This window comes from Apodemus sylvaticus, chromosome 23 (assembly GCF_947179515.1).
Source record: "Apodemus sylvaticus chromosome 23, mApoSyl1.1, whole genome shotgun sequence".
Lineage (NCBI taxonomy): Eukaryota > Metazoa > Chordata > Mammalia > Rodentia > Muridae > Apodemus > Apodemus sylvaticus.
In genome coordinates this window covers 25,681,949-25,753,609 of record NC_067494.1, presented here as the reverse complement: position 1 = coordinate 25,753,609, position 71,661 = coordinate 25,681,949, and the positions used below count along the sequence as shown (strand labels likewise).

The window sequence follows — 71,661 nt, the reverse complement described above, 5'->3', positions numbered from 1 at the left end:
CCATAATGTCTCTCCTCTTCTCCTTCTCTGTCCTCCATATCATCTCTTCTCAGACCCCCAGCCCCAGGAAACCAAAACCCCAGTTACCTGTCTTCTGCCCAGCTACAGGCTGTAGGAAAAGGATCTCCTTGTCCCTGAGACATCCCGATCTTGGGGGCCAATATTTAGTATTACAGTCCATGGCGACAGACCAAACCTCAACAGGAAGGAATGCTACAATGCAGATGAAATTTTCAGGAATTCGTGTGAGGCGAACCAACCCAGTCGTGAAGAGACAGATATTATTGATGAGGTACCTAGAGTAATCAAAATCATAGAGACAGGAGCAAGGTGGCGGAGGGAATGGGGACTTGATTACAGGGTGTCGTGATCCGTCACTACACTGAGTTCCTCACGTGTTTCCTTACTCCTTCCCTTTCTTACACACACTTGCAGAAGATTACCATTGGTTAAATCCAGCTGCATCTTTGTAAGGCTCTGCTAAGGGTGACTATACCTGAAGTCACATATGTACAATGTCCAATTAGCTCACAGTTGGCGTCAAGCCCAGCCCTTGTTTTCTCCTTCATATCCCAAGTCCTCCAGGGAAGGAGGTAAGCACAGCCTTCTATTCCCACCCTCAGCTCATCCCCTTTCTTAGTTCCTTTCCTGAAGGCACAGATGTGTGTAATTTCTTTTATCTTTAAAAGTTCGTCCTTGTCTCCACCTACCTCTCCATCCTCTCCCTTTATTCATAATACAATATCTTGCAGAACAATTTGTAATTGTTGTTTCTAGCTGAAGCATTCATTATCTCTTGAACTCACTCCGTGTTTCCATCCCACTCCTCCTTTTTCAAGGCCCGAGATGGCTTTTCCTTTGAAGCCCCAGGAGTCGGTGCCAGGTTTCTTGTTTTCTGAACCCGCTGGCAATGTTGGCTCAGATGATCAGACTCTAGCTGTTCCTTGTTAGTCGGTACCTGATCTTTCCAGCCTCTCATCTTGAAGTGTCCAGCTTAATTCTCCACCTGACATTTGGCGATTTAAACCTGCTTTTCTTCTGTATCCACTCTGTCTTTGTTAGGGTTTCTATTGCTGTGAAGAGACACCATGACTGTGACAAGTCTTATAAAGGAAAACATTTAACTGGGGCTGGCTTACAGTTCAGAGGTTTAGTCCATTATCATCATGGCGGGAAGCAGGGTAGCGTGCAGTCAGACATGGTGCTGGAGAGGTACAGAGACTTCTACATCCTGCTGGGCAGGCAGCAGGAAGAAAGAGACCCTGAGCCTCCTTGAGCATTTGAAATCTCAAAGCCCACGCCCAGTGACACACTTTTCTTAACAAGGCCACACCTCTTAATAGTACCACCACATTCTACTCCCTGGCCACCATTGGCTTGTTGCCATATAAGAATACCAATTGCTATCAGTCCAACTTCAGAAGTCCCCATGCATCTCAACGCTGTCACCATCTCAACTCTGTTTCAAAGTCCAAAGTCTCTTCTGAGACTCGTGGCAATCTCACTGTAATCCCCTATAAGTTCGAAATAAAAAAGCAGATCACTTATAACAAAAGATGGCACAGCATTTACATGACCATTCCAGATGGAAGGAAAAGGGCGCATAGGGAGAAAACATTGGACCAAAGCAAGACCAAAAGCCTGCAGGGCAGACTCCAAACTGCATCTCCCCGTCAGATGCCCAAGCACTCTTCCGATCACTCGCCGATTCCTTTCAGCTTGGTTGACTGCAACACACTTCTTTTTCTTGGCTGTCTCTACCCCGAGGTAGCAGCTTTTCTCCACAGGTCTCCACAACTCTGGCATCTCCAACGTCACGGGGAATCTAAAGCTTCACCTTCATGGCTTCACACGATGGCTTTTCTGGGCCTCCACACGGGACACCCCTCCCACATGCCTGGCCCGACAGCTCTCCTTAGTCACAGAGGGAGATTCCATAACCTCCTTTTTTGCATCCTTGACTCTAAAGTCAGAACCCCACCACTACCCAAAGCTAACAAGTTCTGCTGCTGGCTGAGGATGGATCACGGCCCCTTTGTTCAATTACATCTTCACCAGCTTTCTGTGTTTGATGGTGTCCTTCACCGCCCGAGATTGGCTGTCCTAGAACTCACTCCATAGACCATGCTGGCCTTGAACTCTGAAATCCACTGCTTTTCTAATCCAGATTTCCAAAGTCCACATTCCTTCAAACAAAAGCATGGTCTGGCCTATCATAGCAAAACCCCAGTTCTAGGTACCAACCTCTGTCTTAGTTCCTCCAACAGGCCATACCTACTCCAATAAGACCACACCTCCTTTGAGCCTATGGGAGCCATTTTCTCTCAAGCCATTCAAACAACAGTCAATTCATTATCAGATCTACTGTTTTGGTTTCTGAAATGTATACAGACTCTGGCCACCTCACCTTCTCTGTGGTGGTTCTCCCTTGTCTCACCCTTGGATTAGTTTAGTACCTTCTTGACTAATCCTATTTCTGGCTTGTCCTTTGTGTTCTATCATTACTCCCTTGGGGATGGGATTTTGGGGAATCTGAACATTCTGGCTGGTACAATATACACATATGCAGAGCATGTGTGAGTCCATCAGAGGGACAGCCTTGGGGTCAGTCTTCAGACACCGGCCACCTGTCCTTAGCCAGCTTCTTTTATTGTAGTGAAGTCTAGAGCTTCACCCCATAGGTCTGGCTCGCTGGCCCGTGAGTTTCTAGGGATTCATACTGCATGGCTGAAGTGTACCACTGTGTGCAGATTTTGAACCGCAGGCCCTCAGACTTGTGAGGCAAGGCCTTTACCGACTGAGCCAGGTCCCAGCCCCTAACCCTTATCCTTTTAATATAATCTCAGGAGAGCAATCTCGAAAACTACTGATTTATTTGTGATGTCAGCTGACGTCGCGCCTGGCTTAGAGCACTCCTGTACACAAATTCTTCCAAGACGTCCTGTCTCAAGGGGGAAGTGAGGCCTTGCAGAGGCCTACTTGGCCTTAGGAACTCTGCCCCTTGCTTGTTGTGATCTCCTCATGCTCCCCAACTCTCCTGCAGGCCAAGCCCACTAGTGCTCTGTGGCCTTTGTACCTGTCTGTCAGCCTGGAAGGCTTTCTTTCCCTCACATGATCTCACAGAGCCTCCTGTTTTGTGGGTTTCAGGGCTGCCTTCTCAGAGAGATTGTTCTAACTCACTCTTCTGCTCAGTGCTCCCCGAGGCCTCTCCTTTCTAACCTTAGTGGGCCTCGTTATTCTGCATGTTTCTGTTTTCTCTGTGGAGTCTTGGCTAACCTGGAACTCTCAGAGATCATCCCGAGTGCTGGGATTAGAGCTATGTGCTCCCGTGCTTAGGACTTCATTCATTGCTGATTCTTGTGTATGTCAATGGGATGTGGGTGTGCGAGGTCAGGGCCTGTTCGATGTGTATTTCCAGCCTTACAACACTGAGGCCTGTTTACAGATTTCTATAAGTATGGTTGAGAAATTGGGTGAGCAATGAATGGTTGTTCCTGTGTCCCCTTATGGCTTCCACTGTTCTCCTTTGTGCCGTGACTCTCAGGTTAAACATGGTTGTCTTGGTAAAGAAGCTGTCTGATGTCCCAATCTTAAAAAAATAAAATTGTTACAATTTTATGTTTTCTTTTCTTTCATAGTGTTCTTTCAAAACTTACACTTTTAGTTGTGTGATTGTCTACCTTTTCAGTTCTAGCCTGGGCCACATACAAGCAAGATGAGTGTTTGGCTTTCTGTTGCATCTCTAATAGTGAGCACACTGTGTATCTGCAAGTAGAAAGCTATGCAGCTCCAGGTAGCTTATTTCCACACTGTCTTCAGCCCCTCGGGAGCAGTTTGAATAGAGATAGTAGTTCATGAAGCTCTATGGTAGCATTCCTGTAATGCCAGCATTGAGGAGGTGAAGGCACCAGGGCTGTCCTGAGTGAGCTCGCCTGAGCTACAGATGAAGACTCTGGCACAAGACAGAGCAAAAAACACATTGTTTTTAATATTAGAGGGCTGGAGAAGGGAGGTACTTTTCATAACATGGAGACCCATGGAGGGAAGTGGGTCTTTCTATTTTACTAGTGGTGACAGTGTCAAGTATCTGTAAAAGAGTTCCAGACACGATCCATAAATGCCAACAAACATGGATCTAACTTGCTACTATGCTGTTTTTTTTTTTGTTTATTTATTTTTTGTTCACCAGGTACACATCTAAACCTGAGGAGAAATTAGTCTACGCTATTTTTCTCAAATGGCCCATCTCTGGAAAGCTGTTTCTTGAACAACCCATAGGCACTCTGGGGGAAACAGAGGTAAGAATGAATTTTATCTTGACTGTTCCTTTAAATGGATGAGTAAAACATGCTGGGGAGAACATAACTTGTTTTAATGTCTGGGGGAAACTTTCACAGGAACCTCATGTACCTAAGGAAAAAGTGACTTTAAAATGAGCTTAGGCAAGGCAAGGCTGGTTGCTGTTCGTCACAATGTTTTGAAACTAAGAAAACTAAACTTGTAAGCTATCGTACCTCCACACATAATGATGTAAAATAGGCATTATTCTTCATAGTTACTGTGCAATTCAGGTTCACCCCATTCACTGAAAATGAGTTTTTCACAGGGCGCTAATTGCCTCACTATCTTAGTTAGGGTTTTACTGCTGAGAACATACACTATGACCAAGGCAACTGCTATAACAACAACATTTAATTGGAGCAAGATTACATGTTCAGAGGTTCAGTCCATTATCATCAAGGAGGGAGCATGGCAGCATCCAGGCAGGCATGGCGCAGGAGGAGCTGAGAGTTCTACATCTTCATGGATGCTGCCAGGGGGAAGACTGACTTCCAGACGGTAAGGACAAGGGACTTAAAGTCCACACCCATTGTGACACACCTATTCCAACAAGGCCACGCCTCCAAATAGTGCCACTCCCTGCATATACAAACCAACACCTCATTCCCCCAACACCTCACCAAGAACCCATCAAACCAAAGAAAGATGTTATTCTTCTGTGATTATTTAAGGCTGTCATCAGACCCAATGCACTGCCCTGTGGTTGTATCTTGGGCCCTTTTCTAGAAAGTGATGATGTCTTTGGAGTGAAATGTCCTGTGATTCTCCTTTTTCGCTCCCTTTCACATTTTAGTTCTAGCACTGGAGGTTGACCAGGCTGAAAGATGGGTTTCAAATCCAGCGTTAAAACACAGCCTCCAAGCCTGGATATGTCAGTGCTTTTGTTTTTTTAAATCTATGTCTTGCTTGGCATTAACAAATACAATTACAATTCAGGGCTTTGTTTTGTGTAAGTGTTATGGTTCAAATACCCCTAGAGTAAGTCCAGAACTACATATATGAACTCACTTAGTATGAGCAAGACCAAGACTACAAACCAATTCATACACTACCGACCAATGGGCGTTACAGAAAAATCTGACAGTTGTAGATTCCCGGGAGAAGGAAGCAGTTATTCTGTGTGTAAGAACTGGGCGGGCCTGAGCTGGACAGATGTCTCCCAGCTCTTTCGAGTCTCCCATCCTCTCTTCAAGCATCTCCCTCACTTTGGCAGTCCATTTTCCTTTTTCAACTGGTGCACATGTTTGCTCACATCTTGAGGGTTAACTGGGAACAACGGGAGTAAGATGTAAAATAGTGTGTGAGTGCTAAAGCTAAAAATGGAGGGTTTTCTTGTTTTGTTTTGTTTTGTTTTTTTGTACTTTGTTGGAAGCTCTAACTCCTTAGCAAGTGGCCATCACAGTGATGTATCTGGGAACAGTTGTACATTGTTGTCCCTGTTTCCAATTCTAGGTAGTACTACTGGGCCATGGACAGCCACTGACTTGGACATCTTCAAAGCCCAAGGGCATTACAGTGGAGTTGCCTCGTCTATCCGTTCATCAGATGCCCTGTAAATGGGGATGGACGCTCGCACTAAGGAATGTGATCTAATCTCCAGCATGCAAAGATGTGTGCCGCAGGTACCGCTAACCACAGGAGATGCCAGGATTTGTTTGTTTGTTTTATGTAACACTAAGGAAATCAGGTTAAAAATGATACAAAAATCGAGGTCGTTAGGCAATGCAGCCTCCTTCCTCGTTCTTCCTAAATTCTTTCCTAATATTTTAATAAACGGTTACCGTTTGATGGTGCTTTCCTCCAGTCTCTTCTTACTGGATCCATTTCACATGTCACATGTCACATGTCACACGTCACTCGCAGGTAGAAATCTCTCTCTCTCTGTCTCTCTCTTTTAGAGAGAGAAGCTAGAAACTGATGCTGCTGTAGATTGAATTCTCTCCCAACTCCTAGTCTTCTATTGAAACCCCACATGGCTATATTTGGAAACAGTCGGTAAGATTAAACCGTCACAGGGCTGACCCCGATACCAGTGGACGTGGTGTCTTACCAGGGAGAAACAATAAAGACGCAAGAGCAAAGGGGGAAAGGATCCAAAGGCCAAGGGGAAGAGTGCAAAAGAAACCACCTCTCTCAAACACCCTCTTCTTGGTCTTCTGTCCTCCAGGACTGTGAGGAAACATAACTTCCGCTTTTGAAGCCATCCAGGATGTCTTTGGTCTCCCCCATACCCCCATCATAAATCCTCATATATAATGCAGACAGTGTGTAATAAATTTGATTATATATATGTGTGTCCAATGAATTCTATAATTATCTTTTCATTTTAAAGACTTCCCACCTTTTCATAAAGCTTCTTTTTGCTGTAGACATTTTGAAACACAAGTCACCACCTAGACCACCACTATTATTTTATAATATTTTAGTATATATTCTTCCAATCTGGGGACAGAAAGAGGTTTGAGATTGGAGGGTTAGGGTTTGCTTTTGTTTTTTTTTTAATGAGGGCTAAAACTCAGGTTGCAAGTCTAGTTGAAAATTAGGAAGGTGTTATTAGTCTCTTTTCTGTTCAATGACCAAAGCAATATACAAGAGGAAGAGTTTATCTTGACTTACAGTGTCAGAGAGTTATATGAGTGTCTGTCCTAGTATGGAGATATAGCAGCAGGAGAGCACAGTGGCTGGAGACCACTGCATCCTTAACTGCTAGCATGTGGCAGAGCATGAACTGGGTAGGGTGAGCAGTATTCCTGTGGTTCTCAACCTTGCTAATGCTACACCTCTTTTTATAATTCCTTATGTTGTCATAACCCTCCCCCCATAAAATTATTTTCATCTGTGTAATTTTGCTACTGTTAAGAATTGCAAGTATTTTTGGAGAGAGAGATTTACCAGAGGGGTCACGAGCCGCAGGTTGAGAAGCACTGCTCTAATCTATCAATGCTTATTGGCCCTGTAGTATACTTCCTCAAGGAAGACTGCGGCACCCAACCCTTCGCAAATAGTGCCACCAACTGAAGACCAAGTGCTCAAATACCTGAATCTCTGGAGGATTTTTTCTCATCCAAACCTCCCACCCCCAACAAACACACACAAAATAGCCTACTTAGATCTTTGTCTTAGTTTCTTTTCTGTTGCTGGGACAAAAACCCCTATGAGCAAGGCAACTTATAAGAGAGTTTAATTGGGCTTGCGGATACAGAGGGCTGGAGTCTATGATGGCAGAGCAAGGGTGTGGAGGTAGGTGGCTGGGGCAGCTGCTGAGAGTTCACATATTGATCCACATGCAGTAGGCAGAGAAATACTAGGGAAGGCTTCTGACAAGCCTCCTCTAGCAAGGTAGCACCTCCTAATCTTCCATCAAATGAGAACCAAGTACTCATATTAGGCTATGGGGACCTTTCTCATTCAAACTATCACTATGTTCCTGTAAAATAAGATAAAAATTATTATAGAGGAATTCTCCCCTAATTAATTAAATAATAAAGGTGACAAGAAGACAATCACTGGGCGAGGAGGCGGCGGCGGGCTTTCCAGGTATGAGAGAGGAAGAGGGAACACAGGAGGAGGGCACTCCATTTTACAAGGCAAGGCAGATCGAAAGCAGGCAAAATATAGACCAGGGACTGTTAGGTTTGGTGGCAGAGTCCACCAGAATTCGCCACCGGAAGATTTCTAACAGAATAGCTAATGAGTTTAGGATGATAGATTCTGCACCCAGTGGTTGTGTTATCTGTTGATTCTAAACTAAGATTGCCTGGTGTTCCATTTGCTGCTACTCAACTGAGCTCCAGGGGAAAGGGATCTGCAGAGGAGCATGGGTTGTGGAGTGCGCCCCCAGCTAGCAGTGGAAATTTGGTGAGCTGGTTGGCAGCAGCTAGATGCAGGGGTTGGGTGACTGGGAACTGCAGTTCAGCGGCAAACAAACCTTAGGAAGTTGGGGATAGCCATGGGGGCCTCAGGAAGTTGGGGATAGCCATGGGGGCCTCAGGAAATTGGGGATAGCCATGGGGGCCTCAGGAAGTTGGGGTAGCCATGGGGGCAGGGAGACTGCCTTCACCAGAGAATAGCCGGTGATAGTGTGGATTGATTTTTAATTATTACAACAAAGAATAATAACTCTGATATATGTTTAAAGAAAAAATGATTAAAGAACTCATTCCCAAAAGTTGTTCAACATGGTCAGATGTGATGATGCACACCTATATTCCCAGACCAGAGAGGCTAAGGGAAAAGAATCACAAGTTCAAGGCCAGCATGCACTTCATAGGCACACAGACCATCCCAAACAAAACAAATATTTTTAAATGGTCTTATCTTTTTTGTTATATTATGTATTCAAAATCATTGGTTTTTTTTTTTTTAATCATTTAAGGCCGGGCACTGTTAGTTCATGCCTTTAATCCTAGCGCTTAGGGGCCAGAGGCAGGCAGATCTCTTCAGTTCAAGGTTAGCCTGCTCTATAGAACAAGTTCCAGGACAGCCAGGGCTACACAGAGAAACATTGTCTTGAAAAAAACAAAAATAAACAAATGAACAAATAAGTCTTTTAAGTAGAGAGTAAAATAAAATGCCATTTACTATATTTATCTCCTAAAATCTCTCTTCAAGGTTGGAGTCTTTTAAGAATTTACCCATTGCTGAAGACCTTGCAACTGTCAAAACTTGTTCTTCTTGAGACAAGACTCACTATGTTGTCCAGACTGGACTCAAATTTTTTGGGTTCAAGCAATCTTAATGCCCATCTTTAAGTAGAAGGGAATACAGATGTGCCCCTTCACACCTGGGTGATACTATCAACTACTCAAAACTATGACAAAATATTCATGGGGAAAAATATTTCACTTAGTCCTAAATCTCAATATTTCATCAGAGAGCCATTATATATAGGTTTAAATGATCAAATTCTACACCAAGAAAACACACACGAAAATTCTTTTTATTTCTTTCCGTTAATTTCCGTATTTATTCACTTTACATCTGATCACAACCCTCCCCTCCCCTTGGGACACCCCTTCACAGGGTCCCTCCCACCATTCCCCCTCCCATATCCTCTGAGAAGGGGGTGGCCCCTCTGGGTATCACCCCACCCTCACTCATCAAGTCATTGCAAGACTAGGCACATCCTCTCCCACTGAGACCAGATGACGCAGTCCAGCCATGGGAACAGGATCCTCAGGTTGGCAACAGAGTGGGGGGGGGTAGCCTCCTTCTCCAGTTGTTGGGGGACTTGCATGAAGACCAAGCTGCGCATCTCTTACAGATGTGTGAGGGGGCGTGGGATGGGCCTAGGTCCCGCCTGTGCTCACTCTTTGATTGGAGGGAAAACACAAAATTTTACAAAGGAAGAAAAGCCCAAAAACCAAAACAAACAAACAAACAAACAAACCAAAAAATACTCCAAATCAGTGTTGTAAGAATCTTGACACAGCTGTTGAGTCATCTGTTTAAGAAAGTGTTTTTGAGAGAAAAGAAAATGTGAACTGCTTAAATTCTTTACTTGATACAGTTGAAAATAAAAGGAAATTAAGATGCCTAAAAGCAAATTTTATACAGGGTTTAGCGGATGATTAGCTGTATTTGTTACTTTCGCATTACTGGGATTAAACACCCGACAAAACAAACAAACAAACAACAAAAAACAAACACCCCCCCCCAAAAAAAACCCCAAAACAACAAAAAAATGTAAGGATACAGTTACCATGGTGAGAACCACATTTCTGGGGTGTGAGACAGCTGGTTATATTGGGTCTGCAAATGAGGCTGTAGAGAAATGAATGTTTGGCCAACACGTGTTCTCATTCTCTCTCTCTCTCTCTCTCTCTCTCTCTCTCTCTCTCTCTCTCTCTCTCTCCTTCCTTCCTTTCAGTCAGACACAGACCATGGAATGATGTTACCCGCCTGTAGGTAGGTCCAAACTCAGATTGGCAAAGGAAAATTAAGCATCGCAGTACCTCATAACCAGACATGCAAATAAATATATTTTGTTAACCCAAACGCTCTAGCCCTTGTCCTCTGTTGTATGACAAAACTCGCCCTGCTATGTGTGTGCTGCACAAGTCTACTAATCCCAGGAGGGGAATAAGCATTGCAGCCCTGAGGGGCAAGGCTTCCCCAAATGGAAGCATTGCAGGTGCAAAAGGTATCGTGGCAGTCCGAAGCCAAAGAAAACCGTGAAGTCAACTGTACAAGAAACCTCACATAAAACATTTATTGGGAAAAGACACGAGACGGTGGCTCCCTCTGTCTCAGCCCGAAACGGGGAACTAAGTGGGAATCTGGCTTATATAGGCTTTCTTGGGGGTAGAGTTTTCCAGGGTGGAGATTTCTAGGGTAGGGATTGGTGAGATTTCGTGGCCTGAGCTTGGTGCAAGCCCAGCGATTGGTGGAGTTTCAAGTTCAGGAACTGATGGGATTTTGAGCCCAGGGATTGGTGGGTTTTCCACTCGCTTTACCCTACACTCACACAGGGGCCCAAAGTATGGATGGACGCTACCGAAGCCCGGCGCGGTGAGCCAGCGCATTTTACTGGAGTTGTGCATGGAAGTAGCAATGACAGCAGCAGCAATGACTCAAGGATGGCTTCATCACCAAGGCCACCCCTGAGGGGCACTAGCTCAGTTGAGCACGTGGTTCCGGCTGGCCTCGCCCTTCCCTTCCCCGCCCCCCATTCCCTCAGCCTTGCTAAAAAACAACAAACAAAACCAAACCTGTTAGATTACATTCCTACAGCTACCCAAGCTCGGTTCCCTCGAGTCCGCTTCCTCCTCCCGAGGCCCATCTATCAAAGTACTGAAGACCAGCAATGAGAAGACCGCTGTGGCCGCCTAATTAACGCGCTGGGTTAAAACCAAACACCTCGCCAACACAGGGTTCCCCTCTCACTTAGATCTTGTAAAACTTGACTACTGAGGTGGCTCTTCTCAGACCCACTTGTCTAAAGCTTTAAACTCGCTCTCCTCACTAAACGGAACTTTCGGTCGCCATTCTGCTCTGACTGTGGATCCCAGAGCAGCCACAGAGTAGCTGTTACAATGTCTTAAGGTTTCCTTGGCCACACTTCATGACTTTAACTCCAGGGGGTGAGATTCAGACTACCACTACAATTTTGGGCCGTAGTTGAAGCAAACTTTATTTTATTTAAGAGCTGCCCAGCAACTGCCTCCTAAGTCCAATTAAAGAGGGCAGCCCCGGAATCCATTTCTTGGGCTCCTTTTAAGGAGTAAAATCCCAAGCAGGTTTACAGAAGAGAGACAATGGGACAATAAGGAAATACAGAAAAATGTCCAACAAAACCAAACACACTATATGATTAGAGGGTCCGGAAGGGTCAGGGAGGGCTAAGGAGGGTCAGGAAGGGCCAGGGTCTAAAAAACAAGTCAAGGTCATGGGTTGGGGCAGGTCAGGCTCCAGGAAACAGACTTAAAAACAGAACTCAGCTTTTACAGTAAATGGAAACTTATTTTAAACAATACAGCATAATGGCTCCTGCTCTGCCGTCAAAATGGAGTTAGGCAGGTTCCTCAGTTCCTTTTTGCTGTGGCTTCAGTCACATTTCTCATGACCCAAGAAGAAAACAGCCAAGGGTAATTTTGTTTCCCATGAATTTCCATTCCCCCTGAAGCCTTGTGAGTTGGGACTTCACCACACTTGTCTTGGCATCTACGTTTCTGAATTCCCACTAGACTGAGCCCCGCCCGTGCGTGTCTTTAGTGTTTCTTTAGCACAAAAGCTCTAGACTCAACTACATGACCCCACAATCCAGCTCTGAAGGTCTGTGAACCACATGGTGCTTCTTGGTACACATTTTCCGTATCACTTACTGCCTTGCTTTGACAAAATACCTAATGACGGCAACTTAAAAAAAGGTCTGTTTTGGCTCTCAATGAAAGGGTTCAGTGCCTCATGGTGGGGAGGGCATGCGGGCAGAAGCATGAAGCGGCTGGCCACATTGTGGGGAGACAGAAAGGTGAGTGCTTGCTTGGTTTCCCACCCATTGCATCATTTCTATTCAGTCTGGGATGCCAGTTCGTGGAGTGGAGCTATCCACACTCTGGGCCAATCTTCTCAGTATAGCACTTAAGACCAGACACATCTTGGCAATTGCCATCTAGTTGACAATAAAAATTAGCCATCACAGGAGCTTTGAGAGGCACATTATAAGATATCTCTCCACATTCAGAGGGGCTGATAAGATGTACTGCCAATAACTAGACAACATAACAAAAATTACGAGGATCTAAATTCAAATCTATTTAGGGTATATTTTGCTTCCATGTAAATGTACTATGTCTATAAATATTAATAAGGATTCAAAAATCACTAAAGCATATTATTAAGATCATCTGTGGTATAGAAGACAGGAATTATCAGGATAATTAAAAATCAATTATCAGGTAACAGTTTTGGTCCTATAATTAATCTTTTCCTAAGAGTTGTTTTGTTTGAATTTTCAGTTGGATTTACACTTACTGTCTTAATATTGAAGGCAAACCAAACTAGATTACTCAGTTGAATAAAATAGACACTGATGTTGACTTTACCATTCTAAATTTATGTGTTTCTTATCAATGTCATACAGGGTGACAGGGCTGCTCTAAAAGGTCAGCATGTTCAAATACCTATCAGTTAGGAAAAACTTCACTTTACTTTTGTTAAGTAAAAAAACACTACTAGATAAGAGTTTGCCAGTCTTATCTCCAAGTAAAATAAATGTCCTTTTCAGGTTTACACACCTATAATAAGTCTATTTATATTATGTCTGCAAGGGGAAATGCGTACAAGCAACAATGTCCATTCAAACAACCCACTAATTAGCTAATGCTCATATCCTGCTGACTGAGGGCTAGAATAAGCAGCGGTTTCCAGGGAGTAGTGGCACACCCTCCAGTCCCATTCCTACGTGGGGTGTGTGTGTGTACCAGCTTCCTTATGTGGCTGCAATGGACTGAATGTCCATCTCTTGAACTTCCAAAATGTGATCTTAAAAGTGGTCTTTATTAAAGTAAGTTTGGAAAGGTGCTCATGTTGGATGGGGGCTGGACGCTTAGGGCTGATGAAAGGGCACAGACACTTACTTAGGGTTCTACTTCTAAAAAAAGAAAAAAGAAATATTGTTGGATTTAAAAAAATATTGTTGGATCAATGTGAATAACTCAGTACTAAAAGTTGGGGAAGTGTAATACAACCTAAACCTGGATGCTCTATGTGACTGTTTCCAGGAAAGGCAATGGAGACCATCTCTCAGCAGACTCAGGGGGCCTGCCCTGTATGTGTGACTCCTGGGGAACACAGATGCACCCTGAAAGGTGAGACAAGGCCTAGGTCCTATGGGAAATCCTAACTAGGGGTGTTTAGATTTTCAGTTAAAACGTCTAAGGCTTTGCGACAGTCTGTTTTAAATCACTTTCCACCCAGACTGTTTCAGAAGAGGGTTCCAGCACTATCAGGAGCAAATCAGTGCCGTGCAGCGTCACTGACTTTAAATGCATAGGTTGTCTCACTGCGTTCAAACCTTGCCGCCTCATCAATGCCCTTGACTCTGCGGGTGCTGATGACGCCAGGTGATAATTCTCTGCTGGACAATTTTCTTCTGACAAGGCTATGACTGTGTGATCTCAAACTTTCTCTGGTTGAAATCTTGGGCATTTTTGGATGAGATGAATGGCCTATTCCATATATATATATATGGAATTATATATATATATATAATGTTAAAAATAAGTGAAATAAGTGTGTCTCTTCTGACCACTTTCTTTATACATGGTTGTCTTGTTCTTGTTACAGACCTCAGCCAAGCTTTACAAAGACCTTTACAATTCATTTTCTACCCTGTCTTATTTAGCTATATTGTTTAATGTAGAAGGGAGGGATATAAAACTATGTTCTGAGAACAGTCTGTTACCAGATATAGCAAACCCATTACTGACACGTGACTCAGTCAGTTCTGCCTTAATGCCCTTCTCAGTGAAGAACCAGCGGTAAGCTAGAGACAAGAGATAATTTATTTTTATTTATAGTTTGTCTGAAAAAAAAACCCCAAGTTATAAGAAAGCACCAACTATATACTAGCTAAAACTTTAAACTAGCAAGCTCTCTTCAAAAAAACAGCAAAAATATTACTAAAGAACAAATAAATTAATGGCTAAAATGTATTAACTAAACGAAACTATATTTTATTAAAATAGTTTATTGCAACAAGTTATTACTATACTCAAAATCAATACAAAGTTATTAAATTTATACACAAATGAATAAACCTCTGTAATTGTTAATAATTGTGAGTAAACAATATAACATTAGCCTGAAAATCTATATGCAACTTTCTGAGGGTTGCTAAAAAAAGCTTTAGAAAATGCTGCAAATAAATATTGAAGAAACAACAGCAAAGAAAAGAAAAGTTGATCACAGGGGTTCAAATGCACCGATTCCTAGATGGTAAGCCCTCTGGCAGGCATGTGTGAACAAATCCCGCGTGCCGTCTCAGGGTGGCGGGAGAGAATCTGGCTTGCTCTTGCTTACTTCTTCCGAGTCCAGGAATCTTCATAATTAAACATCCTAATTTCAGAGTCCACCCATCCTAGATCTACTTTTCAAGACATATCTTCCCTCATTATGTGTGTGAAAGGACACTACATTCCATTCCACGGACATATAAAAGTACCTACTTGGTTTGGATCCACTATCCAGACTGTAAGAAATCATGATTGATCCTGATGTGATTCGCGCACCAGTTAGATACACCTGATGAAGGGGACTGCTGATGAATTAAAAGTACAGTAAGGTGCTCAATGACTCTACCTCATTATAAAATGAATACTTTGCTCAAGAACAGATTTTATTAGGCATTTGGTTGCAAATTGTCACTCCAGGTATAGGTGATTTGTTCAGAGTACTTTTGAATGTTGATGAATCCGCTGTAGTTTTTCGTGAACTAAAACAATCATTTCTCTAGTTGTTGGGGGGTACTAAATGCTTCATACACATTCGCAGCAAAGTCTTTCACTTGCTCCATCATCAGCAGATCCTGGTAACAATGACGACACAACAGTTTACAAGAGGTTAGATGGTGTGAAATTCATCTACACAAGACACTGCATCTGTCTTGAAGCTCTGTGTACTTAGGAACAAGGAGACACTAAGGGAAGGGATGCTTTTTTTTTTAAAATACTAAATCATAGGAACTACTGGTCAGTTTCTTATTTCTAGAAAATTTAGCAAATAATTCTTCTGTATGTAGTATATGTCTATTTTATATGAACACACACACACCAGCCATACACATATACTTGAGAGCAAAGGTTCTCAGTCTCCTGATGGCAAACACAAAGTTGTGGGCAGAAATAACCTTTTTGTTTTTAACTAACGGGAATGTCACATTTCCTTTAAGCAGGACCAGAGGCCTCAAACTGCATCAGTATTAAATGGAAAAAGGGAATTGTCTTCAATGTAAACCAGAGTCTTTTTAAAATTCTTAGGACATCTGTGGAAGTTATTAGAACTTCCGTTACGTCTTATCAGTTTAGAAAGAAGCAACATTACTATCTCCTAAATCTTCTTTTAAATGTATTTTGAGAACTATAAAGTGTTTTCCTTTAAAATGATGGGAAGTGAACTCATGAGGTCCCAGGGAGTGGGGAGGTTTGGTGGGGGTGGAGGTTGTGGCGGGGCATCCTCGTGGAGACAGGGGTTGGTGGGGGAGGTATGGGATGTGGAACAGTCAGAAGGTGGACCTGGAGGGGGATAAAATCTGGAGCATAAAAAAGAATTAAATAAAATTTAAAAGGGGGGGGGGTGTTTGCTGTCTGTGCTTCCCCGAGGCTGCTTCTGCACTCCTGCACTTCTGCACTCCTGCGCTTCTGCACTCCTGCACTCCTGCGCTCCTGCGCTTCTGCACTCCTGTGCTTCTGCACTTCTGCGCTTCTGCACTCCTGCACTCCTGCGCTCCTGCACTCCTGCGCTTCTGCACTCCTGCGCTTCTGCACTCCTGCACTTCTGCACTCCTGCGCTTCTGTACTCCCGCGCTTCTGCACTCCTGCGCTTCTGCACTCCTGCACTCCTGTGCTTCTGCACTCCTGCGCTTCTGCACTCCTGCACTTCTGCACTCCTGCGCTTCTGTACTCCTGCGCTTCTGCACTCCTGCGCTTCTGCGCTTCTACACTCCTGAACTTCTGCACTCCTGCACTTCTGCACTCCTGCGCTCCTGTGCTCCTGCGCTCCTGTGCTCCTGCACTTCTGCACTCCTGCAGTACAGCTGCAATGCATCTCAGGCATCCACAGCCCTCCCCGCCAAGTGTAAACTGACTCCAGTACGCAGACGCTACGGTGTGCATGCTTGGTTCTGGCACAGGTCGGCCTGTGTGCCAGGATGACTGAAGTGCATCGATCACCATACCCAGCTGCTACTTATATTATTTTATTGTGTAAAGAAAATACAAATGTCTTAAGCTTAGAGATTTTCCCATAACTAAAAATCAAAACACAAACCAGGCTCAGTGACACAGAGGAGCCTGGCTGTCTCCACCCTGAACTACTCACACAACTAAGCAAATAAAAGCCACATTCCCATTAAATGGAATCTCCCTTACAAACCCAGCACACCTTTACGAAACCAAGCTGATGGTTTCTAACTCATTGTTCTTGTGTGGGCATGGAGCTGCCTGCTACCAATGTTAATATGTTCTCCTGTGTGTATGGAGCTGCCTGCTACATTTGTATGTTAATATGTTCTCCTGTGTGTATGGCGCTGCCTGCTACATTTGTATGTTAATATGTTCTCCTGTGTGTATGGAGCTGCCTGTTACATTTGTATGTTAATATGTTCTCCTGTGTGTATGGAGCTGCCTGTTACATTTGTATGTTAATATGTTCTCCTGTGTGTATGGAGCTGCCTGCTACATCTGTATGTTAATATGTTCTCCTATGTGTATGGAGCTGCCTGCTACATCTGTATGTTAATATGTTCTCCTGTGTGTATGGAGCTGCCTGCTACATCTGTATGTTAATATGTTCTCCTGTGTGTATGGAGCTGCCTGCTACATCTGTATGTTAATATGTTCTCCTGTGTGTATGGAGCTGCCTGCTACATCTGTATGTTAATATGTTCTCCTGTGTGTATGGAGCTGCCTGCTACATCTGTATGTTAATATGTTCTCCTGTGTGTATGGAGCTGCCTGCTACATCTGTATGTTAATATGTTCTCCTGTGTATATGGAGCTGCCTGCTACATTTGTTTGTTAATATGTTCAGCCTGCTGCCACACATGACTAGCCTGGGACGCTACTAAAAACTCTGTTTCCAGTACTCTGCCACCGCTTACACTGTGGAGTGAGTCACTGGACTTGGCCTCACATGGGCTGATTTTCCTGCTGTTTTTTCATTGTCCTGTAATTTCTCAATTCAAAAAATACTGTTTGCTGCTACATGGGGCCAACAAAAACATGAACATCAAGATAGTTATGTCCCTAAATTTAAGGCAGTCCTATGCTTTTATCCTTACTTATTATCTTTCAGCTGAGCCTGTGTGGGTGTGGGTTTTCTATTTCCAGAGGAACCAAAGCAACTTTGCCCTCATCTTCTTGAACTCCTGATGTCACATCTGTGAATCCTAACAAAGCCCCAACAGACTGAAAGCACGTTTCTTGAGCAGTTAGACTAAATATCTGAAGATGCCCATGTCAAAGGCATTCCAGCTTCACATCACAGATGCATTTGCTGTTGGGTAAAGCCCATGAGTCCTTATTCAAAATCACGACTACAATGCAGACAATAAAACTTATCGTTTTGGTTTGATTATCAATTATAGTGTTTAAATGAAAATGCAATGTACAAAATTTCTTAAGCCTTCAAGCTCTGGGTGCTGTATTATATGTTGTTGTATTCTCATGAATTTGTTAAAATGGATGTTTACGGGTCAAGCCAGAGATGTTGGCAGAAGCAGAAAAGCTGTGTTACAGCGCATGCGGCAGGCCATCAGCCTTCTTTACTTATCCTTCTGCAGTGTGAACGGTCAGCTCTTAGGTTTGGGAGGTGTGACCAGAGCGCACTGGGCAGAGCTACCTGGGTCTAAAGGACAGGCTAATGACTCCACAGGTGCAGGAGCCCTTAAACATTGGCTCTGCACTGCCCCAAGAGGATAAAGTCTCTCTTGAATGCACATTACATCACTTCAGACAGTGACACTAGGGAGATGTCACCTGTCCATGGAGGCCTTAGACTCTTTGCATAGCAAATCACGACAACAGTTTGTTACTGAGCCTAACCCTAGACTGCAAAACCTTTTAAACTTACAATATACTTCTCAAGTTCGCCAATAATTGAAAAAAGTACATAGATTTAAAGTCATCCTTTTAATAAAATGCTTTCCAGAATGAATTCTGAAGGAGAAAAACAATGGAGTTTTAAATAGTTTGGTGAAAATTTTCCACATCTAAACAATTAAGCTTTAGTGAACAGACTGTTGACGCACTAATAACAGCTATTTTATTAGTTATGAAAACATCCTGTTTACAACATATTTTTCAAGGTTTTGTTCTCAAACTATGAAGAACTGCATTGTTAATGCAAAGTATGATGCTCCCCAAACTTGGCCAGTTCCCACCAGGACATCCTCGCCAGAGCACAGCCTAACTGGAGTCGGACAGCAGGGGAGAGGGATGCTGTGAATTTGCTGTCGGCACGTGGTTGCAAGCTCTATTTTAACTAACTGATCGCAGCAGAAGTGTGCTATCGTTTGGAAACAACCATGAACACGGCTTGTTGTCAGTGCCCCACACGCCTCACTCACCTGCACAAAATGACTAGGTGTCTCGCTGCAAACTGAATGGATCTGCCCGTTCACGATGGGAATTATCTTAGCTAAAGGCAGGCTGACACTGGACAGACTGAAAACAAATTACCACAGCAGTTACTTTCTGAAATTATACACAGGCATTTAACATGTTAATCATAAAAGTACACATATATCTTTGATAAATACTTAGAAATACATTAATAGAAAACCAAAATTTAACTTCCCCATCTAAAAATAATAGCTATAGTTGATTTTGTAGATATTTTCTTCTGGCAATTTTTATACACTTTTATACTTTTTTTATTCTTCTTCAACTTAAAGCTCTATCTGCCATACTTCTGTCATAAGAACCGTTACTGCGTCCTGCGTCTCTGTCTGTTGTCTTTGGTGAGTGGTGGTAGCCCACATGAGCTATCACATTCCCACCTAGAGCCAGCACTCAAGTTCTTGCCCATGGTTGTTTTTCAATATTTATTTGAGTTATCTGTGTAAACAGAGCCCCAGGTCAAAGGGTACATGTGTAATGTCTGCATTATCGGAGTCGGCTGCCTCTGGTCCCCCTCCCGTGTGACAAGCCCTGCCCTGGGGCCTCTCCCACACCACACACTCTTGCCCTTCATCTTGGTCCACCTGACAGGCGAACACATCGGAAGTCTTTCTTCCTGTGAGCTTTCAGTCTTTACCTGACCAGTTAACTACTATCGTGTGACAACATCATACCAACAGAACTGCCTTCCAGTCTCCTGTGGGGTTTCAATAGTATTTTGATCATATCTATAAACTGATATTAGGAGAAGATTTAACCCTTTTTTTTCCTGGTTTTCTAAGTATAAAGTTCTGTGGCTGTTAAACAATATTTTCCCAGTTAAAAATGATCTTACATTTTGAAAGAATATACTTAACTTAGAAAATTATGAGTCAATTAACACCTTATTAGCTGTCTGTTTTAAAAATAAATATAAGAAAATTCAATGGTGCTCCTAAATTTTGGCCTTCAAAATTGGTCTTTTCTTAGTCTTTTTCCATTCATCAGAATAAACAAAAGTATAATCTGAACATTCCAATATAAACAATCTTAATTTTTTTTCTGAATTTAATAAAAATCAGCCTGTTTCATGAATAAGCATATTTGGTTTTGATTTCAATTTTTATTTATAGTAAGATACAATATATTTCTTATTCTATGCCTTTTCAACATAGAATAAGATGATTTTTGTTCTGCTAACATTTTTATTATTTATATACTGTGCATATGTACACCTCTCTCTCTTTCTCTCTCTCTCTCTCTCTCTCTCTCTCTCTCTCTCTCTCTCTCTCTCTCTCTCTCTGTGTGTGTGTGTGTGTGTGTGTGTGTGTGTGTGTGTGTACACGGGAAGGTAAGAGTACAAACTGGAGGAGTCACTTCTGTCTTCACGCCATGCAGGTTATAAGAACTGAACTTGGGTCAGCAGATCTGGCTCTTTACTGACAGAGCCAGCCTGCAAGCATTCTCTTATTAGCATATTATTGTTACAGTTCACTGTAATAGTCTTCCTAACATTTAGTCATTCTTTCATTTTTAGTATTATTCCTAGTTAGTAATAATGTTGAACTATAACTAAAATCCTACATTCTGGTGTCAGTCAGGTCATTGTTCATTCAGCCTTCCTTGCCTTTAGACCTAAAATAATGGCTTTTACTCTCATCACTTGAACAATCTTAAGGTTACTTTCAGCTCTCAGGTGGGAGGTAGAGAGACGGCTCAGAGGTTAACAGCACTGACTGCTCTTGCAGAGGACTGGGGTTCAATTCCCAGCACTCATATCAGGCAGCTCAACCACATCCACCTCCAGTTCTTGGGGCTTCAATGCCCTCTTCTGGCCTCCTCAAACAGTAGCACATGTATGGCATATAGTAACACACATACAAATATAATTTTTAAAAATTAATTTTTAAAATAAAACAAGTGTTTAAAAATTGAAAGAACGACAGTGGCTATAACCTAAACAGATACTTGATCTCACACACTGAACTGAACTGCGGTCCAGCTACATCAGCTCTTGACCAGCTGCCCTTCTGAGCGTCTACAGTAGCATCTCCGGCTCCTGCACCACCAGCACTTGCTATACTCCTGGAGCCCTGTGTTTCAGTTCCATTCTGAGCCTTCCCTTCATGGCCTTGTGTTCTTTTGTTTCTGTCAGCACACACCACGTGCTTCCCCACCTATGGTTTCCTATTTCATATCTACAGCCAACTTCCTCCCTCAGCACTTTTAGAGACGTTTCTCTCATGTTGTATGTCATCGCTGTTATAGAGCATGGTGTGGAGGTTGTAGACATCACAGCTATTTAAGGAAACAAATCAAAGACTAGTGTGATAGCTCAGCAAGAGAAGCCCTAACAACCCAAGTCTGACTCTCAATATCCACATTATCAGAAAGAATCATCCCCTAAAGGCTGCCTCCCCCATGCTGATGCACATACATGTGTGTGTACACACAAATTAATACAATTATAAAAATTATTTTTTAAAGCAGGGTCTTTCTATGTAGCCCTGGCTAGCTTAAAAACTATTACAATTCTGGACCCAACTATTGCAATTCTTTATCTTACTTGGGGGACTATCTGGTACTTTGACAAGTACAGGTTACACTGGAAATTCATTAATTGGAGTATCTTGGCCACAGAGTATATAAATCAGTCTTCAACTGAAATCTATTTTCAAGGGTAGGTATAAATTGTTTTAAGAGTAAACCTTATTACTCTGAGTACTCCAAATACTCACCATTAAGGGAAAATTATCCTTTCTTGCATAATAAAGAAGGGACCCCAAGAACAAGTCAAAAATTACTTTGCTAGGCCTAGGCTAAGAATTACATTAGAAACCACCTAAAGATAACTACCAACAACACAGGTCCATTGTGTAGTAACAGAACTGACAAACATGACTAATAATTGAACCAACTAGGTATTCCCAATTCTATAATGACATAAAGTGACTATATTTAAGCCTTTCTGAAAATAATTATTGGAATATAAATGAAATATAACTATAAGAAAATAATTCATCAAACAAGAATCTACAAGAGTGTTTGGTTATTGCTATGGTCAGACCATTGAATATTAATTCAGGCCAATAATGACTACTTTTTCAGCTTTTTATTCTAAAGAATTAAAGAAAAATGGATTTTGACTTAATAAAATGATAGTTTCAGAATGCAAATACTTCACTGTAATAGCAAAGGTCTGGGGAGAAAAATGCAAATTTTATTATTAAATTCAGAAGGAACTTTTGTCAATGAAGAAGTCATTGGGTCAGAAGAGTTTAATTTGCTGAAACTCAGGGTGCAGTTTATCACCTAAGATTTCTTTTTTTTTTTTTTTAAAGTCACTAATTTATGTTTTATGTATGTTTGTATTTTGCCCACATATATGTGTGACTGTGTGAGGGTGTTGGATCCCCTGGGACAGGAATTACAGACATTTGTGAGCTGCCATGTGGGTGCTTGGAACTAAACTTGGGTCTTTTAGAAGAACAGCTAGTCTCACCTCTGAGCCACTCTCTAGCTCCCTAAGAGTTCTTTTATCTGGTACAACAATGTAAACATACCCAAAGCATCATATTTTAAGAGCATGTGTTCATATTATAATGCTTTACATCCCATGCTACCTGTTTATGGAGTTGCCATGGTGTAGGTCCTGTTCAGTGGGTCGGAAGAACTCCGCCATGTTGTCTAGAAGCCGACTGAAGCCTCTGTTCAAACAGGTATTCAAAACTGTACTAAAATCTGGACTAGATAAAATAAGAAGTATAGCACTTTTTAGATTTCTAGTGAGCAAAACAAGCAAAACACCCCGCCAGTTCAAAACTACATGGTTGCTTTTGAAAATCATTAACATTTCTATTTACAATTTAATTTCCATAGCATGAATACTGTCTAAATGTATCAAAGTCAGTTTTTCAAAATTAAGCATAAAAATCAGTTGTATTGTTTAACCTAACATGAGACTATTCATTAGATTTGTTTCATATTAATATGCATTTTATACAAAATATTTTTAAAATGTCAGCTAACAAGGACACAAACAAATCTAGCCAGTATAGAAACTGGCACATCACCACCTCGTGTGGTGGGTCCCGGTCAGTGTGTCACACAGGCACAGGTTTACTGCAGCACTAGTTCCAATGGCTCAGTCGTGCCACCAAGCCTAGATGTGCATCAACAGAGCGACGGAGGAACAGTACAGACAGTGTGCATATGTACAAAGTGCTGTTTGTGGTGTATAAACAACGTGGTGATGTTTGGAGGAAAATGGATACAACTAGCGCTAATCATATTAAATAAATGAAGCCAGTCTTAGGAAGACCAGAACACTGCGCTTTTCATTTGTGGGCCCACCTTATGTACACATAAAATAGTGCACAGATGTGTGGCATGGAAGAAGCAGCGAAGCTGCCTAGGGAAATGAGTAAGACTCACCGGTGGGAGGGGGGCGAGAAGGGAGGCAGAGTATCAAGGAACAGGGAGCATGGGTAATGATGGTGAGGCCAGCAGGGAACGGGGTAGACTTAAGTCCCCGAGTCCACTTCCTTCTACGTTAGACAGGGAATCCTAACTAAAGGAAGGAATGGGGTATGACTTAGGGAATGGGGTAGACTTAAGTCCCCGCGTCCGCTTCCTTCTACGTTAGACAGGGAATCCTAACTAAAGGAGGGAAGAGATCAAACATTTAATTTTCAGGTAATATATTAAATATTTGCTCAGGAAACCCTAAAAAAGTCTTATTTACATTGAAATTACAGGTAACATTTATATGCGCTCTACATACCTTTCCAGCATGTCTCTTGTCTCATTGAGAAGTTTAATAGTGGTAATATCTCTGGGAGAAAGCCCATAGGCCTGTAAAATAAAAAATGTGTACTTCAGAGTTACAAATATTACAAAGTCATGAATGAAGTAATCACGTTAAAGACTCAAGCATTTGGGAAACTTGAATATCTCTGCTTTGTCAACAAAAAACACCCTGCCAAATGAAAACGTAGGTACATAGAAAGGTTTATGAAAACATGTAGGACATATTTAAAGCATGAACTGAAGCATGCTCTGTGAGGCTTTATTTGGTCTGCTTTGGATGTTTCTGGCATCCATAAGGAAGGACAAGTGGCAAATGTTAAGACTACCAGGGGACAGTGTGCTGGCTCAGTATGTCAGGGTCCTGGGTGCCACAGGCCTGCAGACCTGGGTGTGGATCGCCAGTGCTCATGTGAAAATCCAGGGAAGGCTACACATGCCTATAACGCAAGCACGGAGGGCAGAGACAAGTGCATCGCAGAACTGGCCAGCCGAGCCAGAATGTCGGGGTCCGGGCTCAGTGCAAGCCTATCTCGGTGCAGTCCAGTTTAGAGCACACCTGCTCTGATCTACACACACTTGTGTGCCCTACACACTTACATGGATGCACCATACACTTATACTACACACACAGCACGGACCAGCACCCACTTCTTGAGCTGTGTGAGGTTTCTCACTCCCCTTCACCGTCCCTCTCTTTGTATTCTAGCACAGGCTCCTTGCTTCAGCGTGAGTGTCCTGTCTCGTTGAACTCAGCATGGCCTGGCCCTCACCCCTCTCCACTCTCCACCCAACCCTGCACAGCCTTTTACTTCGCACCCTGCTGAATTCTAAAATTTGGAAATTGTTTTACGGGTTTAGACGTTTTTAATTCTCTTGCTGCATTTCAGTGAAATCCTATTTTATAATAATTTGCTAATTTCTTCCATTAATCTCTTTTCTGTTTGAAGCAAGGTGTCCCTATGGCGAGCCCGCTGGCCTGGAACTCAGTGGCCCTCCTGACTGCTGAGTGCACAGCACGGCTGGCTCTTTCTTTAATTTTCTCTCACCTGTCCTCCTTACACTCATAAAACTCCCTTGATGGGTCACAACTTTTCTTTCCTTTCCTTCCCTCCTTCCATTGCTTTTTTTCTTGCTTGCTTAATCATGTAGTCTCTCAGCACCCACACAGATCGTCAGTCAAGTGTCCAGGCAGAGAGAAAATGCTTGAGCAATGATGACCACTGCAGTCTACAGGGCCTCCCTGCTACAGAGCGGTCTGCTCCAGGCTTCTCCAGCTGTGTCAGAGATACTATTTTCCAAAGGCAAAGAAAGGATTCAGCTGAATCTATTAATAATAATAATAATAGTAGTAGTACTAGTAATAATAGTAGTAGTAGTGTAAAAGAATTACAAATTTAAAAATTAGCTATATAATCTGAATATATAACCAAAACCCTTTGGCATTTGTATTGTTCTTAATGGGAAGCTTCTGTAACACCTGCTCAGGGCACATTAGGGTACAGGGCACACTAGGGTACAGGCCATACTAGGGTACGGGGCACACTAGGATACAGGGCACACTAGGATACAGGGCACACTAGGGTACAGGGCACACTAGGGCACAGGGCACACTAGGATACAGGGCACACTAGGGCACAGAGCACACTAGGGCACAGGGCATACTAGGATACAGGGCACACTAGGGCACAGGGCACACTAGGACACAGGGCACACTAGGGCACAGGGCACACTAGGATACAGGGCACACTAGGGTACAGGGCACACTAGGGCACAGGCCACACTAGGGTACAGGGCACACTAGGTCACAGGACACACTAGGGCATAGTGCACACTAGGGTACAGGGCACACTAGGGTACAGGGCACACTAGGGCACACTAGTGTGAACTGGTATTAGAACAGACCTTGTTTACTTCTCAGTTGAGTGGCTAGAGCTTCCTTCTGGTTATCGACTTATAGCCATTATTCATTCTTTTAAAAAAGGTTTTATTTCTTAATCATGCATGTGTGTGTGTGTCTATGACATTACATATATATTAACATTATTTTAACTATATTAATATATTAACATATATTTAATGTTAATACATATATATTAATATTTTAAATTTTGGGAATTGTTTTAATTAATTAATACATATGTATATTAACATTAAATATATATGTAACAACAATTAAAGAAAAAGAGGCCATGAATTTAAGCAAAGTTGCATGTATTCCTCATTTCATTAAAATTTAATTCTGTAAACTGAAGTGAACATTTTTTATCTAGCTGCATAAAGCTCTTCATGATCTTGTCACTAGGATGGTTTTCCTCTAGGTCTGTTTGATCTCATATAAACATTGCTAGCTATCTCAACTGAACTTGTCTCTTATGTTTCCAAAGTGCAATGAACGTGTGTTCTCCTTTTTATTCACAGCATATACGAAAGAGCTTGAAACCTAACAATGACTCAATAAAAACTTGCTAAATACCCAAGATTATGTGCTACGATAAATTCTATTACAGATTTTCTAATGTTTAAGGTTTTATTTAAATTCTTGAAGTATAAGACTCAGAAATACATATTTCAAGAGAGAGTAACAAGTTTAAGAAATGTGGAGTATGAGTTAGACAATTAGAAATGGTTATGAACTACGTACCTGAGCTGCCAGTGGGGTTTCCTCATCTGGCATCATGTACTGGCACAGTGAAGACGTGGGCACATCCTTATCATTCCATGAAGACCGATGTTGCTCCACAAGAATTCTGATTTCTTTTAGTTTTTGCTCCAAGTCCAAAAGGGACAAGGAATGTTTAAGAGAAACACTAGAAATACAGGAACGTGAATGAGGTAAACTGAACTGACAGGACACCCTTTACAGCACTCACTCCTTTTCCGTAAGCTGCTATCTGACACTGTGGTATTCAGGCTAACCTGATGCTGTTGGACTGCAATGGCCTGGGCAGCCGGCCACCACACAAGGCCATGACTACAGGGCCTTAGTAAGCTTCACACACTTCAAAGCAAAGCCCCGTCATGATTATAGAGCTTATTAGTGTGAGGGATAGGTAGGCAGATTTTAAAGAAGTATTTTTTATATTTCTAATTTGTTTGGAAATCAGTCAATAAGCAATACAATCTGAAAAATATTCCCCAGTGTGAAGAGGCTGACACTGATTCAGTAGATTATAACACACATGCATCAGATTAACCCGTTCCCTAGGACAGTCCTGTCTTCCCCCCTTGGCTCTGCAGTACTGAGGAGTGAATGAGAGACCTCAGGCACACAGAGCAAATAAAGGCTCTACGCATGTCCACCCCACACCTACTCTTTCCCTATTTTTAAATTTGGAGACAGAGTCCACTAATTTGACTAAGTGGGCCTCATCTGTAGGCCTTGAATTTGGGATCCTCCTGCCTCAGCGTCAGAGTACCTGGGATGACAGAACTGCCACTGTGAGCAGCTCTAACTCATTCTGTTCACCAGAACCAGGAAGTCAGAGAAGACAGAAACATGGCATACCTTCCTAAGATCCGCTGAACAGCTTGTTTAATGACCGTGACCAACTCCGTCAGGCCTGTCAAAGAAAAAGCAAAATTAAAAGGAAAACAGAGCCTTGTTCACTTAAACCCTTCCTCAATAATGGAAACATGCTCCTTGCAGACTGGAACCTTACCATCTCCAAGGAGGTGTTGAATACTCGATAGATACTGCTGCTGTACATCTGGGGGGGCGAGGACGGTCTGTGCAGAATAGAAACAGTTAAAGGAGCTTTGAAAGGACAGTTGAAGTTTTTAAAGGAAAACATTCCTGAAAGTCTGTTTCTTAGAGATGATTAGTAGAGTTCAAAGTACGGAGAATAAGTAATATTCAGTTGAACCTCTGAGAAGACAAAGCAGTGCACACTCAAGTCTGTAAAACTTACAGTGCCATTTTTGCCAACTGTTGCATTATCCAGGTAAATATATCCACCAATTATGTTTAACTGGACTCGCAAAAGAACCACCAGCATACAGGTGCTATATACAGCTACAATACTTCTTGTGAAACCTTCAGAGAGAAGAGAAACCCTTTGGCATTGCGACTAAAACATCAATAAATGTATAAGATCATGACCTATTCCTTTAACTACTTTTTAAAAAGTTAACTTTAGCAAATAAAACAGTAAATGGATCAAGCACAAAAATATATCAATTTATTTTAGACATAATGTTTCTCTTTATAATATACATATAATAATTCATGCCCCCTTCCCTTCCTCCCCAGCCTTGTGTTTTTAAGTAGGGTCTTCCTTTGCAGCCAAGGCAGGCCTCAAGCTCAGAATCCTCTTGTTTTAGTGTTGGGAGAGCAGGCTAGTGTCGTGCTCGACTAGGAAGGATTTCTCAATCGAAGCAGTACTTATAAATATGTATATTTATAAGGCAAGGGAATTCTATGTTAGGACTGAGAAAGGAAAGCAATTTGGGCATGTGAATGTGTTGGAATACGCCTTCCCAGTGTCCATGAGGCCCTGGATCTCTCTCCAGCATGGATGCATGCACGGGACAAGGCAAAGCAAGACCTGAGTAAGTTGTAGTTTTAGAACTCAGAAGTCCAGAAAGCTAGCTTAGCGCTTAGCAGGGTGGCGCTTGGAGAACTCCTGCTTTCAGTGACAGGTAAAGTGAAGGCCAGTAGAGATCTGGGTGAGGCAGAGAGGACAGGGAAACAGGAAGACTTCGCCTCCCAGCAGCCCGTTATGGTGTTCAGGGCAGAGAAGGGAGCACAGGTCTCCACAGTGTCAAACAGTGTGGCCAGTTGAAAAAGCCCCAGTGGATTCTGAAGCCTGGAGAGTACTTCTGGTGGCCACGAGGACTGCTTGGGTAGAGACAAGAGCAGAAACTAGGGTGTAGTATCAAAGACTGAGTAGGTGTGAAGAAATGAAGAAAGAGAATTTTGAAATAGCTGTTCACAGGACATGAGAGAAAGGGCAACAGCTGAAGGCAAATATAGAACACTCAGTTCTAGTTGTCTCCCTATAGGGAAGACTCAGGCACCATTTGGGAGATATGTCATCTGAGACGGATGAGGAAGTAGCAAAGCTTGCAGGTATAAAGGTTTGAGACATATATATAAAAGGCCTAGGGATGTTCTTTGATTAAAATTTTTATCATTAATGAAATTTTGTGTAAAATATGAAATTAAAGTTCTATTTGGGTTGGATAAAATAAATACATTGAAAATATAATACCTAACATAAGCACATATAATTTTTATACCATACCTTAAAACAGCGATATCACTACCATCATTAACAAAGTATTGTCTAGAAATAGACACTGACCTATTTGCTCTCTGAATATTTAGATTTAAACCTGACTATTCAATGAGGTAGGAAAAGAAGAGTCATGTACATACTATGATACAAAAAGTTCCTGTTACATATAGCTCAAGGATGTGCGGTCATACACAATAGTCGGGCTTACTTATTATCTTTAGGTCCTCCCATATTTCCAGCTTGTTTGAAGGCCTAGAGGAAAAAACACCAGAAAACATGAAAATAACAATCTATATAAATTAGTATAACTTTGAACTACATAGAGCTATATTTTAAAGGTTAAAATTAAAACAATTCACAAATTTTAAAAACTCAAACATCATACAACTATTTAAGAAACAAAGTCAACAAGATTACAAAAAGTCTGTAATTCTTGTAAGAAATGCTACCCACCACCTTTACTGGTGTCCACTCCTCCAACCCTCTGCCCCCCTCCTGGGTACGCACACAAGAATACTAAAACAGTGAAGCAAGCCAGGAAGGTCTTCCCTCTGCTTATTATCTTACACATAGTCAAGTCGATCCTGTGACCACTCAAAGGTAAGTGATACATTCTTATCACTTTACAGTATTATTATAAGCATATGAATTGACAGATACATTTGATGCTCAACAAACTGGAGACATCCTCCCTCCTGCTGTAATCTCCACTGGAGGCTACTTAGCTTGGTCCTTAAACATTTTTGCCTGAGCTCTTACTCTTTAATTTTAAAAAGAAAAGCTGTTCTGAGCTGTTCTAAGCCTGCTGTAGCTCCGAAACTATCCATTTCTTTAACAGTTCTGGTTCCTGGTGGCTGGGAATGCTAGAGACCAGAATCTTTGATTCTGGGTCAGGAATTGTTTCTAATCATTCTCAGTGAGCTAATCTGGTGCTATGGTTTGGCTTACTGTTGTCCTGGAGGATTGTATATCAAAGGCTTGGTAATTAGGGTGACACACTGGGAGGTAGTGAAACCTTTACTGAGAGCTACAGGGAGGGTCTAGGTCATTAAGGACACTGCCAGGGCATTCGGAGACCCTGGGCTGTCTAGGGTTCTCCTTGCTTCTTGGACATTAAGTGACAACTTGCTCCACTGTACGTGGTCCACAAGGACCATCAGAGACCAAGAGCAACACATCTGCCTGATCTGGACTGGAAACTTCAAAATTACAAAACATAACAAGCCCTTTGACCTCTTACTATAAGGGGAAAATGACTAATAAGCTGTTAGATATCTATATAGTATTTATATGTATACATTTAAAGATAAACTATATAACAAGCTTATACCAACAGTTTAAATCAAACTTTATAGGATTTTAGTCTAATTTTGTTGATCTTATACATGTATTTTATTTTGCACACACTAAGAATCAGTGAAAATATAGTCATTAGTCTCTTCATCTCTCAGTTCAAGCAGAGTCGTCCTAAAATAGTTATGCAATATTCAAAAGGGATTGGCGTTTTTAACTTCTACATAACAGGAATATTTATTTCATTAAGAATATTTAATTATCTTTCTGATTTAAAGTCAAGTGGCATAGTTTCTGTCTTTGGGGTTATACCAAGTATATTTTACTATAAATATTTGGTATCACATTTAACGATTAATATCATCTTATAATCACACAAAATATTTACACAGTTAAAAAGCCAAATTGCTACAGCCTTGTATGTTGAGTGTCATGTATGTTGAGTGTCATGCTTCCCTACTCACAGATGGTTTAAATATGCTCTCTCCTGTTGTACTGCTTTGTGAGCATGTATGTATTTTCAGTATATTAAAACTGCTCCTTAAATAAATTCAGAAACACTACAGAAGTTTTACTTACTAAAAAATAAAATAGCAATGTGTCCAGGAGATTAGTCCATCGTAGCACAAGGGCATTACTTATTTTAAAAAAAATGCTATGGGTCAGAAAACAGTTCACTAGGTATTACAGCCTGCCAAATTTAATGATCTGGAAGTCATTCCCAGTATCAACATGCTGAAAGGAAAGAGCTAACTCCTTCAAATTATCCTGCCACTAGCACACAATAAATAAATACAATAAATACAGTAAAAACCAAAACTGAGGAGGAGGAGGAGGAGGAGGAGGAGGAGGAGGAGAAGGAGGAGGAGAAGCAGCAGCAGCAGCAGCAGCAGCAGCTGGGTGGGTGGTAATGACGTATGCCTTTAGTAACAGCACTTGGGAGGCAGAGGCAGGTGAATTTCAGGCTAGCCTGGTCTCCAGAGCATGTTCTAGGACAGAGAAGGCTACATAGAGAAATCCTATCTTGAAAAACTTAAATAAAATAAATAAAAGAATGAATGAATGAATGAATGTGCTAAAAGCATTTTGAGTGCAGTGTAGCACTGGACTGTGTGAACGTTCGCTCTATGTAGATACAATGCAGCACTTTCAGAGCACCTGTGTCAAAGAACAAATATTTTACTATTTTTAATTTGGCACAAATATCTATAAAATATAATGAAAATTATTTCTTAGAACACAAAGATACAAAATACATGGCACTAATCTACTGTAATGGAACATGAATTTGTGTTTTAATCTGCAGTTGAGTTATAAGGTTGGCGTGACGGCTCCGAGGTTAAGAGGACACACCACTCTTCCAGAGGCCCTGAGTGTGGCTCTCGGTGCTCACTGGAGCTCACACTGCCTGTAACTATAGTCCCAGCCACCTCAGATACCTCTGCAGGCACCAGTACTCATGTGCACATACTACCATCCATGCAATTAAATAGTAAAATAGTCAAATTTAGCGTTATTACAATTTAAGATGAGCCATGATTAGAAGATAGGAAGTCCTTAGTAAAAGTAATCTGTAAAGGGGTAAATTAGAGCCTAGGGACTGAAACCATGTCCACTAAGCCTTACTTCACTTGGGGGGCTTGGTGGGTGAGAACAGAGTGAGCGATCTGCACTGATCATCATAATCAAACTGCGACAGCAGTTTTAAAATCTTGACCTGAGGGTTAAAAGCCTATCATGTCTGAGGCCCTGGGTCTCAGGATCACAAAACACTCACTCACTCTCTCTCTCTCTCTCTCTCTCTCTCTCTCTCTCTCTCTCATTCTGATTTCAAATCATATAGGACAGGGAAAGCACTACTTGTGTAGATTTCTTCTAAGGACTCTTCAAGTGGACATTTTACTTCAAGTTAAAAGCAATGTGTCCCCAGTATAAATATCTACCTACAACCTAGATCACCGCTTGCCAAGCTTGTGGCAAGCGATCACGATCACATTATTGCTTGTGATGAGGACGTTCAAGGTTCTCTGCCAGATACCCAATGGATGATGGCTCCTCACTGCTATCAGGCAGCTGCCAAAACAAGGCTATCAGATCATTTGTTTATCCCTCCTCGCTTACAAGCAAATGAATTTAAAAAGAAAACCAACTTGCTTGGCAGGTTATATGAAACCAGAGATGACTGGATTATGAAAGCAATTGTCATGTTGTAGGGCTCTGTTAGTCTGTTTCATACAAATGTTTTTCAAAATGGACACCTACCAATTGTAATATAGTAATTACAAAGCAACAGAAAAGGAAGGAAGTAACATTAAGGTACATGAATGCAAGTACTGAGTGAGAAGCACAATTCATCTCACACTATGGAATTTAAGAATTCACTTTCTTGTTTATTGAGTAAGGTTTTCCCATGATTTGGCAAAAATCCATCTTTTTCTAAATGCTCATATTTTCCTTTAGTATTTATTTTACTCTGGAATTAAAATGTTTGAATTGTACTATATTTAACCCATTTCCCCTTTGCTTATCAATTCAATGCCCTAAACCTAAAGGTATTTTATTAGGTTTTTATTTGTCTGTTTCCTGGTGCCAGAGATAGATGCCTTGACGGTGCTAAGTGCAGACAGGCTCTACCACTGAATCCTTCTGAGCATTTGGAATGGAGACCTTTGTAGGATACAGGTTTGTTAAGGAGGAAAGCCACCATGTTTTTGTTTTGGGGTTTTTTTTTTTTGTTTGTTTGTTTGGTTGGTTTTTTTTTGTTGTTTTTTTTTTGTTTTTTTTGTTTTTTTTTGATTTTGGTTTTTTTGAAACAGGGTTTCTCTGTGTAGCCCTGGCTGTCCTGGAACTCACTCTGTAGACCAGGCTGGCCTCGAACTCAGAAATCCACCTGCCTCTGCCTCCCAGAGTGCTGGGATTACAGGTGTGCGCCACCACCGCCCGGCAAGCCACCATGTTTTAACTGCTGTCCTTTTGCTTTTTTTTTTTTTTTTAATAAAAGGGCAACTCAATATGAATCTGTCATTGCCTCTTAATAAAACTAAAGTTGAAGACAATTACAATATATTTTCTGTCCTCTATGCACATTCAAGCAGTAATTAGTTTTTTATCTGACTGTGATTTATTTGTTCATATATCTTCTTATATGATTATACAAAGTAATTTATAAGCCAAACTTTACATCTGCAAAGTGGAGATTTTAAATTCAGTCTATTTCAAAGAACGACAAGTCATCTGCAACTGGTATTCTATTTGAATCAGATAAAAAGTTTTAGCATATGCTCATTATTATTTTGGGAAGTGTTCTCTGAATAACAGAAGATGTTTCAAAGACGGCTGGGAATGTAGCTTAAGTAGCAAAATATTTCCCTCACAAGGGTCCAATCCCAGTATTAGAAAAGAAGGGAACAAATGACAGAAATCCTCCCGTGTGCTGCTCAGCCTGTCTGAGTACTCAGTTTCTGTTTGCAAAATGCAGATGATACCATCTGCCTGGCAGAGAAACTGTGAAAATCACATGAGAGTATGCAAGCGCGGAGACTCCTATCACAGGGTTGCCACAGAACTGCAAATAGTACTTCCTTCCCCCTTGCTACCTGAGGCTCATTATAGTTAAGAACATATTTCAGAAAAGCCAGTTGGCTAAGATTTACTTGGTTTGGGGGTATAACTCAGTGGTGAGCATAGACATGTATGGGCTCCCAGGTGTGGGTCCTCACCTGTGTGTCTCTCCTCTCTCTGTATGGTCCCCTCCTTCTCCCCTTCTTCTTCCTTCCCTCCCTCCCTCCCTCCCTCCCTCCCTCCCTCCCTCCCTCCCTCTCTCCCTCTCTCCCTTTTCTCCCTCCCTCCCTCTCTCCCGCCATATTACTTACTGAAACCACCACTGCCCATATTCTGTTCATCAAAAGAAACAGTCATTGGTTTCTGGAAGTTTCCTTAAACTAGCACAGAATTCAATTTCTAATGCGCGTGTGCATGCCTCACACTACACATTAGGTCACTTATGTGATTAGTGCTTTCTGAACTGCCACAATAACTTATCAGTATTATATGTTCATGTTATATTTGTCTATCATGAGCCATTTACTTATAAATTCATGTTCCTTGTCCAAAACACTCTCCGACACTATGAGAAGCACAATACTGAACATAAAGAGTGTTAGTTGTACATTTCTGCTGCAGAGATGTATTCTGTAAGTACTCAATAATGAACTGTTGAATAATGTAAACATGATAGAAATATGTATTTATTTTTTAAACTGAGCCTATATATTTTAAGCTTTAATATACAAAAACAAAAGGAAACAGGGATGCATTAAAAGTATTTAGCTCATTCTGCAACTTTTGACTGCATTCCATTAAGCCAAAGAACATAGCATACTTTTACCTGTTTTTCAACAAAGCTGTCAGACTCTCCGAGTTGAGCTGCTGCATTAAGGCCTCTCTCAGGGTCGGCAGCATGGACAGCACTGTCCCACAAACAGAAAACAGACACTCACAAACGGCACGGACACAGGCATTGAGATACTCACACTGCTTTAGGCTATTCAGTAACAGTAGCAGCTAGCAAGAGTTGGAGCAACACTCCGGGGGGGAGGAGTCCAATTACTATACTAATTATATAAACCCACTACATGCACTGTTTACATTACTTAGCATTATCATAACATTCAGAGCAATGCAAACAAGAACAGAAGACAGGATCGAAAGACTGTTGCTCCTGGTAACAGCGGGCTCTCTCAACTAAAGTTTATAGAAACCTCCTTTTCCTTCTTTTCTATACGCTCCAAAAATTTCAATGTAAGTTTATTTCTGATAAACAAAGCCAATTTTATAGTCATATCTTTTGTTTCATATTTCTAATTCTAGAAGAATATTGCTTATTAAATACTATAAGACCATGTTTATTATAGTAAACACAAAGTGCATTCATATGAGCCTTGAGCGGTCCCAGGTTTCAGTTTGGTTTGCTAATGGCTGTGGCATTACCTGTCACTCCTGGAATAATATTATGACAAAAGAAGATACAGGACTCTATCGGGGGAAAGCATGAACAAAAGTCGCAGAAGCTACCCTGTGACTCTACAACTGCCATAAGATAAACATACACAGAAATCAAGAGAGGTTTCTAGCACGAGACAAGTAATGATTAAAAAACAAAAATTAAAACCAAAACTAACCCCGAGAGATCACAAACAGCACCTTCTAGAAGGTAAAGTGCACAGCTTTTCTCTTTGGATGAGACAGAAAACCCACACTTAGGGCATTTCAGGTCCTCTGCTGCTCAACAGTATACTTCCATCTTACACACGTTGTAGTTTCAGTAAATGTCCTCACCCTGCATCTTTATAGCTTCTTATACTGTTGAGATCATTAGCTAAAGAAGGGGCCCAAATATTAGTATCTCACCCTGGTATGTGCGGCTTGGTATATGTCTACTCTAAACAGTTAGTCTCTGTAGCTGTAGACTTTGCAAATATAGATTCAAACAGCTGCAGATCAAAATATTCAAAAATTGTGTCTGTATTGGACATGCACCTTCTTGGTATTATTTTCCTTGGTATTATTCCCTAAACAACACAATAACTACCACTCACACTTTATTACCAGCGAAAGTACTCTAGAAATGAACCCAAGCATATGGACAGGCAACGATTGTGGCCACATGGATGCTGGACCCAAGCACAGGTCCCCTGCCAGAGTCGTAAGTATTCTTACCTTCTGAGCCAGCTTTCCACCCGCCATGCTAAACATGTCTAATCCAGACACAAATCACAGACAAATCTGTAGGTTTGAATCTGTACCTCAGTTTTCTCATCTGTAAATTGAAGATAACACAGGGCCTATCCTATAGAACTGTGGGGAATTAAGATATTTATAACATTTATTTATAAAGTTACAGGGCCTATCCTATAGAGCTGTGGGGAATTAAGATATTCATAACATTTACAAAAGTACTGATTAGCTCATGGAGATAGCCTTGGCTACTGTTACAATTCTTTTTTGAGGGAAAGGGTCCTAATGATCTTATCTAGAATCTTCTTAGCATGTAAGAGGCAGGAATGTACCTGAATTTTGACTACCACATAGTATACTGTGATCCTTTATCCAAACCATATAATTCATTATTACAGTCCAACTACTGTAGTTAATAATAAGTATTTCTAGAAGTCATAATGGACTGTTTGCTTGTTATAGTTTATGTTTGATTTGAAAATTTATTCAATATTTTGCATCATTTTGAATCTGTAAAATTGACTCATCATAGAAAAAGTTCATCTATAAGTCTAAAAAGCATTCTGAAACTTTATTAGTGATGTCAATTATGTGCATTAACAAACATCATGTCATGTGTAAATTTAATGAGTTTCTCTCCTCAGTCTTTAGTAAACTCATAGTCAAGAAAGGCAAAGGACAAAACCCTGAAGCGTTTCATTATCTAACAACACTTAAACTGACCTTAATCTCTCATGTATGAAAACTAAAGTCTTCCATGCTGTTGGTCTACCCACCAAAGATCTCCAGGGTACAAGTTTAATCACATTATTTGAAGCCTCTTGTAAATGCATACCAGGAAGTTGTTTGTTAAGCTTTGTAGAGAACCTATGCTTCACCTCCTAGTGACCATGCTATGCTATTTTAACTGTCTGTAGCCGGCTATCTGCTAGGATTGAGGCCGTCCCGGCATGCACCAGCTCCATCTTCTAAGAGCCGCAGGCTGGGGCAGCAGATTCATTCCTGTGTCCATGTCGCTCTTAGTTCACAGTGCTCAGGTAGGAACTCCTCTACCAGGGAACTGGACCTGCTAACTCACCAAGCTTTATTAAACTGGGAAGAATCATTTCAGCCTTTTAATTTTGTAGGCACCGTCTCACTCTAGCTATATTGGAACATGGCTAAAAAGACTAGGTTGGCCTTGAACCCATAAAGAACTGTTTGTCTCTGCCTCCTGAGTACGTGCACCACCATGCCTGGCTAAGGGATTTCTTACCTCAACTTCTTCCTTTCACGAGTGTCAGAGACTTTCTTCTCTATTCCTGCCTCCTCTCTATTGTTCTTATTGGAATTTCCCCAAGACATTGCTTATACACCTCCCATTTGACTCTGGGAGGCCCAATAAGGCATAGGATTTTGTCAAACAGAGGTATTTTGAGATCCCCAAAGGAACCTTTTACCATTTCATGAAAGTGTGCATGATAATCTGAAACAGACTACTCACATTTGCTAACCATTCACTGAGATGCCCTTAGTGGCATCGGCATGTTCCACGTGCTCTGTAAGTCCACATGCTGCGTGTCTACGTGCCAATGCGTGTCTATGTGCCAATGCGTGTCTATGTGCCAATGCGTGTCTATGAGCCAATGTGTGTCTATGTGCCAATGTGTGTCTATGAGCCAATGTGTGTCTATGACCCAATGTGTGTCTATGAGCCAATGTGTGTCTATGCGCCAAGCATCTGATGGGCAGTATCTTGCTCTCTTCTCACAAATTACTTCTCTTTTATAAACAGGGACTGGCTATATGGTCCTGCCTGGCCTAGAACTTGTAGACCACCTGTCATCAAATTTGAAACAATAATCTTCCTGCCTAAGCATCCCAAGTGCTAGGATGTAGCTCAAACTCAAGAGCTTTGCACAGGCTAGGGAAGCACTTCACCATCTGAGCTACACTGCTGGGCCCTCACAGCATATTTCTGAAGTAAATTTATGAAGGCCATCTTATAGGAAGAGCTGAGGTTTAGGTTAGAAGACAGACAATACAAATCAAATGGGAACTGGTGTGAGCAGGCTCTCCTTAGAGCCTCTGTCATCCCGGCTGTGCACGTGAGCTGTCATCATGGGCAGTATTTTTGAAGAGGGTCCCACATAACAGAGGTCTCTGACTGGGTGTGAGGCCCTCAAGTATAGAAATTCACATGTAGCTGTGAACTTATCTGCTTTTCTGATCTTTGCTTTTCCATCTATAAAATGTGGCAAGTGAGCTAGCAGTAAAGTCCCTTCAAATCTAGAGAAAAATTCTACTTGCAAAGCTGAATCAGACACACTTAGCTTTGTAAATTCCTTGTAAACTAGGTATTCTTGAAAAGAAATGTTAGGGAGAAAACAACAAGCTTTAAACAGTAAAAAGAACAGACTTGACACAGATTTGAGGAACTAGTTTTCAAGGCATTACTCCAGTTAGAACCTAACGCCTTGCTCTCTTCAAACAGGAGCAGGCTGACTGTATTGTGGCTTTTTCCCAGTAGGTTTCTGGCTCTGGTAGTTACATTATTACCATTAAGTGACTGTGCAGACACTAGTGTAATCCTTATGTCCTACAGTGCCCTGCTGCAGATGTAATAGACTCTTTGCTGTGACTGACAAGGCCGCGGGGGTCAGGCCTCTCTCCACAGCGTTGTTTCCTAGCACTCTCCGTTCCTCTCCAGTCCCAGAGCCCAGGCGCTGTTTCTGTAATGTTTCTAGCATAGTCTCATCTCAGGCATTTGCTCTCTCTATTGTAGTGTGAGGCTTTTCTGCACACGCCATCGGCTCAGAGGCTCGAGCCCCTCCCTGAGCACACTCTCCCAGGCTCTCCGTCCTGTACTGGATCCACAGCAGCCTAAGGTCACTCATTTGCTGTCTGCCATCTTTTCACCAGATTGACCAGAGCTCAGGGGATCTTACTCTGTTTACTGCCTACTCCCTCAAGGGCAGGCACTGTGGATATCTGCTGGATGAATACATACTATGAGTATTTGTAGTATTTTAAAAATTCACATTGAAATTATGCATCTCTGTTAACAGGAGTATTGAGCAGATTTAGCATACTTTCCTCATCTCTTCCATAAACTACAGCCTGAGACTGTGAATTAATGTAAAACAACAAGCTCTTTAACACACAAATATACATGTGTGTCTGTTTACCTGTCATGTTGCAAGTCCTCTGGTTGCTTTCAAAATGGTACTGTCGCCGAGCTTGGGCAATGTATTCTGCAGCTTCTCTTTCTTGTATTTCTCTAATTTTTTTCTGTCCATATTTTCCCAGGATATATACTCCTAAAATCATTAAAAAACAAAACAAAGTAGTATATTATTAACTAGAGTACTAAAAGTTCCAACCAATATTTTATCATTTTTGAGGTTACATGTATACAATATATTTTAATATAGCCAGTAAGAAGAGATTAGCAGACAAGAAGCAGAAAGGCATTGAATTTATAAAGTCTGGCAGCATCTTTAATAGTTAATTGAAGATATTCTAAACATTCAGCAACAGAGGATTATTTAAATAAATTATGATCTGTTCACATTATGGTATCTTATGTAGCTATTAAAAACCACATTGCTAAATAGTTAATGACTCAAGGAAAGATCTACCTTATACTATTAGGTGATAAAATAACATCCAGGAAGCTTGTATTTTAATGGAATAGATAAACAGAGAAGTACATATTTAATTTTGAAAGCAAAATAAACTGTGATAATTGTGATTTTGTTTGCTTTTCTATATTTTCCATGTTTTCTTCAATCATCACCTAACTTTAAAAATCTCAACTATAAAAGATTTAAAGGAATGAAAGAAAGGTATATAGTCAGGAAGACATGCATTTATCCACCCCTGTATTATAAAAATGTCTGAGAAAATAAGAAAATGTAATTTACATTATCTAAAACCTACTAACCCAAATGACAAAGGGAACAGGAAGACAGCATTGTCACACAACAGTATAAAATATGGCAGGGCCGTGTGGTCTTCAGCACAGATGCTGGAAGCGGGTGCACTTCTTAAATTCCACTGTTATGATGTGATCAGGACACACTGGCACCCGTACCCCCTTCTTTACTTTGGACAATTCCACATGCGTACAACACACTGAGATCACAGTCACCACTCCCCTGCTCCCCACTCTTATTTCCTCCCGACTCCTGCTGGTCCCCTATTTGTCTCAAGCAGTCCCCCACACAAGATGGCTTGTTTTAACTATCTCTGATTAGCATCAGATAGTTTGCTAAATAGTACAATGAATAGCAGGAGTGGATTTTCACTGACTAAATCTGTAAGTGTTTAAGGCACTTGGTTAGCTGACACTAACTAATGGTACTAAACATTTTAGTACCATTTCTATAAACATGGATGTGTAGCTCTAGCAAGGCCTTTCTCCTCAGGGATGGCTTAACCTGGAACCCAGAAATGTCTTCCAAATCAAATGAGTTACAGCAATGATACTGTTGCCTTTGTTTTGGGTACATGATTTTGTCATAGTGCCAAAGAAGAACAGAATTCAACAAGCTTATAGAAGAAACTGCGTTACTGTTTTGTCTTTGCTAATAAGTGTCGATGTGTGCCAGAACTTGATTTCATTATAAATCCCGGCAGCAAGCTAACCATTTCTCATTTCTCTCCACGGTCTGTGGCTTATAGTATCTCCCAAAAGGCCTCAAGAATTATGTATAACATAGCTGGATTTGGTCTGTTTCTCACAAGCAGAGAAAAGGTAGCCATCAGGAACTGCAAAACAAACATATCCTAAATTATTTTCACTAAGACGGATGTTGTAGATGAGCTAAGATATTATATATCTTTAGATAGTTCCATAAAATTATGTGCTGAATAGGAATAATATGATTGTTGTTACTATGCATATAAATACATGTATTATAATTAAGCTTCAAGAGCAAACAGAATTTCATAAAAACTGTTCATCAGCCATCTTTTCTGTAATATCACAGTAGTACAACTACACCACCATTAGAATAAGACATATCGTTCATGTCCATAATTCCAACCAAGGCAGGAGGATTACCATTTTGAGGGTAGCCTGGGATATACTGTGAGAACCTATTCCTCTTCCCTCCCTACTAAGATCCCAAGAGAATGAAGAAACTGACTTAGATTTAGCAAAGTGACCCTCCAACAGGCAATTCTGGTTAAACTAGTTCTGAACACATTGCTTGTATGCTATCTCCATAACATTACTGAAGGTTACATACACAGTGATTATTATCTCTCAAGTTATATTGTAAAATGAATCCTTGATATGACACTCTTTACTTGGTAAGTACAGTATATTCTAGCTAAAGCTAAAAAGGAAAATAATTTGTTATGGGTGGAATTGTGTCCACTCCCCTCTTGTGCTACAAGCTGATATACTGAAGGCCTAGCACCTTAGAACATAAGGTCAATACAAGGTGAGATCAATGGGCCTTGATCCAACATGGCCAGTGTCCTGATAAGAAGACAAAATTCAGACAGAGATATGTGCAGAGAAAAGACAATCTGAAGGTTCCTAGAAGCTCTCTGGGGCTTTATAGCAGTCGGTGTTCCAATGGTTTTCAAAGCATGGTCTGCATATCCCTGGGGTCCACAATATTTGTGTCATACTGAAATGTTGTCACTGGTACTCTACACTCTTTCCCATCAAACAGTTTGAAAACCACTGCTCTTCCCCGGCCTCAAATGGTCAAACTATGTAAACCAACATGCAGCAATTGCCATCCAAAAGGCAGGGAGACAGGGGTTCTGACTCTAGAAGCCACACCACTCAACGTTCTGCCTTGCTGTGTGTCTCCAGCACTAAATATCTAACTCATTTGGTCATACATAATAACACCTTACTCAGCTTTCAAAACACGCCACTCTTGTGAAATCTGCCTTGTTTTATACAATTCCATGTTGCTGCGTACTACTAGGCTCTGTTTTCAATTCTATCATGGTCTATTAACAGTATTTCACTTATTTCTTCATTCTAAAACCATTAAAGAATCCACTGAGGCAGAGTGGTAGAGTATGGAATGATAATATGTGTTGGGATCTAACACACTTGGGGTTGAATTATTTCCTTGTTAATAATTCAAACCCTTAGCAAGTTTCATAAAGTCTAGGGACTCTAGTTTCTCAGTTTTAAAATGGTCTAATAGTTTATAATGGTCTACATACCCTGGTGCCATTTCCAGGGGTTGGAAAGAACTTAGTATGCTGTTCAACATATGCTGGGTCTCTAATAAATATATGTGATTAAAAATATATAAATTATACCCATTTAATCATACTGTCCCAAGTAGTATAATCACTTAATAAATATTTCTTAAAATGTAAGATAGGAATTTCCTCATAATACAGAAAATATGAATTCCTTACATATAAAACTAGGTAAGTTCAACTATTTTAAAACTTTTTTTGTTTTGCTAAAAACCAATAGGGCTGAGATTATACCTCTGAATCTTTTTCTCACCCCTTTGATGTTGTTTTGTTTTCTGTTTGTATGTTTTTTTGTTTCTTGAGACAGGGTCTCAGTATGAAGCTATGGTAGCTCTGGAATCACTATACAGGTCACGCCTCATACTCAGAGAGCTGCCTGCCTCTGCCTTCCAGTGCTGGGATTAAGGGTATTGCTACCACAGCTAGGTTCCTCCTTCCTCTTAATCTCCAATTATAAAACTCTCAATAGTGTTTTTAAAAACCTATTTCTATATAGCCATATACTCTTTAATTTCTCCTATGATAATTTCTGACCTGCCATTAAGTGTTTCATAAACCATAAGGGTTAGGCTCTCTCCTCTGAAATTGCTAGAGACAATTTTCTTTCCTTAGGTAGAGCAAATATTTTTCTTTATATATCTTCCATGACAACTTTATCTTTAGAATATGTAGTGTATAATATTGGTACAATTCATATACCTTAGATATTAGAGACTGGAGGAAATATAAAACACACTGTATCTATAAAGCATTTCCTATTAATATAAAGTATTAACTATTATCCATTTGTGCTATACCTCAGAGATATGCAGAACATGGTTATCTCATTGTTTTATCAATGACCTAATATTTTAAATCATTTTATGATATATATGCATATGTGTGTACATATATATACACACATATATACATATACATACATATATATATATACACATACATATATATATATATATATTGGATCAGAGGATAGTGATTTCTTAAAACTCAAGTTTTTAAAATTCTTTTAAACTTCCTTTTGTGTTGTTCAAAAGATTCCCTTCTTAAAAATCCCATAATTATGAACTGAGGGTTGTCTTACCAAGACAAAGGGTTTAATGCGGTTTACGTCTCTGTGTGTGTGTGTTGCTTGTACCCTAGGATCCAATGCAGTCAGCCTAGGCAAGCGCTCTACCACAAAGTTACAATTCCAGCATCAAGATTTTTATCCTATGTTTCTGACTTTCCTCTCAGCCAGTGAACTCGACTCTTATCACCAAAATGGACAATGACTGCCACCTTATCAGTCCTGACAAAGGCCGCAGGAAATCCCAGTCACAGCACTGTGTTGATACATACTTGGTGTTTGAAAACTGGAGACGTGAAATTATCTACTGTATATCTTACAGCAACATGCTGTTTTCGGTTTACCTTTAAACACCTCCTCTAAGGGCAGACTTAAAAGCTCATGGCCCTAGACTATTTCGAAACTCGTGTGAAAGGTTGAAAGCAGAGTTGACACAACAGAATGACAACCTAAGAGGAAAGGAAGAGAAGAACATTGGAAGGCGAATGTATCTAAATAGTGCTTTGAAAAGAAACTTCACTGGGGAAGAGGACTGGGGGGAGGGCAGAGGGAAGATTAAAGAACTTTAGGGGTTCTCCTCTGACGGTTGGGCCAATCAATGTTTTGACAAATCCCGGTCTAGGATCCGTGGGCCCTGCCTGTTTTCTAAGTCACCTCCGTCGCTCCTTTCTGCCAAAGGCCCCTTCTACAAGCAGGTTGTCACTCACCTCCAAGGACCGTGCCCAGGAAGATGCATTTCTTTTTATGACGTTTCAGAAAATTCCACATTGATCTCAGCATCTTCAGACCCCGGCTGCTGCGGGTTGCCCAGGGGAGAGGGGCTGGCTCACCGTGTCTTCCGTCAACCTGGCCCGGACCTCCGGCAGAAGCGCGGCGGTGGCGGTGGCGGTGGCGGTGGCGCTAGGTGCTCTCCAGAAACCACAAGCGTTCCCTTGCGCAGAGGCTGTCGCCACAGCGGAGGAAGGGGGCGTGGACTCCAGCGGAGCAGCGACGCTTTCGGTGCCCCAGCCGCCGCTTACTGATCCGGGACGCCTGGGTCCGTCCGCAAATAGCTCCCGGGTGCCTCGCCTTTTTCCGTCTTCCCGGAAGCAAGCGCCCTCGCCCGCCGCGTTCCGCTGCCCTCTCTCCTCTTGGCCCCTGGCTCTGAGTCCCCGAGTGACGGCGACATGGAGGAGAAAGTGGAGTCCGCCACTACTCCGGACGGCTCGCGCGTGGTGTCGGTACAGGAGACCGAAAAGTGGATGGAGGAGGCGATGCGAATGGTGAGGAACCCGGCAGGGGGATGCTGAGAGTGCAAACTTTCTCCCGGCCACATGCCGACCAGAGTAGTTGAGCATATGTGCCTGGCGCGCTTTCTCATCACCATTATCTCTCAGCTCTGAAAATACCTGAAGCAGCAGCTTGCTTTATTCTAGGGGAATTTTCTTGAGCTTTGTCTCATAGTAATTGGGTTTGAGGGGAAATACATAAACTGTGTGTTGTGCAGTATGTATTACAAGATGTCTTAGCTGTAAGCTGGGAACATGTACTACCTACCTGTCTTCCTTTCCATGTGTTCACATACTTTCAAATCCATAAAGCCACATTATTTTATGGTTACGCCCTTGAACATATATAATGGAAGGAAGCTGATGTTTCCAGGGTCATATCAAAACGTGCCCCGGTACAATCCTCACCGAGGATGTATTTACTCTTTTTTGTTTGTTTGTTTTTCGAGACAGGGTTTCTTTCTTTGTAGCCCTGGCTGTCCTGGAACTCTGTATAGACCAGGCTGGCCTCAAACTCAGAAATCCGCCTGCCTCAGCCTCCCAAGTGCTGGGATTAAAGGTGTGTGCCACCACCACCCGGCTGTGTTTACCCTTTCTACAATACTTTTCTCTGCCCGTGTATTTCCTTTCCGTGATCCTTTTAGGGATTACTCAACATGAAGGGCTCTGGTCGTATTTACATGTTTTTCCAATCTTATTACCCATATTGATGTGTGGCAGGGATAGACGTGTGTATGATATGTATGCATACACAGTTTGACGCTGGTTTTTCATTCTGCGAATATGGAATATACACCAACTTGTTTACAGCATTATAAAGGCCTTAAAACTGAGCTCAGCCTTTGATGCAGGGATGCTATTTTTGCTTATTCTTTTACAAAATTAAAATATTTCAACGTTTTAAACTGGTGGTTACAGAAGTTCACATTCATAAGAAATTAAAGTCTAGAACATCTAACAAATTATGTAAAAATTATTTAAAAGTCCTGACCACAGAGATAGCCCAACTTACATTTTGTGAGCACTGTTCCTATATTTCTGTCCCTGTGAAAACAGAAACATGCTTATACCCAACCCCGATAAATGGCATAATGTATTCTTTTTATTAATTAACACTTTTTTTTAAAATTCATTTTTCTCAGAGCCTGGGGTGGGGGGAAGAGAGCCGTTGTTCTTCAATTTTCGAGTTGAGAATTTATTGGTTTAAGAAAGATCAAGTTACCGTTTCAGTGGCAGAGCTTTGGCCTCGTCCAAAGAAGGCCAGCTTCTTAAGTTTCAAAGCCATCTACACAGTTATATTTTGACCCAACCCTTTGGCATTTGTGACAAAGGGAAGGGACTGACTGGAAGAAGGGGAGGGGCACTGGAAAGTCTGAGACAGGATGGAGTGATGTGGGTTTCCAGTCTCACGTTTTGAACTTGTCAGTAGAGGAAACGCGTGCACATTTGTACGTGTATGTGCCCGGGAGCAGTCCCACTAAACCGACACCCGCAGACTGTGTTCCTCGAGCTTCGCTTTCTCTCAACTGCCATTGTATCTGCTCAGCCTCTCACCAGCAGCCTGGCCTACACGCCGTGCCTTTTCAATGGTCGTATGTCTCTTTAAGGTAGCCCTATCATTTCTAGTGAGGTAGATTTGCTGGAAGGGAAAAAAAGAGACAGAGACAGAGAGAGGACCCAGAAGAACTAGGTACTGAGAAGGCCAGTCCTCTGTTGACCTGGGAGCAGGGAAAGGCTGTCAAGACAGCAGCATGTCCGGTGCACAGTGGATAAGGCTCTTGGCGTTCCCTCTCTCTTTCCTTCTACCTATGTATTTCCTAATCAGTTGGAGAGTTTAAAAAGTTATTATTTGTGCATGTGTGTGTGTGTGTGTGTGTTCACCTGTGTCTGGAGATTACAAGACAACTTTTGGGAGGAGAGAGATTTCTCTCCTTCCACTGTGGGTTCTAGGGATGGAACTCACCGTCATGCTTTCACAACAAGCCCTGCCAAGCCATCTTACTGGCCCAGCCATTGGTTCTCTTCTGCATGTTTGAAGCTGCTCATGTCATCGTATCCTGTGCTCCTGGATGCAGGCTTACCGAAAGCCTTGTCACATGCTCTTCCTCTTAATAATGCTTCCCTCTCCTCTTGCTGCTCAAACCACTCTAACCCAAAAACCTGATAAAGAATCAGTGAAGTCGCACTGGTTACTAAAGAGGCTTCGGAGGGAGAATGATGCAGAGAACCCAGCACCAGACCCTGATAGTTGCTCCAACTATTAATGGAATAACGAAGAAAGTTAACTCCCTAGACTTTCATTCCAAATGTCCTAGACTCTCTGTGCCTCAGTTTCCTTATCTGTACAATGGAGCTCAGCATCCCGATGACATTAGGCTTATAAACTGAATGAATTTATAATTACAAAGTGCTTAAAATAGCCCCAGACCAAACCACACGTACAAAAATAAACAACTTATCTACCTAGCTTTTTCAACCATCTCGTCTTGAGATGTAGACATAGCATCACCTCTTAAGAAGTTGGTTGGGAGAAGTACAGGCAAAAGCTGAGAATCTGACCCAAAGGAAGTCATTTCTTCAACCCAATGCTTTTCATTTCTACCATTCCACCTCAGTTACCTCTACTGCTGCCTTGACACAGCTAACACCGTCTTTCTTTTTGGCCTGTATTTTCCTAGGGTCTTCTATAACAGTCAATAAAGCTGCCTTACTTTCTCCCTTAACAGGCTTGCTACATTCTTCTTTAGCTTAGTTATTAACTTTTCCCTCTGAAATAATTAAAAGCCACAGGAAACTGCAAAAAGTGTACATAGAGAAAGCTCAGTCATTCAATGTTCTTCAGTGTAACAACTTACCTAACTTACTCCGCTACCGGGACCAGGGAAAGCTCATTGGTAAACTCTGAAGAACTTATTAAAATTGCATCAGCTTACTGTGTGTGTGTGTGTGTGTGTGTGAGTGCATGCAATATGGGATCATAGACTTTTATGAGTGTTTGTTTTTTAAACCCAATTTCCAATATATTTTCCAAGTTTGTGCCATTTTTATATAAAGTATCCCTAAACTTTCATGTGTCCCTTAGAAGTTGTGGGAAAGAGTGGCATCCAGTCTGATCATTTTTATGGTACTCCTTAGGATCATATCAATAATATTAGAGAGAAGCTTTAAAAAAAATAACCAAGTAGAATTTTATCAAGAGAAAGTATCATAGTCAAATATTTACATGTTATATATCCCCCCACCTCTTTGTAAATATGTGTTTCATCTCTGAGAAGGAGTGGTTTTGGTATTTTTAAGAAAACTGGTCAAAAGCCATTGGTTACATGGGCTTTCAGTGAAGAAAATGAGGCACAGGAAGGGAGACATTCCTGAGTTCTCCTTAACCCACAGAGAAAACAGCACAGCATAGCCCAGAGACACCAGGTTTGAGATGGGGAAAGCACAGCTGTGTGTCTTTGCCTAGGTCATTGTCCACACCTCGGTTCCCACCACATCTGTTTTTATCTGTAGCCTCCTGATCATTGAAGATCACCCCTCAGATTTTCCACTTTGTGTTTCAGGCCAAAGAAGCACTAGAAAATATCGAAGTTCCTGTTGGCTGCCTTATGGTCTATAACAATGAAGTTGTGGGGAAGGGAAGAAACGAAGTGAATCAAACAAAAAACGTGAGTGGACCACTGAGAACACACACACACACACACACACACACAAATTACCATGGTTATGGTGGGGCCAATTGGCAAGACAAGACCCAATGTGTCCTGTGGGGCAGTTCCCTGGCCTGCTCCCACTTTGTGTGTGTGTGTGTGTGTGTGTGGTATGTGTGTGTATGTGTGTGTATAGTATGTGTGTGTGTGGTATGTGTGTGTGTGTGTGTGTGGTATGTGTGTGTGTGTGAGTGAGTGTGTGTATGTATGTGTGTGTGTGTGAGTAAGTGAGTGTGTGTGTGTGAGGCTGCAGGTTTAGGTCAAGATGTCTTCCTCCATCACTTCCCATTGTATTTTGAGACAGTATCTCTCTCTGCACCTGGAGCCCCTCAGTTCTGCTTGGCTAGCTGCCAGTGAACCCTAGGGATCTCCCTCTTTCCTGTCTTCTGCACTGGGGTTGTCTGTGGGAATATATGGCTGTCTGGCTGTTTACATGTGTCCTGGGTCGTCTGAATTTGGGTTCTCATTCTTTCCCTGCAATGCAAGCACCTTACATACTGAGCCATCTCTTCCACCAGAGACCTTTCTTCTTCCCTTTGTAAATGATTTTTATTTTATGATTGTAACAATGTTACAATGAGTTTTGCTTTGTTGTTTTGTTTTAGGTATCAAATTTTCAGAAAAGTTAAATGAACCTATAAAACTATGGTAGATGAATTTTCTATTTCTACATTTGTGATCTCAGCCAAAAGCTAAGAAATGGTTACAGCTTTGAAATTCCACTGTGTTTTCTTTTACCACTTGAGTGAAGCAAAAGAAGGAATTTAGTTACATCAGAGTAGCAGACCAGAAGAAACGGGTGCACCTCCTAACCTTCAACCTGAAAGTTTACCTCTGAAAAGCAGACCTGTTTAACTTAGAACGTGTTCCTTTTAGTTTCTTTAAGGTTTTTGTTTTGTTTTTTGTTTTGTGTGGGGGATGGGGGAGTGGGGGAGAAAGAGCTTCAGTGTACAAATGGGAGGGAAGCATAAAGGATTATATTAAAGAAAACTTTTTTGGATATTCAATCAAATAAGGTCTCCAAAATGAGCTGTGCTCAACTACTTGTGTTTTGGCTTTAATCATTGTGTGCTGTTGTGGTTAGATCAGATAGTTCATGGTTTCAAACAATGCTTCTTAAGCAAGGCTTCCCAGCAGTGCGTCACGGCAGACACATTTTGGAAGTGGAAGTAGGTGAAAGGGCCACGCAACAGTTTATGGTTCTGAAGTACCAAGTGGATTCCAGCATGACACACCACCGATGCTGTTCTCACCGACTATGAGCTTAGGTGCTTTGTGGCACCGGGGCTCCGGGTCCTGTAGAGTTCACACGTGATGTTTAGCAAAACTCATGTCAAGTAGGAACCCAGAGTCCCAAGGCAGTTTGTGAGGACATAAAAACATTCAAGGTAGATAGATGATGAGCATGCTGCAGTCAGAGACTGTGTTGGTGCGTACCTAACGGCTGTGTGGTAGATAACGGCCACAGCACCCGTTTGCACTCCATGGTTTGATGGAGCGTGTTTAACGGGAGAGCCAATGAGCGGATCCCTGGTGACTTTCATTTCGTAGACACTTTGGAGTTAGGAGGGTCATTCCACTGCCATGTACCCTGCCTTCCCCTGTGATTGCAGCGTTGAAAGGCCCCAGGCCCCAAGTAAGGAGACCAGATTCTGCTTTGGGCTAAGATACCCACACTGCTCTGTCCCCCTACCCCACCTCCAGTGTCCTCTCCCTGTGTATGTTCAATGCATGATAAGATGGCCACAGCTTACTGCGTGCTCTTCAGCAGTCCAAGAGTGATTTGATTTAGCAGAGGCGATTCAGTTCGCCTGGTGTTTATTGAGAGCTTTTTCAGAACTCCATCCCTCAGGACCCCGGAAGCCAAGCTTTACAGGCTCTGGTTGGAGGAATCTTCAGTGTTGAGATCTCTTGTATTGGTGCAGCGCCAGAGCGATCCGGTCTTCTGTGTCATCGTTCTGACCCTGGGTTTCTGATTCTGTAATCACCCAGGCTGCTTCCTGTCTGCCGACACCTGTCACAGCACTGTGGGCCAATGCCAGCGTTTTTCTCACCGTGCTCCCCGTCCCGGGAAAATGAGCACCTTCGTCTTCCCCCTCACCCAGTGTTGTGCTCACGGAGGACCGATTCTTACCGCGTTTAAAATTTAGTTACCTCGTATAGAGCTTGGGACCCAGTATGAACTGCTGACAAATACTGTTGTTCTCTATGCTAAGAGAATAGTATTGCATAGAGAATCTATGGTTTGCATTAAGCTATTTTTTTTTATTTTGAGCTATCTTGTTGGCTTTCTTTTTTAAAATCAGTGTGCAGAGTAATGCGTTTCTTGGTGGGTTTTTTTCTACACTCTTTGGCGGCCTCCCAGCCCACAGTTTCAGCCCCTTTCTCCTTCCCTTCCGGCCGCCACCCCCCACCCCCAGATCTCCCCCTTCGGTCCTCTTGATAGCTATCATCTGTTGCTCTCTTTCTGTTGGGAATAATGGCGTGTGCCTTCACCAACTGGATATCTTTATTCTTTTCCCTCTTTTCCAGCTTACACTCCCTTAACAACTCTTTTTCCTCTCTCATGGCTTTATGATCTGTACCCGTATGTGTATACACTTATGGAATGCACACATGTGAAAATTTAAATCTCGCTCCCACCTTTGAGGCAAAACATGGTGGTATCTGTTGTTCTAAATTTGGGATAGTTTGCATAAGAAAGTTGGGGTTGGTGAAATGGGTAAGACTGCTTGCTGTGCAAGCATAAGGTATCTGAATTTCAGTCCCCTGCACCCACATAAAAATCTAGGTGTGGCCATGCAGGGGCCTGTGGCTGTGGAGCTGTGACAAAGGTAGACTGGAGGGTATTAGGATTGCTGCAGCCGTGCCCCAGGTTCAGTGAGAGACTCTTTTAAAGGAGCAAGGCAGAAAGTGATGAGACGGGACACCTGACCTCCTCCCCTAACCTCTGTATGCATGCAAATGGGTGCACATACCTTCACATACGTGTATGCATGTACTTTGTGGTACTTTGTATAAAAATGGCCCCAATAGGGTCATATGTTTGAATGCTTGGTTCCTGGTTGGTGAACTGTTTAGGAAAGATTAGGAGGTGTGGCCTCATTGGAGGAGGTGTGGCCTCATTGGAGGAGGTGTATCAATAGACGTGGCCACTGAGGGTTTTTTTTTTAATATTCTTTATTTACATTTTAAATGATTTTCCCTTTCCTTGATCCTCCCTCCCCGCAAATCCCATAAGCCCTCTTCCCTCTCCTGTTCTCCCTTCCACCCCTTCCTACTTCCCTATCCTGGTATTCCCCTATACTGCTGCACTGAGCCTTTACAGAACCAGGGGCCATTTCTTCCTTCTTCTTGGACATCATTTGATATGTGGATTGTGTCGTGGGTATTCCAAGCTTCTAGGCTAATATCCGCTTATCAATGAGAGTATACCATGAGTGTTCTTTTGAGATTGGATTACCTCACTTAGGATGATGTTCTCCAGCTCCATCCATTTGTCTAAGAATTTCATGAATTCATTGTTTCTAATGGCTGAATAGTACTCCATTGTGTATATATACCACATTTTTTTTTATCCATTTCTCTGTTGAGGGATACCTGGGTTCTTTCCAGCTTCTGGCTATTATAAATAAGGCTGCTATGAACATAGTGGAGCATGTATCCTTATTGCATACTTGGGAATCCTCTGGGTATATGCCCAGGAGTGGTATAGCAGGGTCCTCCAGAAGTGTCGTGCCCAGTTTTCTGAGGAACCACCAGACTGATTTCCAGAGTGGTTGTACCAGCTTGCAATCCCACCAGCAGTGGAGGAGTGTTCCTCTTTCTCCACATCCTCATCAACACCTGCTGTCTCCTGAGTTTTTAATCTTAGCCTGACTGGTGTGAGGTGAAATCTCAGGGTTGTTTTGATTTGCATTTCCCTAATGACTAATGATGCTGAACATTTCTTAAGGTGCCTCTCAGCCATCTGAAGTTTTTCATGTGAAAATTCTTTGTTTAGCTCTGTACCCCATTTTTAATAGGGTTATTTGGTTTTCTGGGGTCTAACTTCTTGAGTTCTTTGTATATATTGGATATTAGCCCTCTGTCAGATGTAGGGTTGGTGGATCTTTTCCCAATTTGTTGGTTGCTGATTTGTCCTTTTGACGGTGTCCTTTTCCTTACAGAAACTGCAATTTTATGAGGTCCCATTTGTCAATTCTTGGTCTTAGAGCAAAAGCTATTGGTGATCTGTCCAGGAACTTTCCCCCTGTGCCCATGTCCTCAAAGGTCTTCCCCAGTTTCTTTTCTATTAGTTTCAGTGTGTCTGGCTTTATGTGGAGGTCCTTGATCCATTTGGAGTTGAGCTTAGTACAAGGAGATAAGAATGGATCAATTCCCTTTCTTCTGCATGCTGACCTCCAATTGAACCAGCACCATTTGTTGAAAAGGCTATCTTTTTTCCACTGGATGTTTTCAGCTCCCTTGTCGAAGATCAAGTGACCATAGGTGTGTGGGTTCATTTCTGGGTCTTCAATCCTATTCCATTGATCCCCCTGCCTGTCACTGAACCAATACCACACAGTTTTTAACACTATTGCTCTGTAGTATTGCTTGAGGTCCAGGATACTGATTCCTCCAGAAGTTCTTACACTGTTGAGAATAGTTTTAGCTATCCTGGGTTTTTTGTTATTCCAGATGAATTTGAGAATTGCTCTTTCTAACTCTATGAAGAACTGAGTTGGGATTTTGAAGGGGGTTGCATTGAATCTGTATATTGTTTTTGGCAAGATGGCCATTTTAGCTATATTAATCCTGCCAATCCATGAGCATGGAAGATTTTTTCCATTTTCTGAGGTCAGAAAAGCTCAGCCAGACCTAGTCTCTCTCCCTCTCCCTCTCTTTTCTCTTTCTCTTCTCTTTCTCTCTTTGTGAGTGTTTCTCTCTGTCTGTGTGTGTGCATGTCTGTGTGTTCCTCTTTCTCAGTTTGTCTGTCTGTCTGGCCTGTGGATCAGGATGTAAGCTCTCAGCTGTTGCTTCTGCACCATGTCTGCCTGCCTGTGGCCTTGCTCACTGCCGTGATTGTGGACTAAGCTTGTGAAACTATAAGTAAGCCCCCAGTTAAATGCTTTCTTATATAAGTTGCCTTTGTCATGGTGTCTCTTCAAAGCAAGGTGTAGCTGACAAAGATTCTCTGTAGCCCGTTTCTTCATTCTGTGTACAGTTTCCTGCTGTGCAGAAGCTCCCCAAGTTCTCAATTACATGTGCTATGGACAGATATAGGTAAAAACTTTCCAGAAAGTCTTTACCTATATCTGTCTTTTGGAGTGACTCCCAATTTTCTTTTAGGGGGTAAAATATTTCAGGTTTTATATTAATATCTTTGATCCATTTGGCATTGATTTTTTGTAGCGTGAGAGAAATGTGTTTAATTTTATTCATGAATGCATATATCCATTTTTCTTAATACCATTTTTTGAAGAGGCTGTCTTTTTTTCCAATATACATTTTTATACTTATCAAATATCAGGTGGTTATAGCTGTGTGGATTTATTTTGGGTCCTCTGTTCTCTCTTACTGATCTTTATGTCAGTTTTGCTGCCATATCTACTGATCTGCATGTCTGCTTTGTATTATGGCTGTGTAGTGTAATTTGAGGTCAGGTATTATATTTGCCCAGAATTGTTCATTTGGCTTAGGATTGCCTTTACTATTCAGAGGTTTTTATGTGTGTGCGATTCCACAGTAAGGCTAGAATTGATTTTTCTAGTTTTGCAAAGCATGCCGTTGGAATTTTGATAGGGATTGCATTGAACTTGCAGATTGCTTTGGGTAATACAGTTATTTCTGCAATATTAATTCTGCTAACCCATGCTCGTGGACCGGCTTTCTGATTTTTATTCTCTTCGATTTCTTTCTTGAGTGTCTTAAAGTCTTCATTGTAGTGTCAAGTTTTTTCACTTCATCAATATGAGTTTTACTTCTAGATATTGTTAAAAAGCTATCATGAAGGTGAGCTTTCCCCCTTATTCTCCCCTTGGATAGTTTGTTATAGATATATAGTAAAATCTACCATTTTCATCTGTGCTGATTTTCTATCCTGCCACTTTCTCTGAAAGATTCAGATGTGAAGGTTTTCTGGCAGAATCCACAAGGCTCCTTCTCACGTCATCCAACAATGAGATCATTTCACGTCTTCCTTTCTGACCTGTGGGTCTTTTATTCCTCTTGACCTATTGCTCTAGTTAAGACTTTGGGCAGCACATTGAATAAGAGTAGAGAAATTGGCCACTTCTATCTCCTGCCATGATTTGGGGGAATGTTTTAAGTTTTGCTCTCATTTAGTTTATTACCAGTGGGCTTGCCATATGCGACAGTTATTATAGTAAGATGCAGCCCCGGTATTCTTGGTTTCCTCAGGACTTTTTATCATGAAGGTGCATTGACCTTTGTCAAATGCCTTTTCTGTATCTATTGAGATGATTGTGTTATTTACATCATTGACATTATTTATTACATATTGTACATTGCATTTATTGATTTGTATATGTTAAGCCAACCTTGTATCTCTAGAATGAAACCATCTTGATTGATGTGTGAGCTATTAATTTTTGCATTAGGTTTGTCAGAATATTGGGAAATTTTGCATCTATATTCTCCAAGAAAGATGGTCTATGTCTTTCTCTCTTTGCTGCATTCTCATGTGGTTTTGTCTTTAGGGTAGGACTTGCACTGAAGGAGCAGTTCAGTAATGTTCTTTCCCTTTTTATTTTGTGGAACGGTTTGAGAAATGGCATTACGTCCTTCTTAAAAGTTGGGTGGAGTTTGACTGAGAATCCATCCAGTCCTGGGCTTTTCTTTGTGGGATGCTTTTGATACTTTTGATTACTATTTCAATTTCATTGCTTGTGATGTATTTCATTTGTCTGTGTCTTCTTGATTTAATTGTTGGTATATTACACATGTTTAGGAATTTGGATTAAATTAGTTTAAAGGTTTGTTTGTTTATTTTGTGTGTGTGTATGTCTTGTGTGACACTATTCTGGGGAGGTGTGAACAACTACCTACTTCTCTCAGATATGGAAGCAACAGACCAAAAGTAAGGGTATCACTGAAGTTCAGCTTGGTGGACCAGATAACATTATTTGAGTTACTAGTGTGGAACCTGGAAGCCTGAAGCTCACTGCACAACTTGTAGGCAGCTCAACAAGTTGGAGAACATTTCCTTCAAGTATCTTAGGCATTCTGAGCCTCTTGGAAGCAGAATGGCTGATGTAAGTGTGTCTCTTATCAGCCTTACTGCCTATATGCATTTGAGGACAGAGGGGGTATCTAGTATATCTAGTCAGTTTCAGGGACTTCCTGAAGTCTCTGAATTGTTTACTTCCTGAGTTTAAAGAACTTTTCTGTAAGATGGAACATTTCACGTCAACCTAAAATATCCTGTGTCTTAAACTCATATACAAGGTAGAAAACTTCATCTGTGTGTGCACATGCGCGTGTGCGTGTGTGTGTGCGTGTGTGTGTGTGTGTGTGTGTGTGTGTGTGTGTGTGTGTGTGATTGCATGCCTGTAGCTACCTTCAGAGGCAAGAAGAGGATGTTGGATCTCCTAGAGCTATTCACTGGAGTTACAGCACTGGTGGACCACCCAGTATGAGTGATAAAAACTGAACTCTGGTCCTCTGCAAAAGCAGCAAATGTTCTTAACCTTCGTGTCTTCTCTCTGGCCCTGCATTAAAATCATTTTACTAAAAGGAGAGAAGCGTGCCTTCATGGCACCAGGCCACCCTGTGCTTGGTGCGGCTCAGGCTGCTCTAGGACTGTAGAGGAGAAGGTAACAGTAAACTCTAGTTCAGACGTTTGCTTGAGATCCATAATTAGTACTTCGCTGTCAGGATTCAAGTTTTAGTGTAATTGATTCCATATGCTGGGTGATTTCTCCTGGAATATACCGTCTGCTATGAAGTATCTGAAATCTCAAGTGTATGCTTATTTAGAAGTCTGTCGTGCGAACGTTGATAATATTCTAGTAAACTCAATAAAGACTTGCTTTAGAGTGAGGTCAGTTGAAAATCTATTTGAAACTAAAGCATAAGCTTATGAAAATTGCAATCGTCCATTAAAATATTCAGAAATGGTAGGTATCTTTTTTTTGCCACTTATCTCCTCTGTAGTATTTTAATGAAAACCAAAGTTCCCCCAAGGTACGGGAGGGTTTCACTAAAGTTATAGCAAGGTTTGTGTAGTACAGTGGAGTAGGCATCCCCGTGGGGGAGGTTAGGACACTTGCACCGGGGAACTGCTAAGGGCATCCAGCCAGAACTGGTAGGAATGCCTTTTGCATATTTTAAAGACACCAGCTGTATGAAACAAACAATATCAATGCCAGTCTCTCTTTCTCTCTCAAGGCTACTCGGCATGCTGAAATGGTGGCCATTGACCAGGTGCTGGACTGGTGTCACCGACATGGACAGAGCCCTTCTGCGGTATTCGAACACACCGTGCTCTACGTCACTGTAGAACCGTGCATCATGTGCGCCGCTGCCCTGCGCCTTATGAGTATCCTTTGGCTCCGCGCCTTCCTGCCGTTACCGTGCCTGTGAGCAAAACATGGTCAGATGCACCGTTGTTCTCTCTTCTTATTAGTTCTTTTCACTGTTGAGAACTGAACCCGGGCCCTCGCACATGCCACATCTGCTCTATCCCTGAGCCGTGGCCTCCCCGCCTTCCGGTTCCTTAAATCTCCACGAGGAAACGGCGTTATGAATGAAACACACTGTACAATTTAGCCAGAAACGGGAAAAACGCTTTCTGCATAGCCGAGTTACCTATTCCTTCTCTGTATCGACAGCCAAGAAAGAACTGAATTCTTAAGCTAGGGGAAGAACAGCTCAGAACTGACGTAAACACTGCTGCTGTCAGGATAAATCCAAACGAAGGTAGAGAGCAGGAGACATTCTGAGGACAGTGCTTTGCCTTTGTAGGACAGAGCATGTGTGATTTAAATGTTCGCAGTTAATCACTTTGGCCATGAATACATGCTTTTCTTTTTAATGCTGAGGTTGGGCTGAAGTTCCTGATCCACCCTCCAAGGGCCAGGATTATAGGTATATGCCATCACATCGGGCTTCTATCCAAGTCTGACATGTCAATTAAATCTGTTTACCGTGAGGGGCGTGGGCACGCCATGGCATGTGTGTGGCCATCAGAGGACAGCGGCCAGGAGTCAGTCCTCTCCCCCTTCTTCCGTGGGATCCTGGGATTAGATGATTTGTTTTCAAAGGTAAAACTCCCGAATTTACATTTCCAACTCGGCAGTGATGCTGAAAATAGGGTTGCGGAAAGAGCAGAGAGGTGATTCGCAGATGAAGCAAGAACACCGTCTCTGCTCCGTGCACAGGTGCCAGGGTTCCCGTGTCTACTGTTGTTAGAATGGCACGGCCACGCCATGACATACATGCAGTACCCAAGAGGACAGGCTGAGGACCTGGTCCTCCCCTCCCCCCCACCACTCAGCAGGTCCCAGGCCTCAGCTCAGGCTGTGTGGTGGCATGGCAAGCGCTTTTAGCAGCTGTGCCAACTGATGGCTAGATTTTTTATTTCTACACACCTAAGGTCCCTTTCTCTTCTTTTTGTATAACCGGGTTTTATGATTTTAAATACAGCCGTACATTCTAGTTGTTCTGAAGTCTGGCCTGAGCTTTCTAAGGTAGTGTGTATCCGCCTGCCCTCGCCCTGCCTCTTCACGTCCCACTCAGGACCTTAATTCTGTGCTATAAATCCCGCTGGTCGTCTATGGCTGTCAGAACGAACGGTTCGGTGGCTGTGGGTCCGTCCTGAACATTGCCTCTGCTGACCTACCCAATACTGGGAGACCATTCCAGGTAATATAATCTACGTGTGTTCTTCCCTCCCTCTCTCCGTTCCTTCTTCCTTTCCTTCCTCCCTCCCTCCACGCACCCTCTCTTCTCTTTATCTCTCGATGGACTTAGCAAGTGTGTGTGGTCAGTATTCCAAAAACCTGTGGCAGATTCAGACAGTATCGTGGGGCCTCGGGGTTGAGTTCTTTACATCTTACTGGAAGAAAATCTGTGTCCCTTCCCTGAACAGAGTTCACCAGCACCTTGTGTGGGCTTAGAGACACCCTCTCTGTTGGGACAAGTGGTGCCAGCTCCGTGGGGTGATGATGGACCTTGGCCCGCATTGCTAACTGGGATACTAGTCACAGCCGACAGTGTTTAGGGACAAATTCCACCACCGTGCCATGTACTGTTACTACTGTCCATGTATCATTTTAATTTCATTATTTTTCAATGCCTTTTAATGGTGAGACTCCTCCCCGCCTCCCCAGACCAGAGGACCTACGTGTCTTTCATCTGTTAAGACATTCCACTTTCCTTACCACACTGTTGCAGGTTTTATCAGTGAAAGTGTGAGCATTAGGAATCCACATGTCAGAATTCCTACCGTGTTTCTGTACCGGATCATTCTCCAAGATGGAGGATTAATCCCAAAGCGAAAAAGAATAAGATTCAGTAAATTCTGGAGTTCCTCTTGAAGGCCTCAAGTCTTCATTGGCTGTGGTGAGGACTTAAAGAGCCCTAATCCTGGGCAGTGCAAGTTTTCTAAGAGTCTTTGCCTTGAAGTCTTCCAGCTTAGCATGCGCTTTCCTAGCCACTGCAGTATTTAAGAATAGATGCCTTTAACATCACATCAGAAGGAGCCTGCAACAGGGTGGATGGGAGGGAGTGAGGCTGATTCTTAAAGACGCCTCGTAAAATGACTTTGTTTTCCCATTCATTTCTAAGAGCCACCCAGACATTGCTTATACAGCACAAATCGCTGGCTCCATACACACAGTACTTCCTTTATGAGAAAAACCTAAGCAATTTCTCAGAGTTTCTGAACAAAGCTAAGATACATCCCTGGGTATCAGACACGGTGGGCATTGCTGTCTAAAATGTAGGCGAGGAGCTAAGGAGACAGCGCAGTGGGTCAAGAGTTGGCCACACAGCCTGAGGACTTGAATTTGGATCCCCAGAGCCCACTGAAGGCCAGATGCAGTTGTGGGTGTCTGGAATCCGGGGGTCCTGTGGTGAGATGGGTGCAGAGGCAAGAAGAGGGCAGCCAGCCTGCTCTACTACGTCAGACACGGAGTGCCTGTCTCGGCAAGGTGGAAGGCGAGAACAGGCACTTGAACTTGTGCTCAGGGTACCACTTGCTTGCTAGCCTATACATATATGCAGGCACACACACACACACACACACACACACACACACACACGCGCGCATGCACGTACACACATGCACACACACGCATGCACGTACACATGCATGTACACACTCATGCACATACACATGCATGCACACACACACACATGCACACATACACACACATGCACACACACACGTTGGTAACATGAAAGCATAAGCAGTTGTCACACGTCTCAGTGTAGTCAGTCTGCCTCAGCCAGCGGAGGTTGTTCACTGTTCATCTTCATGGCCAGGGTCAGTCTGTGGGAAATGAACGCCATGGTTTAATGCCGAATTATGTTCTTAGGTCTTGTTATCCTTTAAAGCCTTGGTATGATCAGATGCTGGATGCTGTGTTCTTGTGGTTTCTTCCTTTTCTTTGGTTTGGCTCCTGGGACAGAGGACAAAAAGGGAGGTGTGAATCTCACATCAGAATTCTAGATTCCTTTAATATAATACTGCATGCAATAATATACTATAATACAGTATAGTATAACGTTCACAGGGAAATCTGTGGATCTATTGTTTAAAAAAAGATGGTGATTCATTTTTTTAGTGTTCTTTTTTTCTCTTTAAACATTTACCTCTATTTGATTGGTTGAGTTTTTGTGTTGTTGCTGTTGTTTGTTTGTTTGTTTGTTTGGACACAGTTTTTCTGTGTATCCCTGGCTATCCTGGAATTTACGCTGTAGTCCAGGCTAGTTTCAGAGTCATAGAGCTCCGCCTGCTTCTGCGCCTGCTGGGTTGAGTGATGACTCAACCATGACTATCTGGTGAATACGCTCTCTGCTAAAAGCTACATACATATTATGGCTCTAGTTGGTACTTTAGAATGCTATCTTGGTATCTAGATCCATGGAGCTGTTGCCGTTGTTGTTGTTGTTGTTGTTGTTGTTGTTGTTGTTTTTGCTGTTTTCCACCGGTAACTGTTTCTCCTCAGACCACACGTTAGAATCCCTGGGAGGGATTTTGCATATCTCTGTGCTCAGACCTTGGGTGAAATGAATAAAAAGGCTGGGACGAGCGTGGAGCGTCGGTGCATGGCACGTGGATGTTGCTGTGTGATTCTACTGAACAATGACGGAGAAGCGCTGCTTTACCAGACCCTGGGAAAGGGGCCTGGCGTGTTCAGTTGGACATTGGAGAGTGAAGGTGGACGAGCTGGACGCACCAGGCCTTGCACACCCTGACCAACAGTAGTTAGGGTGGTGGCGTCCTAGAATCCGAGGGACGAGAGGACTCTAAGTGACGCCTGTGTGTCCAGTCATGAGCTGTGTTACGAAGATCATGTTCCCATCAGGGAGTGCCTTGCGATGCGGGAGAGGCAGCCTCAGTGGGGTCTTGAGGGCGGATGGTGAGGGTGAGACCGAGGAGGAACTAGGACTGAGGGAATTCTGGAGTGTTCTGAGGCCAGGGCGGGGCAGTACTTTGTAAGGGGAGGAAGAAGGTTACTGTTACCATGGGGCAGATCCTAGGCTGGAGCCAGCTGAGGCCCCCCGGAAGCGAGGCTGGCAGGTGCTTGGCTAGGCACCACCGTGAGGGCTGGATGGCTGTATCGCTGCTTCACAAGCTTCAGCAGGGTGAGTTAGATCCTTTCTAGGCTCTCCAGACAGGGCTCAAAGCCCCGACGAGCATTTGGCCCCATCTCATATGTCTTTAATTTATTTCCTCTACGTTACCAAACCCTTCAGCCTGCTTTTGCACGCACGCTCACACACACACACACACACACACACACACACACACACGCACACACACACACACACACACACTCACACAGCCCACCCTTCTCCCCGCTCTCCGGGAAGCGTGCTTCCTGGCCACTGTGCCTGTCCAATGTTTGTCTTTCCTCCATGTCATTCATTGTACCTTACAGCTCTCTCTTTGTATTTCTTCTTTCACATATTTTCATCTCTTCTGGCCAGATACCAGAGCAAAGCCAAACTCAACCGCTTCCTTAAATCCTGCAGAGCAAAACTTGAAAAAAAAAAATTATTTTCCTGCAAAGGGCCAGGTACTAAATATATTTTTACCTCTTGTGAGAGAAATGTCTCCGTCACATAGTATTTTATACTCTTAAAAGTACAAAAACCATTGCTTTGCTAGCTTGAAATAGTGCAGCTCTCAAGGGAGGCCTTCCCCTATAGAAGTTCTGCTCCGGCTGGCAGGGGCGGGGATGGGTGGGGGTGGGGGGTGGGGGTAGGAGTGGGGGGCAGGGATGGGGGGTAGGTATGGGTGGGGTGGGGATGAGTGGGGGGTGGGAGTGGGGAAGGGGGGTGGAGGTGAGGGGGGTGTTTCCCAGTGTGAGTGTGACAGTTCTGCTCTACCAGGGATGCTTTCCCCAGCGACTGTGTTACAGCTCTGCTCTGGCAACAAGGCACCAAGGAACACTACACAATCACACCACACAATAAGCCTCACACAAGGGATCCATTGAGAAGGAGAAACCCAGGAGACTGGCGGCCTGTGCAGGAGGCCGGGTTTATATAGGGTTTCTTGTGGGGCGGGGTTTTCGAGCTTGGGGGTGAGCTCAGTGATTGGTGGGTTTCTGTGGCGAGCTCAGGGATTGGTGGGTTTCTGTGGCGAGCTCAGGGATTGGTGGGTTTCTGTGACGAGCTCAACGATTGGTGGGTTTCCGTAGCGAGCTCAGGGATTGGTGGGTTTCCGTGGCGAGCTCAGGGATTGGTGAGTTTTCCAGGTTCTCATGCTCAGTGATTGGTGGTTTTCTGTGGCGAGCTCAAGGATTGGTGGGATTGTTTCTTGTCCCTGATCTTGGCCTTGGGGTCAAGTCAGGGACAGGGTGTTTTAGCTTTGGCCCTTTTACCCTACACTAGCTTGTCATTCTTAGTTGTGGACGCGATTTGTTCCACTAAGAATAGTTTCCCCGTCCAAGGTGTACTGAGCATCCCATGCCTGGAGCAGCAGCACAGGTAAAAACAGGAGCCCCTATTCAGCACCTCATTTAATCGCTGCATCAAACCTCTGAAGTCTAGAATATACCACAGAGGGTTGGCGTTCTACCCTCCACTGTCGCACTTAAACTAGTCTAAGTGATTGAGAAGTTTGGTTAAGGCTGGGTGCCCATTCCTTTAGATATGTATCTTCATTCGTAAGGAACATGGTGTGGAGTCCACTGATGTTGCTGTAACTGTGTATACACCACTGTGGGGATATAACCCTCATCCCCTCATGCCCGATGCTCACCTCGTGTTCCTCCCTTCCTCAGTGCGTCCCTGGGTACCGTGCCGAGGAGGCTGTGGAGCTCCTAAAGACCTTCTACAAACAGGAAAACCCAAATGGTGAGCTTTCTTCTGGTGGAGTATCCCTAAAAACAGCTCTGCGTGACGGAAGTTTGGGATCCCTGCTTTTACTCGCCTGACTTTTTTTCTTTTTCTTTCAGCGCCAAAATCAAAAGTTCGTAAGAAGGATTGTCAGAAATCCTGATGCTGCAATGATCAAAGACTAGGACTTTTTGGAGACCTGGACAAAATTCCTGACTGAGAGCCGCTGGCATCGCTGGTCTCGTTTATTTGTTATTACTGTGTGTGAAAATGGTGTCTCTCGTCATTTGCTCTGTTAAGGGAACAAATTAGCCCTTTCTAAAACGTCTGGCAATGTAAACAACTGTGAGCTCTTCCACCAAGCTGAAAGAACGCTTCCAGGAAGGGGAGAGATTAAGGTTTGAGGTCCCAGAGGTCAGCAAGCAGTGGCGGGGCTTCACCTCCAGCCTTACCCCCGGCTTAAGGAAGTTCCTGTCTGCAGGTCATGTGTCCATACGCCCCGCCCCCAACCCAAAGGCAAGCACATCGCACGTGACACATACCACACACATGCACATGCCAAAAACAGAGACAAATCTTTGGAAGATTGATCAAGATCAAAACAGGAAGTAGAAGAAAGAAAGAAGGCTTTGACATTTTATTGAGTGCATTCAGACGTGGTCCTGCACTGGACTGCACCCGAGCACAGCTACCTGGGCTTGTCCTCATTTGTACTGACTTTATATTTGGCCATGGGTGTCGGGGGTTCGAGTGGGTGTGGGTGTGGAGGCAGAGGAGACTCTCGGGTGCTGCTCCTTAGATGCAGTGCCACTCCTTCCTGCTTTCTTGAACGTCACCATTCTGCTAGGTAGGCTGGCCAGGAATGCCCATCACCTGGGGCCTCTAGTACAGGAATTACAGGCATGCACCACTCATCCTCCCTCCCTCCCTCCCTCCCTCCCTCCCTCCCTTCTCTTTTAACTGTGAATTTTGGAGATTGAATTCAAGTCCTCCTGCATTTGACTGACCGTGATAGCTCCCCAACCCTAGAACAATTTTAAAAAGTATTTAAAACAGATGCTTTCAAAGCAAGTGTCTGAGTCTTTTTTTTTTTTTTTAGATCATAGCATATTGCTACAATAAAGTTTTATTCATGCCTTCTTTCAAAAGGAATAGTCTTTAAATAGCGGGTGCTGGACAGAAGGCTCAGAAGTTTAAAAATATATACTGCTTTTCCAGAGGATACAAGTTTGGTTCTCAGCACCATATCTGGGCAATTCACAACCTGTAATTCCAGTTCCAGGAGAACCAATACCCTCTTCTGGACTCTGTGAGTCCACATGTGCATACAATTCCAACACACACACACACACACACACACACACACACACATACACACACACACAAAATCTCTAAAGAAGAAAATTAAAAGGGGAGTGGTTCTTTATAATGGGGCAACTATTCCTTTAACGTTCATTTCTTCCCTGGGACAAAGCCAAGACCCAATACTCTGAAAACAAAGACCTTACGTTCTTCAGAGAGAGAAATGTAAATAGTCCCTTATATAACTTGCTGGAGGATGGCAGCTGCTGCTGGGCATAATGATGCACTCTGTAGCCCCACTACTGGAGAGGTCGAAGCAAAAGAATCATGAATCCAAGGCCTGGGCTGTTGGGCTGTGTCGGGACAGCCAGTCTCCCTCCCCCCCCCCCCCCTTCCTCCAACGCCAATTAGAACCAGTTGCTGTTTGGAATAAGAATACAGACATGATGGTTACAAGATTGAATTAAATGATCCATTGACTCCTAAACAACAAAGCTACTACTCTTTTCAAATGCGGAAGGCAAAGCTTAAATTGAGAATCTAAAAATTTGACCCCACAACAAAATCTCTCTGATAAAGGTGAGCCTTGCAAGGTGCGGCTTTTCCGCCCCGCCCTGGGCGCAGTGTGCGTCTCTGCCCAGAAGGGGGCCTCGCTGTTCCACTGCAAGACCTGCGCCAGCGCAGCCTCAGTTTCTTCAGAGCTTTCTAGTCCTTGATGCAAAGCGGCTGTTTGTGGACACTGCCATTTGAGCGCTGTCTCCGACTTGTTTGTTTTGAATTACATTACAGGCTGGAATGTGATTGTGCGGTAGTGTTTTTATATTGCCTGGGGGGGAGCAGCTAATCACAGTTACATGCTTCAGAGGATTTATAATTGTGTGGTTTTGTGCGTGTGTGTTTTTTAAGAGCATTTCAGAAGTTTTATGAGCGAAGAGTACACGGGATTTTAAATTTACAATAATGGCCTGTGCACCTTCTCTTCGTTTTAGCTACTTTAAAGACTGTCTTCTCATTAAGTTTTAGTGCCTCGACTAGTGTGTTCCTTTTTGCAGTTGGTCATAATTCACTCCTGGCTCCTGTGCTCTTCTGCAAGCAGACATTATTATATTTACTGACTTCAGTCATTTGGGGGGGAATTATTTGTACTTGAAACAACCTGGGATCTTATCCTTGTAGAATCATCATATTATGCTGGCTGTTTTACCACCAGTGAGATCATGATAAACTTTTAAAAGTGAATTTAGTTTGAATTTAGGGGAAAAAATGATGATGATGGTGGTGGTGGTGGTGGTGGTGGTGGTGGTGGTGGTGGTGGTGGTGGTGGCAAAAGCACAGAGCCAGAAATATGGCCGTTATATTATCCAAGAGACAAGACCTGCTTAGAAAGCAGAGAGATAACACCAGAAAATAAGGCAGTGTGCATGTTTTTCCCTTTTTGGTTTTTAGCAGATGGCTAAGTGACATTTCCTAGTTCCTAAGCAGGGCTGAACGGTTTAATTTCCATTTACCACCTTTAAAATTCTCTTTCTAGTCACTGTCAAGAGCTCTTGTACACAGGCATGGTTTCCTGTGGAAAAATTGCTCCCCGATCTATTGCTGTAGATTAGGGATTGGCGTTGCCACCACAAGATCACTGTGGATGTCACAGACACCAAGTGTGCAGAATTCAAACGCCGTGTCCACATGACGGCGAGGAGCTATAGATATGTAGACAGCAAAACTGTCTGTGTTCAGTGCTCTGCAGTAGGCTTTGCCGCAAAACACCAAGGCCCACCTCAAAAGCTTGTGCCCAACAGAACCATTCTGGTTGTGCCTGCCGAAGAGACCAAAAAAAGTCGTACTTTCTGCATGAGATAGTTTGGAAGGTGTAGGACATAGACAGCCTGTAGAGCCACTTGCCCTGTTCAGAGAAACGATCCCATCTCAGTGTTTGCTGGGTCCAATCAGGAGTGAAGAGTCATGTCAAGATATCTTTGCATTTCCGGTCTTGTACACTTGAAATATGGAGAAAACAGCCAGCGACCTAAATGTAAGCAAGATGGCTCATTTTTCCAAGGACCCCCCCCCCCCCCATTTGTAGCCCAGGCTGGCTTCAGACTTACTGTACTGTGAGGGTGACCTTGAATTTCTGACCCTTCCGCCTTTCTAGAGCGCAGGCATTCTTGGAGATTGCTACATACGCTGGGTTTGTCTGCGCTTGGGAATCAGTCTCGGGACTTCATGAAATGCTAGGCAGGCACTGGGCAATTGAGCTACATCACAGCCCTTTCTTCATTTTGTTTGTTTTGTTTTAATGTTACGTCATATGTTCTCCCCGGTCCTCTACTGGGAAGCACTTAGATAGTCACGCATAGAGTGCTGCCTCTACCATCGCCACTCTGACTAAGGAGTTGCTTCAAAGACTCATTGGTGTTAGGTTCAGCCAGATGGCTCAGCTAAGCCCCGGGGAGAATTCCCTCCTGCCCCCGTGAAGCCAGCTCCACCCTAGGGCTCTGTTACACGTCACAGTTCCAATCTACAACATTTCCTTCGCCTTTCATATTGCCGACCACGTGAGATGGCCTGGCCGTGAGCAAGCTCTCCCACCGAACCACATCCTCCTCCACAGACGGCTTTCGTACCTGCCCTGCCCCTGTCACCGCGGCTGCTCTCGAGTTGGTATGCTCTGCTATTTTTCAGGGTAACAGAGTGATCTTTTTATTTGGTGCGTACTCATCTGGAGGCAGACAAAGGCTAGCAGTCTCTACAAGGGACATAAATTTTGCGCACTTGATTAAGATGTCTGGTTCAGTCACTGCGGACTTGGATTTCCCTCTCTCCGTGGCAGTGAGTGATCAGTCTGTGGGGGAAGAAATTGTGACTTTTTTTTTTTATAAGAAAGGACATTTGACACTGATGGAAGGGGAGGGAAGGAAGATTCATTATATAAATTCAAAGCAGCTGTTAAATTATTTGATCTTATTTTTTTTCCTCTGTGTGTTCCAAAATTCATAACTTTTGGTAAGAATATTTTAAATGGTGCAGTCAATAAAAATGCAAAGGAAAATCTAAAACTAAGCACACTCATCCTTGACATCCATCTCAGGAAAAAATAATGTAGATTTTATTATAACTGATAGTGTTGTGGGAAAATGGTCCAAGGTATTTCTGACATCACAGATGACCCATGGTAATACGATAGGACACTGAATTCCATGTTGATGATTACTTGACCATAAAATACAAGGCATTGGGGCGGGGGGGGGGGGGCGGGGGCATGCATTTCCATAGAGACATCTTGACTTAAAATGTTTTAGGCACCACCACTTGAGTATAGGAAAAAACAAAAACTAAGACTATTTTTCTTTTCATTTGTTTTAAACGTAGTGAAGCTTCTCTGGTTTGAAAGGCCCCGGGGAAGCCAAAGCTGGTGCTGCCTGGCTGTCGCACATCAGCTAGCTGACCTCGAGAAGGCTTGAGGAGCGGAGACATCAGCGATTGATTTCCCTGCCTTTTGGCAAAGGAACGAGACTGCATTGACTTCATCCGTGCAGACAACTGCCAGCTCGTTCTGTACTTCACGGGGCGCTAATTGTGTGTCGTGAGGAGAGGCCCGACGGCTGAGGCTATTTTTTTATGGGTCAGTCGGACATGGCTTGTGGTGAAAGTTTGACATCTTTAGGATCCTGCATGTTTGTACACTGAGCTAGTGAAAGCAGGCTTGTGTGATTGCCGCACCTGATTTCTAAGTGGACTTTTACACGATGGACACGACATATCAATGACAGCTTGTAAGGAAACTTGTAAGGATGGGATTCGACAAAGGCTGTCATTGACCAGGCTTTGGGCAGGTTCCAAACACTCTTAACTAGGCTACAACATTGGTCCTGTTGCCTGCTGGGTCTGCATAGCCTGTTGCAAGTATCCTATTAACTCTCTTTAGAGACCGAACCCCAACCACTACCCCCTAAATTTTTCATCCCCACAACAGATGTAAAACGACCTTCCCTTACCTTACAGGACTCACAGGTCAATGGTAACAACACCCTATTCTGTCTCCTCATTCTACCCCCACTCCCACCCCCCATCCTGCCCCCTGCTTAGAAAGCCCTGATTGTTTTTATGTCTTGGCTTGCGTGCAACCTCATACCACAAATGCACAGTGTTGATACCTCTCTAAATAAGGTTATCTTTCCCATTTTCACAAGTGTCAGGATAATCTTTAACAAGTTGGGAATATAAACTGAAATCTAGAATCAGGGCTCACAAAGTATGGCCTGTGGACCAAAATCCACCCTAGTGCCTATTCTCATATATTCTACATTTGATCAGAGTTTTACACTTCTAAGTGCTTGAAAAAAAATCATTTGAATATTTAGGGGCTTGCAAACCTAAAATGAAAATAAAATTTCAATAAATCTTCTGGGGTCACAGCCACTCCCATCTCTTTCTTTGGTGCTGCACGTGAACTGAACGGCTTGCGCAGTCTGCGCAGTCTGGCCCTTTAGGAAGCATTTCCTGTCTCCTCATCAAGGGTGGAAAGAGGAGGTTGGATGGCCACGATGCTCATTCAAGTTCTAGGACTTCGCAACTCACTGTTCGCTTTGCCTCATCACCATTTTGAAAGGTTTGTTTATAAGTATGGAAGCGAGATCGGAGACACTAAAATATTTATTTTGGCTTCAACTATATTGTGTCTTTATATATTACTTTTAAGAGTAGCAAGGAGAAAAGATAATGTACCATTTTATTTGTGTTTGGAATAGACGCATTTTATTTATGACTATGACAAAAGGTTTTTAAGCCTTTGCCCTCTTTAGCAAGGGTTACTATGGTGTCAGACTTTTTCGGCTTTCAGTTTTTAGACAAGTTAAAAACAAGCAGAAATCATTTGACACATTGTTCCTCAGATGGGTGTTTGTCCCATACTGCTCATGGTTTATTCAAAATATTCAGATAAATGCAAAGTTAATAACTAAAAGAAACCATTGCTATTTCCATTGACTACTTAGATTGAAACCATCTTGAAAATTCTTGGAGCAGACGGAATAGATTGACTGTTGCCGCTCTGCCCTGCTGAGCCTTCTCCAGGGCTCTCACTGGGTTGTTTCCCCTTTGCCCTTTGCCCTTCAGGGAACAACCCAGACTGACTTCACAGCAACATGCCCACTTCAGCTCTGGCTGTCACCTGTGCCAACCCTGGTAGGAAGTCATTTCCTTCTGTATTGGAGACCAAACTAAAGATGTCTGATTTTTTTTTTTCTTTTTAAATCAGCAATGTCACCATCATGATTCAAATGATAAATGGTTTCAGGACAGATTGTACTTCCTGTTAAAAATGTTTAGTTACTTGTCTGTGTGTGTTTATCTGTGTGTAAGCATGTGCATCTGTGTGCAGGTGCCCACAGACTTGGTCTTCTTGGAGACTTGAGTTGCAGGCAGTTGTGAATCACCCACCGCAAGAACGTAACTTCCATGGTGGGTAAGCCCAGCACACCACCCCTGTTCATATCAACGGTGGAGACCTCAGCATTACTGCATTACTGTGCTCTCTCTCTCTCTCTCTCTCTCTCTCTCTCTCTCTCTCTCTGTCTCCCCCTCATAGGCGCACCACCTCTGTGACATCTCCCAAATACCCCAGCCCACAGTGATCATTTGCTTCAAACTCCTACTGAGTGTCACGTAGTTTAATACTCAATTGCTCTCTAATTACAGTAATTAGATTGTAAGCCGTTCTAAAGCGTGGATTTAGCCCGATCCTAGGCCCAGAGGCAGCTTCGGTAAATGCTTGCTGAGTGATGGATTTGCATTTCTGGGTGCTTGCCAAGCGGCAGGACAAACGGGTGAATTAGCACTACCACAGGATGCTGTCCTTTCAGATTACTGGGCAAACCCTGCTGTCTAGCTGTCTAACCCCCCCAACCCCCTCTTTTTTAGCATAGGCCACCACTGCCAGACAGCTGGGCAGCCAAGGTAATGTGGCTCGAATTCCAGATGTTCTCCAGCTCGTTTCTGCTCACCGGAGGCCTCCTTATTATGAGATTTGGGCTTATGTGCTCTCATGGTCAGGATGGAGATGCCAGGAAGGACAATCAGGAAGGGGAAAGAGATGCATAACTTCGTTTCTACGCTGTTAACTTTCCTATGAGACCCCAAAAAGGAGCCGGGACGCTAGTGAAGAGGTTTCATGTTAAGATTTATATAACTCTTTTGCTAAATTAGCCCAGAGACTGGATTGATATTTTAATCACAGAGTCTGGAGCGGGGAAAGTCAGCCGGTGAAATTGCTGGAGGTGACATGCCAATCTACGAGAAACCGAATGTGGTTTTGGAGACCACCATGGAAATAATAACTTCAGTCATTAAGTGGAGAAGGAGAAGGAGAGAGAAACCAGAGAAGTTTTCCAGGATTGAGAAGTTATTTTTATTATAAACTAACCTGAGGGCGACCGTAGGCTTTATTATTATCGTAACATTTAAAATCAAATACCAATGGCGTTATCTCTTCGTGGTGATTACCGTTGGCAACAGTGGAGCAGGCAGTTGATGGGGAAGATCACCTCCAGTCTTGGCTTCTAAGTCACCATTTTCATAGTTCATAGAAGCCCAGTTGTGCTGGCAAAGCACAGTAAGAAACACATGGCACAATTCACGTCTTAAAGAAGATGCTCTCTCTCCCACAAACTTGACCCTTATCAAACCATTGGCACAATCTCCATGGCTGTAATCAGCCATGAATAGGAAGGAAATGGATGCTCAGTTCCTTCATTTGTTTCCCTGCAGACCTGGGGTAATCAATCCCAAGTCTTTATAATGCTTTGCTACTGGTACTCTCTCTAGAGGCCCGAGGGTATGACTGACCTGATGCTGGGCTCTGGGAAAGCCTGTTCTGCTTGGTCACTGCCATCACATGGAGATCAGTGCTTACACTGTGAACTGGAAATCCGGTTTGTGCTTCTGAATTTGAGGGTGTGGGGTGAAGGCTGATGCTTGATGCTGTGATATTCTCGTGTTTACTTTCGACCCTTAGGTATTTTGGAGAAGAGGGAAATGAGTCATGAGGTTGAAATGACCAACGATTGAAGGTGTGCAGTCTCAAGTCATACTGGCAAGCAGCCCAGCGCACAGTTGCCAAAGGCCCCTGGATTCCTCCAGATCCACCAAATGCTATCTCTTTTGCCCGTGACGAGTCATGGAAGGGATGTGAGTGGAGCTGAACTCTGCGGACTGAGGGTTTTGCCTGTGGAAGCAGCAGATTGAATTGATAATAGGAGAAAGTTTGTATTGTTAACTTTTATAAGGTGGTGGTGATTTCAGCAGTTTTATAGTGTTGGCATATGACTCGGGCCTCACTTTCATCTGACGCGC

The 71,661-nt window shown here is 42.7% G+C and overlaps 3 protein-coding genes across 6 annotated transcripts in view; 2 read left to right on the top strand and 1 right to left on the bottom strand.

The window, feature by feature from the left end:
* The window catches only part of Fuca2 (alpha-L-fucosidase 2), a 16,170-nt gene extending 9,541 nt beyond the window's left edge, over window positions 1-6,629 (top strand). Inside the window, exons 6-8 of one of the 3 annotated variants that reach the window (XM_052169805.1) lie at window positions 4,190-4,298; window positions 5,794-5,963; window positions 6,509-6,629. In XM_052169805.1, the coding sequence (XP_052025765.1) occupies window positions 4,190-4,298; window positions 5,794-5,934 (250 nt within the window). In that variant the 3' untranslated portion in view covers window positions 5,935-5,963; window positions 6,509-6,629. Of the gene's footprint in view, window positions 1-4,189; window positions 4,299-5,793; window positions 6,130-6,239 lie in introns of those variants that run through there. The other 2 variants (XM_052169806.1, XM_052169804.1) reach the window with 2 other exon arrangements.
* An 8,528-nt stretch (window positions 6,630-15,157) lies between these two features.
* On the bottom strand, window positions 15,158-44,569 carry Pex3 (peroxisomal biogenesis factor 3). The gene is made up of 12 exons (XM_052169566.1): window positions 44,228-44,569; window positions 39,400-39,531; window positions 34,884-34,965; window positions 29,412-29,455; window positions 27,875-27,999; window positions 27,626-27,692; window positions 27,472-27,526; window positions 26,608-26,773; window positions 23,941-24,011; window positions 22,781-22,903; window positions 19,127-19,223; window positions 15,158-15,367 (listed from the first exon to the last, which is right to left on the bottom strand). Exons 1-12 carry the CDS (start codon window positions 44,298-44,300, stop codon window positions 15,284-15,286), a joined length of 1,119 nt encoding a protein of 372 aa, XP_052025526.1. The 5' UTR covers window positions 44,301-44,569; the 3' UTR covers window positions 15,158-15,283.
* Window positions 44,570-44,597: 28 nt separating this feature from the next.
* Window positions 44,598-65,113, top strand: Adat2 (adenosine deaminase tRNA specific 2). Of its 2 annotated transcripts, XM_052169567.1 has the most exons (6): window positions 44,602-44,782; window positions 48,349-48,453; window positions 56,887-57,037; window positions 58,256-58,362; window positions 62,958-63,030; window positions 63,132-65,113. In XM_052169567.1, the coding sequence occupies exons 1-6, from the start codon at window positions 44,687-44,689 to the stop codon at window positions 63,173-63,175; spliced, it is 576 nt and encodes a 191-aa protein (XP_052025527.1). In that variant the 5' UTR covers window positions 44,602-44,686; the 3' UTR covers window positions 63,176-65,113. The 2 variants fall into 2 exon arrangements, with proteins under 2 accessions (XP_052025529.1, XP_052025527.1); XM_052169569.1 differs by lacking the exon at window positions 48,349-48,453 and having other exon boundaries at window positions 44,598-44,782.
* The last annotated feature ends 6,548 nt before the right edge of the window (window positions 65,114-71,661 follow it).

Coding starts and splice junctions, on each gene's coding strand:
- Adat2 (XM_052169567.1), top strand. CDS start 44,687: ATGGAGGAGAAAGTGGAGTCCGCCACTACTCCGGACGGCTCGCGCGTG. Junction 57,038..58,255: donor CGCTGCCCTGCGCCTTATGA/GTATCCTTTGGC, acceptor ATTCTGTGCTAT/AAATCCCGCTGGTCGTCTAT. Junction 58,363..62,957: donor ATACTGGGAGACCATTCCAG/GTAATATAATCT, acceptor TCCCTTCCTCAG/TGCGTCCCTGGGTACCGTGC.
- Pex3 (XM_052169566.1), bottom strand. CDS start 44,300: ATGCTGAGATCAATGTGGAATTTTCTGAAACGTCATAAAAAGAAATGC. Junction 29,456..34,883: donor ACAGCTTTGTTGAAAAACAG/GTAAAAGTATGC, acceptor TTTTTCCTCTAG/GCCTTCAAACAAGCTGGAAA. Junction 24,012..26,607: donor AAACCCCACTGGCAGCTCAG/GTACGTAGTTCA, acceptor TTTATTTTACAG/GCCTATGGGCTTTCTCCCAG.